The sequence below is a fragment of the Mangifera indica genome, chromosome 1 (assembly GCF_011075055.1).
Source record: "Mangifera indica cultivar Alphonso chromosome 1, CATAS_Mindica_2.1, whole genome shotgun sequence".
Taxonomy (NCBI): Eukaryota; Viridiplantae; Streptophyta; class Magnoliopsida; order Sapindales; family Anacardiaceae; genus Mangifera; species Mangifera indica.
In genome coordinates this window covers 8,792,547-8,864,635 of record NC_058137.1, presented here as the reverse complement: position 1 = coordinate 8,864,635, position 72,089 = coordinate 8,792,547, and the positions used below count along the sequence as shown (strand labels likewise).

Sequence of the window (72,089 nt, the reverse complement as noted above, 5' to 3'; positions counted from 1 at the left end):
AACGAACGAGACCCGCTGTGCAGTTATCGAAAACCGAACGTGAAGAGGTTTTCAAGAAGTGGTATGCAGAGCCGAACATGTTCGAGAAACGTCATGTGTATGACATAGGTGTGTGGACCAAAATTGCATTTTGGGGTACACTCATGAACACCTTTGGATGGTTGTCTGACGAGGTGAGTTCACTTTAACAAATGAATTTCGTATTTTGGTTATATAATCCTTTTATGAGCTGATGATGTGATATCTTCTGTTTTTTCAGCATGTTGATTCGTTTTTAGGGTTACTACGTCGACGCTAGCATGACGATACTACGAATGTTCGATAGAATTGGACGACGGTTTTGAGTTGTTTTGTTGGATATATCCCTCATGAGTATGCGGCCTGGACGAGAGATCCAGATAGCTACCATTTCCCTTTGCTCTTTACACGTATGGTGGATGCAGATTACCCACCTGAGTTGCATTTGCAACCTTGGGGTATGATCGATGAGGTTAGTAATCGAAGATCGAGTACATTTTCAAGAATAATCGATTAATATCTAATTACAATTATATCAACGTGTGTAGGTTTTTATCCCAATAAACTTTGAGAATGCTCATTGGGTAGCAGGGGTGTTGGATTTGAAGGAGTGAAAGATTATGGTTTACGACTCCTTACAGAGTTTCACAGCTGACCCGAAGCTATTTAGGGAAAAGATGTTGGGATATACGTCGATGATACCACATTTATTAGCTGTGACATCATTTTGGGCCGATTCGCGTCGAAGTCCACGGGACGATCCATTTGCATTGCATAGGGTGGTGGATATACCGCAGCAGGCGCCCCTATCAGGTGACTGTGGGGTGTTCATGTTACGATACATCGAGTGTTTAGCACTTCACCGCTCGTTATGCTTTGAGGGGGAGGACTCGTTACACCTGCGCACTCGTTTAGGCACGCAGCTATATTTTCAGGATATTGATTGACGGTTATTGTATATATTATTTGTATTTGTATATATATTTCTTTATTCATTTCTATATATTTTTATTTATCTATATATTGATTCATTTATATGTTCATAACAAATATATAGTTAAAAATACTTCATCAAAAAATTAAGAAATATTAAAAGATTGTAGTTAAAATTAAATACTTGGGAAGAGTTGAAAAAGATAATTTGATAGTTAAAAAATTCAAATAATAAAAAAAAATAAAATAATATAATGATATATTATCTATATATTTTTTAATCGAATATGAGAACGAGATGTATAACAAAAAAGGCATTTATTTCATTATTACAACAAGTCATTTTCTTTTTTATTTACTTTTGCACAAATAAATTCGTCTTAATTGTTTATTTTATTTTAATTAAAAATATCATAATAAACTTGTTACAGAAAATGTTAATGTTAATATTTAAAAAGAAAAAATTCTCAAAATTTATCAACGAAAAATAATATCAAAGTTTATTAAATATTGAGAATATTTGCAAGGCATATATATATATATATATATATATATAAATAATATCAAAGTTTATTAAATATTGAGAATATCGAAGGATCTTTGTAGACTCAAAATAAAAAAATCAATATAAAAAAATAATATTCGCAGCAACAATCAGAAACATTAGGTTTACAGAAACAGGTACAAGTACAACATTTATATTAAAATTAACATTCATGAACATTAGAGTTACAAAAACAAGTAGAAAAATAACATTTATATTAAAATTAACAAGTACAAATAACAAGTGCATTTATTTCCCATTTTTCTTCTTTCTTCTTTCTTCCTGAACTTGATGGTACAGAACTAGGTACTGGAATAGGGCTTCTGCAGTTTTGTCTTATATGTTCAGGTTGATGACATCGGCTACAGATTAGTTGTTCAACAACCTCTCCTTGAGAAGGCCGTCTGTTTTTATTTGCTGGACGTCCTGCACGACGACGATGCACATATGGTGGGTGGATAACAGCTGCCTCCTCCAGATGAACCCACTCTGACTGATCTCCCAATGGATTGACTGCGTCTGCATAAACTGTTCGATAAAAAGTTATGCTGTAGTATGAATGCACCCATTGAAGGCAGGTTGTAAGCTTCATATATCTGGCTACAACAATAACGTGCATGCAGGGAATCTTTGATAATTGAAATTTTCTACAAGTACATGTATGCTCCGTCAGGTCTACCAGGGCATCATATTGGCATTGGCCACTACCAAGAACCTGGTATCGCTCAGTTGTTATAGGACGCACTTCTAAGTTCGATGACTTCCGTACACGGTTTGCGATCTTATCTTCAACCCAAGTTGTGACTGGACTGGTACAAGCATCTGTAAATCATATAAATATAAATTAATCTGGTTAGTAATCAAGTATAAGTTTAGTAACACATATTTATAACATAGTATAACAGTGAATATGAACTTACTGGCATGATTTCTTCTTTCATAAAACCATCACTGTAATGTACCTCTAATGAACTCGATCAGCATAGTAATAGGTAAACCTCGAGCATGTTTGACTAAGGCATTAAATGACTCAGCAATATTGGTAGTCATTACATTGTACCTATGCCCTGGAAAATATGCTCGTGCCCATCGATCAAAACCCACTCATACAAGTATGCAGTTGCCTCAGGGTGCAAACGGGACAGTGACTTCATGACCTGTTGAAATTCAAATTCAGTGTACGCCTTGGCTGTTTTCCAATACATCCATGCGACTTTAGCATTCTTTTTGTACTTGGACCGCATGTTACAATGGAGATGGTGACAACAATAACCGTGATGCACACCAGGGAAAACTTCAGCCAATGCAGAAAATATGCTGACATGTCGATCTGAAATGATGGCCAACTGAGGTACCTCACCAATACAATCCCGCAACTTCTTTAAAAACCAGCACCATGTGTCATGATCTTCCCTGGGACCAATCCCAAAAGCAAGCGGATATATTTGATTATTCCCATCTAATGCTACAGCAATAAATAGTTGACCCAGATATCGATCCTTTAAGAAAGCAGCATCAATACAAATAACCGGTCGAATATGATGTTGAAATGCACGAATACTACAACCGAACGCCATGTAAAAGTATTTGAATCGATCCTCCTCATCCGTTAGTATATGTGTCACCGTCCCTGGATTACAACGCTTCAAATTAAGGCAATACTCTGGCAGCAACATAAATGACTCTTCCGGTGTCCCCCTCAATGATTGAAGCGCCCAATTTCTCGCCCGCCATGCTTGTGCGTATGATATATCAATTTTATATCGGTCGACGATATCAGCAATGATCTCCTTCGGTCGATAAATACGATCAACTAAAATGAATTTGGTCCTCAAAATCTGCCCCAAAGCTCGAGCACCTGCTTGCCTATGATGAGGTAATATCTGATTTCTGCAACATGTGTGATAGTTATCCAAACGACGTAATTCAAAGCTATCAGTTTCTCCCACCCTAACTGCCCGTGCACGCCATTTACATTCTTTGTTACGACATTCAAGAACCCATCTAAGCGTGTCTGATTTTTTCACTCTAAATTGATATCCCCTACGAAGTGCGTCTTGAGTTATCGCATCAATCACATGTTGTTTACTAGGAAATAATGTACCAACTTTTGGAGAATCAGTATCCGTCGATGCTTTAGAGTTTCTAGATGTAGATGGTTGATCAGGAAAAGGTGGTAACCAATGAAATGTATCAGTAAGAACATTCCCACCAGCAAGATTTATTTCTGGAAAATAACTCGTACCTCCAATATCGTTATTACCATAGGTCTTCTCTTCAATCTCTGGTTCTTCGATTGGAATATTATGTTCAACCTTTCCATTAAATTCACTCCAGTCTGGAAAAGTTGCTTCACCCCCATTAAGGAATTCTTCTGCGTGATACAATGCATCAACGTTAACTTCATTTATATGTGCAAAATCTTCCTCTAAGAATTCTTGTTTTGGATTGATCTGGATATTTTGCATCTCTTCTACACCAATAGTTTGATTTTCTGGATAACTGCTCGACTCACCACCTTGAAAATCTTTATTCGCTTGTTGAGTCTCGTAACTATCATCAGTAAATGTAGTTATAACAAATACTGGAACACATTCTTTGAAGAGATTAGATAGACCGTTAAGAACCTCAACATCTTCATCATTCGAAATTTCTATCGGAACACCGTCGTCGAGATGCCTCGGTTTCATGCTTAACTGAATGTTAAATATCCGTCGATCTATATTACACTTGTCGCTCACTATTTCGATTAATTCTTCGAATGATGTGTGTTCTGGAATTTTAATCAATTTCCTATTACCTCCAACATATTTTATAACATTATCACCCTTTTCTATCCAATTTCCCCCATATCTAATTGAAGCATATCCAGCCATTTAGATTAATCCTACAATAAAATATATAATCAACATAAATAATACGACTGAAAATAATATTTATATATGTCTATTACATAATTATTCCTATTCCATAATTCAATTATATATTGTGACTACTTAAATATATAATATTTTGTTATTAAACTTTAACAAATAATAATTTAATTTAAAAGGATAGTTTTGGTATTTAAGAGGATATTTGGGGCATTTTTGTTAAAAAATTTTAATATAAGGGTATTTTTGTTAACTCCTAAAATTTGGGGGTAAATTGTATATTGCCCAAATCAAATATATAATTAACTTAAATAATACGACTAAAAATAGTATTTGCAGATGTCTATTACACAATTATACCTATTTCATACTTCAATTTAACAAAATAATATTATTAAACATATCCTAATAATTTATTATATAAAATATCACATATAATTACATTATTGATAAAATAATAACGATTGAAGTAATATCATGTTATCCTATACTACTATAATATTTAAAACATAACCTATCTAATTTTTATTATTTTACATATTACATACAACTATAATTTATTATATAAAATATCACATATAATTGCATTATCAATAAAATAATAACGATTAAAGTAATGACAGGAATAAATACCTCGTAATGACGAACTTTTCTCTTCACGCCCGAAATCTTGAACACGAACTTAATTCCTCTCTTCAGAAATCTCTCTCAGATATGTTAAAAATGAAGGAATATATGTGGTTTATATAGAAATAGAGGAAGGGCAGTTTCGGTATTATTTTGGGGCATTTTGGTTTAAATACTTTAACTTAAGGGTATTTATGCTTTGACCCCAAAATTTATGGTAAATTTTTTATTACTCTTAAATAAAATAGTAATTAAATTAGAAGGGTAGTTTTGGTATTTAAGGAGATATTTGGGGTATTTTCGTTTAAATACTTTAATTTAAGGGTATTTATGCTTTAACCCCAAAATTTGGGGTAAATTATTTATTACCCCACAAAAAAGGGCATTTATTTGAATTTCCCTAATTTTTATCCATAATTTTATATATAAATAATAATATATTATCATATAATTAAATAATTAAAAATTAAAAATAAAATAAAATTTAATCATATAATAATATATTTAATAATAAAATTTGATAATTGACTTGAGTTAGGTGTCTTCCAATTTCACACAAGATCCAAAGCTTTGACCAATTGATTTTTCAACAAATGTTTTGAACAAATACTTTGCTTCAAAACATATTGTCTGCCAAACATGGGGGAAAAGGACTATTGCCCACCTATTTTTTAGCCCTAACTCAAATGTATATTCATGTCTGATGAAAAATCTAAATATTTATCTAAAGTTTAATCTGTTTGTATCTACTCACATATTTTCTGTTAGATTAAGGGGTAAATTCGTTATTTTATCAATAATATTAAATAATTAAAATTTTATCTCATTTTTCCTCTTTTAATTTGAAAAACTAACATTTGTCCCCTGAATTAAGTTTTAAAAAATTTACTTTTCTCCCCTGAGATGTAGCCACTTTTTTTGACAACGGTGGAGAAAATTTCGTCTAGAGATCGATCACCTCTAGATGACGATCGTCGTCCAGATCTTTGGACGACAAAATGTCATCCAGTCTGGACGACGAAGTGTGGTCCAATCTGGAGGACGTTTTGTCATCCATTCTGGACGAGCGTCGTCAAGAGAATGGACGACGCTCCGTTGTCTGGTGAAGCTTAATGAGCATCATCTATTCTTTGGGCGACGCTCATCACTCTCCCTCCAGCCACATCGTTGCCGGTGGCCAGAGAAAAAGTGAAAAAAAATTAGGGATTTGGGGGGGTAAAAGTCACTTTTCAAAGTTTAAGGATGGGGGTAAAAGTTAATTTTTAAAATCGGAGGGGGAAAATGATAAATTATATAACTGGAATGTAAACAGTAAGATGACTAGAGATAAGTGGGTGTTTGAGTTTTTCATCAGACGTGAATATGCTTTTGAGATAGTGCTAAAAAGTGGGTGGAAAATAGTCCTTTTCCTGCCGAACATGCAGGCAGATCGAGTATGCGTTGAATGGAAACATATGTGAATAAAATAGATAGGATTGATTTATATAAGTAGTGATTTTTAGAACTCATATTTGACTCTATAGATAACTTGTAAATATTACTTTTTTTAATTAATTAAATATAAAATTAAGTTTTTATATTAAATAAAGAAAAAAAATTAAGTGGAGTCTTTAATTACAATACAAAACTTTCTTTTTTTTCAGAAGAAGTGTGGGCATTAATTGTTACAGATACAAGTCGTTCTCATCTCAAAATTAAATTGATTTGCGTTGAACTCAACAAGAAACAAATAATAACCAGTCGCTTTTGCTTCCTATCCTAGATTTTCCAGTAATATCTGTCTCTTAGATTTGCCTCTCCAAAGTTTTTCTTTCTCTTCTTCCAGCATCTCTTTTTTTTTTTAAGAAACGTTTGATTTATTCCCCCCTTCTTTTCCTTCTTTTTTAATACTCTTTTTGTCTTTTGTCTTCAAAATCTGATAAAACTTTTTTTATTTGTATTCAGTCAATCCTATTTCTTTGACCCAAAAAGAACTTCCCCCTATATAAAAAAAAAAAAAGGTGAAAAATCATGCCAGTAATAGATACAAATTCAAAAACTTATAAGAGTAAGGATTCAAATTACTTATGATAAATATTACAAAGATTAATTTTTTAATTTATTTAATGTAGAGTGGTCTGACTCAAGAGAAAAATAAAACACTCACTTGTGCTTGTATTTTTACTAATTCTAAATTCATCCCTTAACAAGAATATGTTTTAGGTATATATATATATATATATATATATATATATTGATTAGATCATACAATAATCGATGTTTTTATTCTTGAGGATGAGATCGTTCAGAAATTCATCTCAGTTTGAACATGTTTGATCTGACCATTGGGTTTAATTGGGTTGGTTGATATATATATATATATATATATATATATATATATATATATATATATATATATATATATATATATATATATATTTATTTATTAGATCATACAATAATCGATGTTTTTATTCTTGAGGATGAGATCGTTCAGAAATTCGTCTCAATTTGAACTGACCATTGGGTTTAATTGGGTTGGTTGACAATATCATGTCAAGAAATTAAAGTTCTAACCGCCTAATTCGACAATATGATAAATTTGAATCCGGTGTCAAATTATTTGTGGGCACAAAATTATCTAGTTGCATTTTTTGGTTTTTGTGATGAGGGCTTTCTTTTGGGTCTAATGAAGGCTCAAACGATTGAGCCTTATATGAATAGGCTTTGTTTTGGGTCCAATATAGGCTCAAATGCGTGACCAAGTTGTTTTCGTTATTGATGGATTTGACTGTTTCTAAATTTTAAAGAATTTGGAGTATACTATTTATTTTTATTCAAATCATTTATTAATATATATGCTATAATATGATGAATAATTTATAATTGTAATAATAAAATGAAAATTTAGAGTTTTATGAAACTGAAGAGAAGAAACGGAAGTTGAATATATTAAGTAAGAAACTGAAAACGGAAGAAAGGAAAAAAAAAGAAGATGAAGAAATTTGATTCAGGAAAGGAACACAAAGTGGGGAGAAAATACACTTGTTATTATTATTATTATTTTTTGCATGCCTATACAATAGAAATGGTGAATTTAAGTAGCCAAATCTCATCACCCTTCAATCAGCAAAATCATTCCACCTTCAAAGTTCATTGCCCAAGACACTATACATGTGGCCGCCTATTTGTTATCTTCATTGAATGCATTCCCACACAAGTTTCCAATTTGTCTTCCATGTGGTGAAAAAATCCACCTTATATAACAATTTCCCTTAAATTTTCATTATTAACAGATAATTATATTAACTTTACTAAAAAAAAATTCAATAGGATAAAAATCAAAGTAGAAAAACGTAATCTTTAATGTACTATAAAGTAAGGTTGGACGTGCTTAAACTATTTGATTAAAAACCTTACTAGGAAGTGGGACAAAACCTAATAAAGGAAAAAAGAGTACAGTATACATTTTATCCAATATGTGATAAACTTAAAAAATTTGCTCCCTTTAATGAATGCTCCCCCCTCTTTGTAATAGAATTAATTTGGTTGCTTATTAAATCGTTGCATACCAATGTTATATACTAACTTTTCAAAAGTTGATGTCGGTAATGTTTTGGTGAACAAATCTACAAGATTGTTACTAGATCATATTTGTTTGATATTAATTTTTTTGCTCTGTTGGAGCTTATAAGTATAAAATAACTTTAGTGAAATATGTTTGGTTTTATCTCCTTTGATGTATCCACCTCTAATTTGGACAATACATGTTGCATTGTTTTCAAATAATATGAAAAGAGTCTTTGTTGTAGAAGAATGGTTGCATGTATTCTAAATATGATGAATGATGGACCGTAACCATATATATTCACGACTGGCTTTATAGAGAGCTAAAATCTCTGAATGATTTGAAGACGTTACAACCAAAGTCTATTTGATGGAGCATTATAATATCACTGTGTCATTATAAGTAAAAACATATTACGTTTACGAGAGAGCTTTATGAGAGTCAAAAAGATAACCAACATCTGTATATCTAACAAAACTAGGATTTTTAAAGGATTTGACAAAATAAAATAATCTTAAATATCTAGTCTCATATAGGTAACAAAGTATATGTTTGATTTCATTCCAGTGACGACGAGTTGGTGCAAAGCTAAGTGGGGTCAATAAATTGACTGCGAATGATATATCTGGTCTAATGCATTGAGTCAAATATAATAGGGCTCTAATGATAGTAAAGTGCGATATTTTAAGATCGAATATCTTTTCTTCTTCTTCTTTAGGACAAAACAGGTCATTTTTCAGATCGAAAAATTGAACAACCATGGGGTTGCTCAAAGGATAAACTTTATCTATATTAAAACATTTTAATAATTTTTTAATATACGCCGATTGATGATAAGTATTCTATTTGAATGGTACTCGATCTACTGGCCGAGACAATATTTTGTTTTCCTCAAATCTTTTATCTCAAATTCTTTTTTTAGATATTTAGTACTTTTTGAGAGTTTTTCAAGAGTCTCAATTAAATTCATGTCATCAACATAAATTGTTATAATGACAAATCTCGATTCTGACCTTTTAATGAATTTTCAACAATTCTATCCATCATTATAAATCTTGGGTGACCTAAGTAGTCATACCAAAGGATAAAGATTTTTGGATAAAAAAACTTCTACTTCAATACTGCATAGATTTCAATTGCCTTTATAATTGTATAATATAATCCAGATGATAAAACAATCAATTTTTTTAGTATAAACCTTCTTTCAGAGGCATTACCGGTTATATAGATAAATTTTGTACCATTTTTACTCATAGTTTCAATATGATAACTATTATTCTTATATCTTTAAAACTAAATAGATTTCTTTTGTATATACTTATATACAATACATCATTGATGCTTAATTTGACCCTATTTTTTAACAAAATTATGTCTCTTTTAGAGCCTTCAATCAGATTTATTGATTATGATATAACATTTACTTTAGCTTCAATTGATGCTAAAGTTAAAAAATATTTTTTTCCTTAAGAATTGTGTGTATTGTTGCACTATACACCAAACACATATCATTAGTTTTTGAAGCCAACATTTCAATTTTAGAGTCTATATCCTTTCATTTAAAAATTATGTTAGTTATAACGTACACAAAGTATTGAAAGGAATGAAAACATGATAATAAAATACAAAATAATACTCATAACTCCAAAATAATTATATATGATGGATTTTAATTATAAAAATTTTGGGCATTCACGTCACTAGTCAAGTGACCTTTATTTTTTTCTTAAAAGAAGTATTGAAACATCAAGATTTATTAGATCGACAGAATCTAAATCATCAATAAATTTAATTTTTATAGATGTTTAATATAGATTCACCTAATATTTATGTGTATTACAGGTACACCACCAATGACATTTACAATCACATCTACTGTTTTATGGTTTACTTTATCTTATTATTTATTTTGTTACAGTCTTAGTTCACTTATGCTAGTATAACTAAGATTTTCTATTATAACCATCTTCGGATTAAAATTTATTTCTTCAATGACCTTACTCACACCTATAATAACTACTTCTGATAGTTTTGTTTACTTCAAGGAATGATACAGTGCTTGTGAGGTGAGTTTAATGGTTTTCATTAATGAGAAAAATTAACTCATAATTTCTTCTCCCAATATTACTACTATAGAAACATATTATATATGAAAAAAATAAAAGGTAGAAAATATTTTTTCTTCTTCATTATCTTAATCAGAGAAAGATCTAAACATAATAGAGTTGTATTAAATTACAGTGCTATTAAGATTATTATAGAATTTGATGTTCAAATTTACCTTTTAAATTTCTCCACGAATGTAGTAGATTTATCATTATATCCACATATTCAGCTTACAATCCTTCGGGAATGTGATGCCAGTAAAACAGTGGTCTTGGATTTATTCTTCTAGGACATTTTATTTAATTACTTTCTTAAAACTCATAAATTCTAGGTGGAGAATTGTATAAAAAGCCTATTTAATATTATCTATCCAATTTTAGAGGCTTCAGGTTCAAATATTGTTATATTTACAAAACTTCTGGTTTTGTACACAATATATAAGTTAATCTTTGAAACTTCAGGTTTAACTATTACTTCATATTTATAAAACAACTGATTTTTTAGGGAAAATATTGAGTTAATTTTTAGAAACTTCAAGTTCATATATTATCTCATATTTACAAAACTTCTAGTTTTATTATTAGTATTCAGAATATTATGGTATGTAAACTTTAATTTTGATTATATTTCAAACTTTAAGTCCATATTTTTCACAATTTATGCAAACTTTAGGTTATAAATATGATATAGTTAATGTAAAATTTTATGTTACAAATGATATTTAGAATTTTGGGTCCAGATCCATAATTTTATAAATTTCAAATTGTAAATATGATACAATTATAAATGAAAAATTAAATAAAAAATAACATAAATTAAAAGATTTATAGTTTGTATTTTACCAACAAGATAATATTATAAATGAGATATCCGTATTTGCAATGTATAAATAAAATAGCAACATAATTGAAAGATAACTAATATTAAAATATACCTAAGCTAATCGTACTGATAACGTATGATAATATAATGAATAATTTATAATTGTAGCGGTAAAATGGAAATTTAGAGTTTTATAAAACTGAAGAGAAGAAATGGAAGTTGAATATATTAAGTAAGAAACTGAAAACGGAAGAAAGGAAGCAAACAGAAAGATGAAGATCTTTGATTTAGAAACGGAACACAAAGTGGAGAGAAAATATACTTGTTATTTTTTGCATGCCTATACAATAAAAATGATGGGTCTATATAGCCAAATCTCATCACCCTTCAACCAATAAAATCATTACACCTTCAAGGTTCATTGCCCAAGATGCTGTACATGTAGCTGCTCATTCCCTCTCTACATTGAATGCATTCCCACAGAAGTTTCCAATTTATCTTCCTTGTGGTGGAAAAATCCACCTTATGTAACAATATCTTAATTTTAATATGGATAAATTGATTTTGTATACAAATTTATGAATTGATTATATTGTATGATCATTTGATTAGGAGTTCGGACATAATACAAAATAATTTGAATTTTTCACTGAAAATTCTTGGGAATTTGGAAGAACTTGACATCAAAAGGTGCATACTCCCAACACATTTCATCCATGCAAAGTACCACATGTCTTCTTCCATGCAAATTAACATCTCTTGTCTTTTGAATCAAACAAGCAAGAACTCAAAGCTTGTCAATTATAATCACTAAAAAAAAAAAAAAAAACAATGGCAAAGAGGTGGTTACACTAAAGTTTCAATAGGGTGATTCGAGTTTTGTCAAGATCAGAATCAAAGAATCAATTAGACTTTCCAATTCTCGAAGGTCATGGTAAATTTCAGTTTAAAGGGCGAGTAGAGCTAGTAACCCTATTAATTCTTAGATTTTGCTTACATTTTTTTTTGTTTTGATTTAAATGAAATTGTGTTAACATTTCTAGATATGAGTATAGTAAATTAGTTAAAATTTCACTTGTTTAGTATTTCTAGAATTATATCAAATTATTTAACTCATTCCTCCTAATATATGCAAATCTCTACGTCCTTCTTGACAGTTGGTTTTGATAAAATTGGAATCTAAGCTAACCCTTTTACTTGTTAAGGTTTTGGATGCATTGCAGAAAAAAAGCAAAGAGTGATTCAAGCTTGAGCTATTGGAGGTCATGTAAGGAAGGGATATGTGGATTGTGTTCTATGAACATTGATGGGACTAACACTGTGGCATGCCTCCAGCCGATTGATGGAGACACCAGTAAGCTTACTATAATTACACCTTTGCTTCACATGTTTGTCATTAAAGATCTTGTTGTTGATCTCACCCTTTTCTATCAACAATATAAGTAAGTTGAACCTTTTTTAACTCTTGTAAATTTTCTTGTTGAGAAAGGTATGATAATGCATCACATCATCTATATCTTCATTCAATAAGATCTTATCACCTCTGCATTTATTTCAAAAATAAGTCAAACATAGTGATGCAGTTAAGCAGAGATGAACAACTAGCTTTTGAATATTATATTGTTGGGAAGAAAACAATTAAACTAACAAGACTAAAAAATAAAACTTTCCCCTTTTTAATTGAACTATGTGGTAGCAAACAATCAATGAAAATATGATTCTATCATACGAAACAATCAAAAGCAAATATAGTAGAAAAAAATAGCATAATTTAACGTGAACACCTCTTCAATGTGAAGAGTAAAACCACGAGGCCTTATTCAAATAAACCAATCTACTACATAAAAAATAATAGTACATTGTTTTCAATCAATGAATGAATACACAACTCTCTAAAGCAATAACACAACTATAGAAAAATAAGTAATATCACGACAAATTTGAAAGCCTATAGCTTACATTATAGACATCAAAAACAAATCGCCATGATCCAAAATATAGCATCAGATGTTTTTAAAATACTATCAAACTTTGAGAGCAATCCAACAATAGACGAAAGAGAAAAAGATAGTTTTCTAAGAGCCATCTAAACATATTTGCACTAAACAACTAGTCATATTTCAACATAGATAACTGTTTACTTGAAAAACAAATGCAATCTCTATCGTTCAAAATGAAGAAAAATGAGTCTTTTACTATTTGTCCAAAACTCAGAGTGATCAAAAGGTGGAATGGAGAGTAAAAGAAAATTTACCCTCGAAGCACACTAAAAAACTAAAATGACATTTTTCTCCTTATGTTTATTTTCTTTTGACTTTAGTGTGTTATTTATATGTATATGTTGACTCTTATTTGCCCTAATTTATGAACAAAATGGGTTGGACTTTTTTATTAAATAAATTTGGGTTTTTCCACATAGGAAAGGACCTAAAAGCCAAACAATTTGCCCCCTCCTGACTATATAGAGGAAGACGCTAATCCGATAATCATATGACAAGTCTCAAACTTTCCTCTTGGTAATGACTTTGTCAACATGTCGGAACCATTATCATTAGTATGAATTTTCTCAAATTCAATCAACTTGTCATTAAGAACATTATATATCTAATGATATCTCACATCAATGTGTTTCAATCTCACATGAAAAGTTAAATTCTTACCAAGTTGAATAGTGCTTTGGTTGTCACAAATCAACACATACTCTTTTGTGTGAAACCAAGCTTTTCCAAAAGTCTCAACATCCATAACATCTCCTTACATGTTTCAGTTATAGCGATAAATTCTAACTTAGTAATAGACAATAAAACACATTTCTATAATCTTGACTGTCAAGATGCTGCTCCACCTATGAAAGTAATCAAATAACTAGAATTAGATTTCCTACAATTAATATCCTTTGCCATATCTGAATTTGTATACCCAACAAGAATAAGCTTCCCACTCCCAAAGCAAAGCTTCAAATCAGAAGTACCTTGAAAATATCTCATGATCCACTTCACTAAATTCTAATGTTCCTTACGAGGATTGGAAAGGAACCGACTTACTAGACCAACAACATGAATTATATTTGGACATATGCAAACCATTGCATACATCAAACTTCTAATTGTTGAAACATAAGGAACTTTATACATATCTTCTTTTCTTTCTTTGTGGAAGGACTTTGATTAGTACTTGACTTAAAATAAGTAGCAAACATAGTATTTATTGGCTTTAACTTATCCATGTTGAATCTCTAAAGTATTTTCTTAATATACCTCTTTTGTGATAGCCACAATTTCTTGCTTTTTCTATCATGAATTATCTACATGCTAAGAATTTGTTTTGTTAGCCCTATGTCTTTCATGGCAAAGGACTTACTTAACTCATGCTTTAACTTGTCAATACGAGAAGTACTATGACCAACAATTAACATGTCATTAACATATAGCAATAATATGATAAAATCATTATCAGAAATTTTTTGCATAAAGACATAATGATCACAAGTAGTCTTTACAAAGCCTTGCTCCTCTATAACAGAATCAAACTTCTTGTACCACTGTCTCGGTAATTGCTTTAAGCCATATAAACTCTTTTTCAACTTGCAGACATAGTTATTTATTCTTAGTGCTTGAAAAATTTTAGGTTGTTCCATATAACTTTTTTCTTCCAAATTACCATGAAGAAAAGTCATCTTCGCATCCAACTGCTCAATCCCCAAATCAAGACTAAAAGCTAAACTTAGAACAACTCTAATACAAGACATTTTCATAATTGAAGAGAAAATTTTCTCAAAATCAATCATTTTCTTTTGACTAAAACCTTTGACAACCAATCTAGTTTTATACCATAGAACTGAAGTATTTATATATTGCTTCAACCAGTCTTCAAGCTCTTTTACCTTGAGGAAACTTTACTAACTCAAATGTGTTGTTGTCATATAGGGATTTTATCTCATTATTCATGACATCAACCTAATATGCTTTTGTTCACTGTTTGTAGCCTCTTCATAACATTCTGGTTCTCCCCTATCAATAAGAGGCATATACTTACTAGAAGAATATTTTGTAGATGATATCCTTTATCTAGTTGACTTTCAAAGTGAAATAATTAGAGAAACTATAAATGCATGTTGCAAATCAACATTACCCATGAGAGCATCCAAATCATCTGTATGAGTATACCTGAACTAAGCAAAGATGTTAAGGTAGTCGAATCCCCGTTAACTAGCTTGTGATTGTCTTGAGGAACTACATTGTCTACCTTCTCAATGTCTTCAATAGTTTGATACTCAACAAATATCACATTTTTTCTTCTAACAAACTTTTTCTCAACTAGATCATATAATTTGTATCTAAACTCATCTTGACCATAACCAAGAAATATGCATTGACGAGTCTTGGCATCTAACTTTGATCTTTCTTTTTTGGAACATGCACAAATGTCTTATAGCCAAAAACATGCAAGTGGTCATAAGAAACATCCTTGCCAAACCAAACTCTATTAGGGATATCACCTTTCAAAGAAACAGTAAGAGATAGATTGATTATATGTGCAATTGTATTCAAAGTTTCACCCAAAAAAAAAAAAAAACAGTGGCAACTTGGCCTCTGAAAGCAAACATTTAAGCCTCTCAATCATTATTTTATTCATCCTTTCTGCCATGCCATTCGAGGTGTCTTTTAATGTTTGATATCTTGTAATCGGTAATACTCATCAAATAGACCTTCATATTCACTATTATTGTAAGATCGGATGCATTTTAGTTTCTTTCCTATTTGTCTTTCTATTAACACTTGAAACTGTTTGAACACATCAAGTACTCGATCTTTTGTCTTCAAAGAAAAAACTCATACCTTTCTCGAACAATCATCAACGAAGGTGACAAAATACAATGCACCACCATATGACTTTTCCTTCAATGGAACACAAACATCTGAATGTACTAGCTTAAACAAATCAGATTTCCTAGAGGGTGGATGACTCTTGAACGAGACTCTTATTTATTTCTTAACCAAACAATGTGCACGCCTATCTAACCTTGGACTTTTCACTCTAAGTAGTAGATTTTTCTTTGCTAAACAATCAAACCCCTTTTCACTCATGTGACTAAGCTTTTGATGTCATAATCTTGACAAATTTTCATCTTCTGCCCCATTCATTGTGCCCTTAGCAATAGAAGCTTGCATCAAGTATAAACTAGAAGATTTCTTACCATAAGTCATAATAGGAAAACTAATGCTAAACTTCCACTGATCCTTACTAAAAGTATGGCAATAACCCTCATTATCAAACTTACCAGTCGAAATCAAATATAACAAATCTCAACTACATATTGCATATCCCTAAGTATCAATCGTGTCCTAGTACTAGTTTCCAAGCAAACATCTCCTGTATTAATAACATGTGTTTGACCATAATTGCCCATCCTTAATGTGTCAAAGTTATCAAAAGTATAAAATGTGAAGAATTCATTCTGAGATGTAACATGAAAGAAAATACCATTGTCTATCACCTATGTAGTCTCTTGGGAAGCAACATTAACCATATTCTCATCATAAACAATAATGAGATCATCAGACCCAACAATAGCAATTTGATCATTATTCTTTGCATTTTTTTTTGTCTATCATCACCTTTGTTGCCTTTGTTCTCTTTTTTCCACTTGTAACAAAATTTCTTGATATGCCTTTGTTTGCCACAACGATCACACTCAAGATTCTTGTATTTTGATCTTGACTTACTATGACTTTTATCTTTAGAAGTTTGATCTTTTTGTTTATTTCTCCCACTATTTTTGAAAACCAGAACATCTAATTGTGATGATGAACCCTGAAACTTTCTTCTTACCTCTACAATTAAAATAACACCCATGAAAAATTATATGAAAACAACCTTACTTGGAGTTGAATTGATAAGTGTGACACAAAAAGTTTCCCAGCTATCATCATCAAATTTAATATTCATGGCATGAAACTCATTCATGCCATGAAGGCTCCTTCACTATATTTAAATTGCATCTTCTTCTTAGAAAGAATAATTTGTTATTACCAATTTTGAAGCATATAATGATTCAAGTTTATTCCACAAAGAACAATCATGTGTCTCAATTCAAATATGGTTGTAAACATTATCATCAACATATTGCTTCATGTAATTACACATTTGTTCATACTCAAATGCCTACTCTAAATCACTCTTAGACTCAAGCTTCTCAGAAGCAAATACTATGAGATCCAACATTTTCACAAACAAAAGATCTTTCATCTTATTTTTCCATATATGATAATTGGTGTCATTCAAACAAATCATCTTATTGAAGTTCAACTCTATCATTCAATTAAGTTAATCAATCACAACAGAAACCAAGACTCTGATACCATTAGTTAGGAAGAAAACAATTAAACTAACAAGACCAAAAATCAAACTTTCCTCTTCTTGATTGAACTGTGGTAGTAAACAATCAATCAAAATATAATTCTATCACACCAAACAATCAAAAAAATATATAATAGAAAAGAATACCACAATTTAACGTGGAAACCTTTTCAATGTGAAGAGTAAAACCATAGGGCCTTGCCTAAAGAAACCAATCCACTATGTCAAAAATAATAGTACACTATTTTCAACCTACAAATGAGTATATAACTTTCCAAAGCAACAAAACAAAACAATAACACAACTACAAAAAAAATAAGGAATATCATGGCAAACATGAAAACCTATATCCCACGTTACAAGCATAAAAAACAAATCTCCACTATCTAATATATATCACCAAATGTTTCTAAAATTATATCAAAACTGGAAAGCAATCTAACGTAGAAGAAAGAGGAACAAACATTTTTCTAAGAGCCATCTAAATAAAACTACACCATACAACTAGTCACATTTCAACACAGATAATTGCTTACTTGAAAAGTTAAACGTGATCTTTATCATTCAGAATGAAGAAAGATGTGTCTTCTACTAGTAGTACAAATATTAGAGGAATCCGACAGTGAAAATCTACTACAGACACATTATAAAACAAATCAATATTTTCTCTTCTTCTGTCTTTTCTTTTGACTTTAGTGTGTTATTTAAATGTATATATTGATTCTTACTTGCCTTAATTTATGAACATAGTGGGTTAGGCTTTTTCATTAAATAAATTTAAGTTTCTCCATATAGGAAGGGACCCAAAAGCCCAACAGATATCACATAAGACAATTATACTATGCTACCCAATAGTTATGCTACCAAACAAAATGTGACCTTTATTGTCAAATTGTTGTTTAGAGTTCTAAGAATTTGCATATGTCTTAATGACATATATGAGACCAAAAGTTTGAATCTTGCAGATAACACTAACAACATGAAGACTAAGCACTAGTTTTGTCAACTAGTGGAGATAATAGAAAGAATGTAAAATTGAGTTATCTCTTCATTCAACCTTATCATACACCATACTTTCAAACCAATAATCTATATAACATATGTTTCTCGTTTCATCTTCTTATTTAATGTAAGAGGCTTGTAATAGAACTCAAATGCATGTTAATTACAACACTTTTATTTTTTCGGACATAAAGAAAATATGGTTTCTTTTGTAGGGTATTAATGAAAATAATCATATTTTTAAAGGAATACTAATTAATAAAGTAAGAAACTAATATTGTCAAATGATTTAATTAAATGCAATTTTGATCTAATCTTTAATCTTCAACCAAAACTTTAAAATCTTAAAATAATGTATAAATTTAAGAAAAAAAATCATTAAATTCAAATATTAAGATCAATATGTATATGTTTTTTAATGATATTGTAAGAAAAAAAGATTTACTTAGTTTTTTGTATTTTTCAAATGTTTATTATATATGTTAAACTTTAAACTAGTAGTCTTAAAGATGTAATCAATTTCAGCTGCTTCTGAGTTGTTTGTAACTCAATGCATGTTTAGTTAAGTTTGACTTGATTATTTTTAAGCCTAGCTCGAGCTTGTTTTTGGTTGGCATGATGAGTTCACAAGGTCATGACTCAACTTGAGTAAAATATCAATAAACTTAAAAAATTTCAAATCTTGCACTTGCAATCTTAAAATATTAGTGTTTGACTTTGAATATTAGAGATAATTGATAAATATATAATTTATGAGATATAAATTTAGTTTTTTGAGTTAAATTTGAGTTAGTTGTTTCTACCTCAAACTCAAGTTTGAGTCAAAAACATTTTAGCTCAACAAACTTAATCTTTGTTTTAATGTCATTTATCTAATCTTGAGCCAAACACCACTTGGCTTGGATTGATTTGGCTTAATTGCACCTCTAGGTATGATAATCTTTGAATTGGAGGTAAGTACAATATTTTAAAATATAGAGAGTTTAAAAAATCTTCACTAGTGTATTCAAGGTTGTATGTACAAAATATAGAGCAAATGATTTTCCAAAAGTTTAGTGTATAAGCTAATATTTATACTATTACGCTAAACTTTGAATTGTGGGACTAATTTTAAGATTTTAAATTTAATAGAGATTTATAAAGATTTGAATGGATAAATGTAAGATTTAGAAATTGGAAGGTGTACAAAAATCCTTAATGTTTTTGCATTTTCTATATGCTAATATCATGAAACCTTAAGAGTTTTATAGTTTCTTCATATTAAAGGGCTAATTATAATATTTTAAAATTAAATAGTGTTTAGTAAGATTTTAGGGCAGTAAATATAAGATTTTTTTAAGGAAAGTTTAGGGATATATGAAAAATTTGTGTGCAAGGAAATTTTGACATAATTTATATATTATTTATTCTAAAATAAATCAAACTGCAAGTTGATTGAAACATCGAATGTTGTTGTGTTAGTTAGATATGAAAGTCAATAGATGATAGCGGGGGACACCATCATGAATTGAATGGGAGGAAAATAAAAGTAGATTATCATCCAAACTATCATGACATATGATGGATTAGTGAAATTATTGAGTGAGTATCTATGTATTGGCTTTAAGGCAGAATATTGTGCACATTATCATGAAGCTCATAAATGTCAACAATGGGATGTCTTATGACATAAAGGATAATATTGATGTTGCTTATATCTCTTACTAAGAAAGTCAAATAATTTGTTTCTCTATATGTGATGATTCATCCAAAATCTTGAAGAAAATCCCCAAATATTGTTTATGAAGCATATAGATCTTATAGTTGAGATAACATGCATACCAAAGGTATATATATGAGTAAATCCCTTCTAATCCTTTACAAAGACGACAATATTATTCTTCCATAAGGGTTAGTATAGAATTTCAAAATATGTATAAAGAGGTTGAAAGAACTTCAAACACCCTAAGAACAAAAATCACAATAGAAGGAGGCAAGTTCACAATTTCATTAATGCCCAAGCTCAAGGATTCAAACCAAAAACATACAAGGTTTAGTAATTAATGCCTCTATTGTAGGCTCCACCATCTTTGACTTTTGCAAAAAGTCCATCATGCCTTGCAATGTCATATAACCTTTATTAGTCCATACGGAGGTGAAAAACCTCAAATAGCTAATAATCCTAAAGGAGGGTTGAATTATTTAAAAAATTAAGCCAAATTAATTCTTTTAAACAAAATTTCAATGAAACAAATATTTTCAACAATTTACTCAAGCTAGCAAGCATAAACAATGCTCAACCATTTATCAAAAACATACAACACAAATATAATGCATAAAGTAAAGAGAATCAGGAAAAGAAAATGTTCAAGAATTCATAATGGTTTGGAGTTTTCTCTTTCAAGTCTCCTACATCCATTTTTTCAAGTAACCCGCTTGAAGTTTCACTCACAAAGATAATGTCTTTTTACACTAATTATGTGTGATCTCATCCACGTACACTAGTTCTCTAAGATTATGCCCATCACAATAGTTTACCCAGGATTTCACCTAAGAGTTTGAATATAGAAAATTTTGTGTGTGAATGCCTCTACAAGGCTAACGCAAAGAGTGAGTGCAGGTTGATAACGCCATTAATTGTTATTATTTCGATTTATAATTCTTTTATGTTGTGTCGAAAATTGATTCAATTTAATGGAATTACTTATTTTTTTGCATTTAGGAAGCTTTGAGCATTTTTGGAGTAAGCTAGGCCAAAAAGATGAAAAATTGGAGCAGATCTATTAATCTAGAAATTTCGTGATGCTGACTAGGCGTGGGCACGTGAAAAATGAAAACAGAATTCAAAAATAAAAACTGGATGCCCATATCAACTGCAAGGGTCCACAAAATATCAAGATTTGCTTCCTAGAAAAGGGATAACTATTGGCTGGAAAAGAGGATTAATTGAGATGGATAAGGAAGGATATTTTTGGAGGAAGGATATACATATCTTTTCCTTTCTGTTTGGGAAGAAATGTATCACTTTGCTTGGTTGGATTAGGAGATTAAGACTGACTTTCAATTTCCAGATTTTTAGTAGGGAGATAATATATATACTTTTATTTTTATTTGAGAATAATTAACCATTGTAATTAGAGAATTAGAGAGCAAAACATGGTCTACAGTGACTGAATAATTTCTCTTGGTTGAAGGGATCTGAAACCATGGAACTACAATGATTATGAGATTTAATTTTGTTCTGTAATGCATCTTTTTAATTATTTGAGTATTGATTATCTTTCTGAATTATTTTTCATGATTGTGTTGATTGATTTCTAAGGTGCGCAATTAGTTTATCAATTAATATAATTTATTGCTAGTTTAGGTGCTAAATCCGTAATTGTTCAATCCATCTAATCGAAGTGGCAACTAGGTTTATCGTTTGCTACGTCAGAAACTATAAATCCTAGGAAAATAATCAACTAGATTAAATGCAACGTCGTACGTTTGTGTTGTCTTGCTTCGTTGGTCTTTCTAATTCGTAATGCTATTGTTTAATTACATTTGAGATCGTATCCGAATTATTAATCAATAAGGGTTAATTGGAATACATGTTTTTGGTTAACTAATCATAAGGAATGACAGGTAAATCTAATACCACAACGAATATTTGAATAATTAATTTGATATTTTGTTTTGATGATCAATCATAGTTCCAATGGTGGATGTGACCGAAAACCAAGGTTTGTTAAATTGATTTATTCCTTTTAGATTATTTTACTGAATTTTTATTTATTGTTTTTCATTATAATTTGCATTCACTTTAAAACCCCTCTTTTATTTCTTTGTTTCGATTTATTTGTGACGACATACTAATCAAAGCTCTTTGAGGGAACGATCCCTACTTTCCTTTACTACATCTTTGTTGTAGAAATTTTGGATTTAATTTAGGTGTCAACGACAACACGTGCCAAATTTTGACGTCGTTACTGGGGAGTTTTTAATTTGTATGTTCGTTACGCAATCTTCGAAACAAACTAGTTTATAGTTTGATCCAGAAATTGAAAAGACTACAAAAAGGCTGAGAGAAAAAGCAAAAAGGAGACTGCAAGCACACAGATCTGCTTGCGAAACAGAGGAAAACATGGTTGAAAATCGGACTTTAAGAGAGCTTGTTACTCCAGATTTGAATCAACAACCACACTGCATTACTTTTTCGAATTTAGATGTTAATACTACATTTGAATTAAAATCTGGACTAATCCATCTTTTACCTATTTTTTATGGCTCTGCAGGTGAAGATCCTCATAAACATTTGAAAGAATTTCATGTGGTGTGCACCGGAATGAAATTGAATGGAATAACCGAAGAACAAATCAAGATAAGGGCTTTTCCCTTTTTTTTTTAAAGATGATGCACAAGATTGGTTGTATTATCTACCCGTTGGAAGTATCACCACTTGGCATGAGATGAAAAGATTATTTCTGCAGAAATTTTTTCTATCATCAAGAGCAGCCAGCATAAGGAAAGAAATCTGTGGCATTAGGTAGCAGAGTGGAGAGTCTTTATACAAATATTGGGAGCACTTTAAAAAACTCTGTGCGAGCTGCCTACATCACCAAATTAGTGACCAACTGCTTATTCAATATTTCTACGAAGGACTTCTATCAAATGAGAGAAATATGATTGATGTAGCGAGTGGTGGAGCATTGGCTGACAAAACACCTGAAGCAGCCCAAAATTTAATTGCAAATATAACGTCAAATTCACAACAATTTGGGAATAGATTAGACCATTCGTCTCGGCGTGTCAATGAGGTAAATGTATCTTCTTTTGAAAGACGACTTGATGATCTAACTACTCTTGTACATCAAATGGCTATAGGAAAAATAGAGGCAACAAAGATTTACGGAATCTATTCAGTGGGAGGACATCCAACTGATATGTGCCCAACACTTCAGGAGGACTACTCTGAACATGATAATGCAGTAGGCGAATTTTTAGGACAACAGCAGCGAAATCATAATTATAATCCTTATTCGAATACCTATAACTCAGGTTGGAGAGATCATCCTAATTTTTGTTATGGGAATGCAAATGCGAATCAGCCTTCGAATAATTTTCAACCATACCAGCAACCTTATATTCCTAGACAGTAGCAACCAACCCAAAATTCTAATTCAGGTATATCTCTTGAGGATATTGTTAAAACTATGACTACTAACACTGTGAAATTTCAACAAGAAACCAGAACTAGCATTTAAAATCTGGAGAATCAAATGAGTCAGATGGCTACTGTAATCAGTAGGTTGGAAGCACAAAATTCAAGCAAACTGTCGTCACAAACCGTGGTGCACCCAAAGGAGAATGCCAGTGCCATAGTGCTGAGAAGTGGAAAAGAGCTGGAAATGCCAATTAAAGAATCACCTGAATCAACACAGCAAGCAGAAAACAGAGAGGAAACGACAGCAGAAAATAATTCTTTCGAAAAGATAGCAACAGGTAAATATCTTTCTTTCAGCGAATACAAACCTGTTCCACCTTTTTCTGAAGCTTTAAAACTGAAGTACGAAAGCAATGTGGATTTATATAAGACCTTTCAGATGTGTGAAGTCAATATTCCATTGTTTGATGCAATAAAACAAGTGCCTCGCTATGCTAAATTTTTAAAAGAGTTGTGTACATTGAAAAGGAAGCAAATACTCAAAAGATATGAAAAAATAAAGGTAGGAGGAAATGTTTCAGCTATAATTCGAAAAAATCTTCCTGAAAAATGCAAAGATCTTGGTATGTTTTGCATCCCTTGCACAATAGGAGGCACACAAATTGAAAAAGCCATGTTAGATTTAGGAGCATCTATTAATGTAATGTCATATTCCATTTTTCTGCTAGTGTAGTTATTCAGTTGGCCGATAAATCGAATGCATATCCGAAAGGGTTAATTGAAGATGTTCTTGTTCAGGTTAATGATAAATTAATTTTTCCAATTGATTTTTATGTTCTTGACATGGAAAATAATGACCAGTCTGCACCTATTTTGCTTAGAAGACCCTTTCTGAAAACAGCTAAAACGAAAATTGATGTTCATAAAGGCACACTGACCATGGAGTTTGATGGTGAAACTATCCAATTTAATATTTATGATGTTATGAAATATCCTGATATGGATTTTACTGTGTATTCAGTTGATTTAATTGATTCTCTAGCGCAGAAAATTTTTAATGATGTAGATGAGTTGGAAACAACTAATCATGAAAATATTTTGAAAGAAAGAGATGAATCTAAATTAATTTCAGATGTGCAGAATGTAGTGGCAGAGATGAATAAGTGCAGAGAGCTGAAAAATACAGGTAATTTATCTTATATTGAGCTGTCAGTGCCTGATGAAAAATTGGTACCTTCTGTTTTGCAGGCACCCGCTGGAGTTGAAACTTCTTCCAAATCACTTCAAATATGTGTATCTTGGAGATGGGGAGACCTTATCAGTGATTATTTCCAACAAGTTAAATGAGCAGCAAGAAGAAAAACTGGTACAGATTCTGAAGAAGCATAAAACAACCATAGGATGGACTATTGTTGATATTAAAGGAATCAGTCCCTCTACTTGCATGCATCGAATTCGTCTTGAAGAGAGAGCTAAACCAATTTGATAGCCATAAAGGAGGCTGAATCTGCCAATGATGGAAGTGGTAAAGAAGGAAATTTTGAAATTGCTTCAAGCCGGAATGATTTATCCAATTTCAGACAGCGAATGGGTCAACCCTGTTCAAGTTGTATCGAAGAAGACCGATATCACAGTGGTAAAAAATCAGAATAATGAATTGGTGCCTATTTGAGTTCAGAATGGATGGTGGGTTTGTATAGATTATAGGAAATTAAATTTGGTAACCCGTAAAGATCACTTTCCGTTGTCATTTATTGATCAAATGTTGGAAAGACTAGCTGGTTGAGCTTACTATTGCTTTCTAGATGGTTTTTCAGGATATTTTCAGATTGCAATTGCTCTAGAAGATTAAGAGAAGACGACTTTCACATGCCCATTTGGAACTTTTGCATATCGACGAATGCCATTCAGAGTTTGTAATGTGTCAGCTACTTTTCAAAGGTGTATAGTGAGTATATTTTCAGATTATGTTGAGCACATTATAGAAATTTTTATGGACAATTTTACTGTTCATGGGGACTCATTTGATAATTGTTTGCACAATCCCACACTTGTTTTACAAAGATGTATTGAAACTAACCTTGTTTTAAATTTTGAAAAATGTCATTTTATGGTTGAGCAAGGAATAGTTTTGGGGCATGTAGTTTCAGCTAGGGGTATTGAGGTAGATAAAGTTAAAATTGATATTAGTCAATCTTTACCTTACCCCACTAGTATGCGGGAAGTTCATTCTTTCCTTAGCCATGCAAGTTTTTACTGATGTTTCATTAAAGATTTTTCGCGTATTGCATTGCCATTGTGCAAGTTGCTGCAAAAGAAGATGGCTTTCGAGTTTGATGAAAGCTGTAAAAATGCATTCGACAAGTTGACGCAGCTGCTGACTTCTGTACCAATAATCCAGTCACCTGATTGGAGTCTCCTATTTGAAATAATGTGTGACGCAAGTGATTACGTCGTAGGAGTTGTTTTGGGGTAGCAAGTTAGAAGTGTGTCGCATGCTATATATTATGCCTCGATGACCTTAAATGATACGCAGAAAAATTATTCGACCACTGAAAAAGAACTCTTGCCTGTTGTTTTTGCATTAGAAAATTTTCGTTTTTATTTATTGGGTACTAAAGTGGTTATTTATTCTAATCATGCAGCCCTTAGGTACTTGATAACAAAGAAGGAGGTAAAACCAAGGCTTATACGATTTTGCTACTGAGTGAATTTGACATAGAGATCAAGGATAAAGCTGGACAAGAGAATCGTGTTGCTGACCATTTAAGCCGTCTGGTTCATGTAAAAACAGAGCAAAATCTGCAGGAGCAATTATTTTCAGCAAGCTGCAGGCTGCCCTGGTACGTAAACATGGTGAATTATTTGGTTACTAACATACTGCCAACTAATTTATCTAAGGCTCAAAGAGACAAACTAAAAAATGATGCAAAATATTACATATGGGATGATCCGTATCTATGGAAACATTGCGCTGATCAAATTATAAGAATGTGTGTACCTAAAACTGAAATTTCTTCTATTATTACCTTCTGCCATTCGTATGCTTGTGGAGGCCATTTTGGAGCAAAAAGGATAGCTAGAAAAATTCTGGATTATGGATTTTTCTGGCCAACTTTATTTCGAAACATATACTCTTTTTGTAAATCTTGTGAACGCTGTTAGAAAATAGGTAATATTTCGCAGAAAAATGAAATGCCTCAAACTCCTCTTTTAGTTTGTGAAATTTTTGATGTTTGGGGTATTGATTTCATGAGGCATTTTCCATCTTCATTTGGTTACGCCTCAAACTCCTATTTTAGTTTGTGAAATTTTTATGTTTGGGGTATTGATTTCATGGGGCCTTTTCCATCTTCGTTTGGTTACGTCTATATTTTATTAGTAGTTGATTATGTCTTAAAATGGGTAGAAGTGAAAGCTACCCGAACTGATGACTCTAAAGTTGTTTCAGGTTTCCTTAAATCTAACATATTCAGTAGGTTCGACATTTTAAAGACTCTAATTAGTGATCAAGGGAAACATTTTTGTAACCGAATAGTGGAGGCGCTGCTAAAAAAATATGGTGTAACACATAAGATTGCTACGACGTACCATCCACAAACCAGAGGACAAGCTGAGGTTTCGAACTGAGAAATTAAATCAATCATTGAAAAAACAGTTGATCCAACAAGAAAAGATTGGAGTTTGCGCTTGGAAGATGCGCTGTGAGCATATAGAACAGCGTACAAAACGCCAATTGGGATGTCGCCGTATAGGTTGGTATTTGGTAAGGCCTACCGTCTTCCAATTGAATTAGAGAATAGAGCATATTGGGTTGTCAAGCATTGCAATATGAAGCTGGATGAGAGTGGCGGACATAGGAAATTACAGTTGCAAGAATTAAAAGAAATTCACAATGACGCGTACGAGAGTTCTAGAATTTATAAGGAGAAAACAAAAGCATTTCATGATAAAATGATTTCCATAAAAGAATTTTCACTTGGCCAAAAAGTTCTCCTTTATCATTCAAGAGTTCGATTATTTTCAGGTAAATTACGTTCTCGTTGGATTGGGCCGTTTATTGTTACTAACGTTTTTCCTCATGGTGTAGTAGAGATTCAGAGCTTAATAACATCAAAAGTATTTCAAGTTAATGGTCACAGACTCAAACCATTTTACGAAGGAGTACCAACTGAAAACGTCGAAGAAGTGGAGCTGAAAGATCCCGTCTATATGGATAAATAGACGAAGGCATTACGTCGAGCCGACGATTGTATACAAAGGCGCTACTTGGGAGGCAACCTAAGCTTTCAATCTTATTTTGATTAATGCTTAAATTTTAATTTTCTAGACATTTGTTTTTAATTTCGGTTTATATGTTTCAATTTTAGTTTTAAATTTCAGTTTTAGGATTTTTGGATATTTAATTAGCAATTATTTTATGATTTTTGCTTAGGTTTATTTTAATTTATTTTCATGTTACTATTCAATCGTCTTCTTTCTCCTGCAGGTCCCAATTAGCCTTCTATAAATGTTCATGGGAGAGGAATCTGCATTTTGGTATTTTGGAACTAGGTCATGTGTTTATGTCAAAAGTCCAACTTCTGCTTTGTTATTTTCTTAAATTCATGGGGGCCATATGATTTAGTGTGATTATAAGGCTGGGTTTATATGCTTCCAGAGACCATATTCGCCAAATCTACGCCTCACAATTTCTCTCCAACTAAAATAAAAACCTAGCAGCCCCTTCTTTCATTCTACAATGCCATGGTCAGAACCCGTTCACAGCATCAAAGAGCAGCAAAATCTGCCCATCGGAGACCCTCTACACCAGAGCCATCGTCAGAATCTGACGAATCACCTGTCAATAGAACTCAACAGTCTACACCCTCTCCTGCACATGCAACACCTCCATCATCATCTCCCTTATCGTCAACCCCGCCACGACAAACCACCAATGCTTCAGTCCACTCGGGTTCATGTTCACGCACTCAAAAAGGGAAGAAAGTGGAACTCTCTAGTAGCCTAAAACTCAAATTAGGCGACTTCAATACCTTCATTGATGAACAAGACCAACAACGGTATGGGTCTATGTGTGAGCGCAAAATCTACCCATGTAAGTATGTTCACACTCAAACTCTTGATCAATTAGGCATTCGTAATGGAATTGATGAGCTAGTGAATAAACTGGATTGGAAAAATTATGTATATGTGGACTACCTTGCCTTTATTGAGCTCACCCGTGAATTTTATACAACATTTCAATTGAATGCTGATGAGGAATTTGATTTGTTTACCAAGCGGATAGTTGAGTTTAGGATAATGAAGAATGAATGTTCATGTCCAATTTCTGAATTTAACATTGCTTTGGGGTTTCTGAAAAAAGAGGATGAAAAGAGTGAGCGCTACGTATGATCCCAATGTGATTACAGTCCTGATTTTAATCCTACTAAATTGTGGCATGAATGGTCCGTTGATTCTGATCCTTATAATCCTAGTGCTTCTAAGAGTTCTTATTTAAAAAGTCTTATGTTCAAATATTTACAACGATTCTTGGCTTTTAATTTTTTTGGAAGGAGGGATAGTGCAGGTACTATTTCTAAAGTTGAGTTTTATTTTTTATGGTGTATGAAGCATAACATTCAGGTTAATTTAGGCTTTTGGTTACTTACCCAATTCCAGTCAGTGATCCAGAAAAAAAATAAACCCTTAATCCTTGGTTCTTATATTACTCAATTAGCCATTAACTTGGGTTTATTAGATGTCTCTAATCATAACATGCATATTGCTTGTGAGGTGGAACTATTAGATATAACCTGTTTAGACAGGATGGGGATTGTGAGAAAACAAGCAGATGGTAGTTTCAGTTTCATGCAACCTGGACCAGCAGTAATGCCTCATTCTAGGCCAAACAGGCAGTAGAGAACGCCAACAGAAGTAGATCTTAGCAGCACCCAACCACAAATAGATCTTTCATTATCTTCCTATGCTCATTCATTCAACAATATAGGGGCACAACTGCAGAGATGTGAACAAAAATTAGACCGTATGGAACGCAATCTGCTAGCCTTTTTCAATTTGCAAGGATTCACGCCGCCTTCTCCACCATCTCCATAATTCAAACCGTTCCTCCTTTTCCACAAAACCAGAGAAGTTTTCTCTTCCTTTTCTTTTAAATTTCGATTCTCATTTTATTCTGTTTTGTTTAAACATTGAGGACAATGTTTGGTTTAAGTGTGAGGGAGGGTGTATTTGTGTTTTATTTTCTGCTGTTTACTGTTTTGTCTTTCAGTTCTATATTTTTTTCTGCTCTGTTCTTATGTTTTGTCCTTTTGTTCTATTTTTAGTTTATTCTGTCTACTTGTTCTGTTTTTTTCTGTCATTTTTTTTTTGTTTCTGTCTTCTTTGTGTTATGCTTATTCTGGTATGCCTTGTTTTGCTTTGTGTATGTTGCTGCTCCTTGCTAGATAAAGTTTGATTTTTATTAATATGGCAACTGGTGTATCCTTCCCTATTTTTAGTCAACTAAACAGTTCCATTAATCTCACTTTGAATGAATTAATTTGTATGCATGCCTTGGGATTTAACTAATTAAGTAGGAGAGTAATGTACACTGATTTGTTAGATTAACTAGGGGTATGCACTTAAACAAATTTTGATAATTGAGTGCTAGAGTTTTGTTTGAAGTTGAGGTGAATTTATTTAACCCGTGAGTTTTGAGCTGAAGAAGATTGAAACATACATATCAATCTATATTTTTCTTTGATGAGTGATATTCTCCCATGTGAATATATCTCTAGAACTTGCTTTGAACCATTTCGAAACCACATTGAAATATACATGCATGAAAATGATAAAGGCATTTTTGTTTAAACCCTTTAGCTTAAAAAGCCAACCTATTTTAATTTCCCTAGTTAGCCCCTTGAGCTTTACAAAGCCCTTGATTCTTTGTGCTAAAACTATATTACAATCCCAAGCCTTCAAGCAAATATCCTCACCCAACCATGAAAATTAGCAGAGCATTTAAACTAAAATTTGTTGCTTGGTGAATTTGTTGTCTTGAGAAATATAAGTGTGGGGAAAAAGGGACTTAATTGTATAGGAAGAGATGATGAAAAGAAGTTAGCATGAAGAGTGCTATTGAGATTGTCTTATGTTGTTATCGTTGCTACCCAATTCTCTTAGTTATTCAAGAAAAAAAAATGCTGAAAAAGAAAAAAAAAAAGAAAACAGAAAAAAAAAAGAAGTTGAAAAAGAAAGAAAAGAAAGGCAATAGCAATTAACAAAGAAATGTGGTGAATATGGTGGCTTTAGCTTTATATTTTTGTTCCCCTTCGGTGTTTAAATGTTTTGTTAATATTCATGGTTTTAACCTTTTGTATCCATTAATTCTCACCTTTACCCAAAGCCTCATTACAACCTAAAATAAAGTCCTTTTGATTTATGCATTTATATAATCTAAATGGTGGAGATTTGGTGTATAAGCAAGCTTATGGTAGAATGTTTGCATTGGAAGAATTTGAGCGAAACATCGAACCATTAAACACATGAGTGATATGAGTGATAACCGTGAGGAGATTCACCAAAACTTTATACATGCTTTAGAATGTGATTATCTTGATTTGTCTTTGTGCATATTTCCTTGTGAAGTTTGATGATGATGTGTGTTGATGCTTGAATCTTGGTTGGTTTGAATCTTAAGGTATGCACACTTTTTGGTATCATGAGAAAAGTGATTGATGGAACATTTTTGTGTTTGTTTTTGTTTTACTTGAGGACGAGCAAAAGATAAGTGTGAGGGAATTTGATAACGCCATTAATTGTTATTATTTCGATTTATAATTCCCTTATGTTGTGTGGAAATTTGATTCAATCTAATGGAATTACTTATCTTTTTGCATTTAGGAAGCTTTGAACATTTTTGGAGTAAGTTGGGCCAAAAAGATGAAAAACTGGAGCATATCTATTAATCTAGAAATTTCATGATGCTGACTAGGTGTGGGCACGTGAAAGACAAAAACAGAATTCGGAAATAAAATCTGGATGCCCAGATCAGCTGCAAGGGTCCACAAAATATCAAGATTTGCTTCCTAGAAAATGGATAACTATTGGCTGGAAAAGAGGATTAATTGAGATGGATAAGGAAAGATATTTTTGGAGGAAGGATATACATATCTTTTCCTTTCTTTTTGGGAAGATATGTATCACTTTGCTTGGTTGGATTAGGAGATTAGGATTGACTTTCAATTTCCAGATTTTTAGTAGGGAGATAATATATATACTTTTATTTTTATTTGAGAATAATTAACCATTGTAATTAGAGAATTAGAGAGCAAAACATGGTCTACAGTGGTTGAATAATTTCTCTTGCTTGAAGGGATCTGAAACCATGGAACTACAATGATTATGAGATTTAACTTTTTTCTTTAATGCATCTTTTTAATTATTTGAGTATTGATTATCTTTCTAAATTATTTTTCATGATTGTGTTGATTGATTTCTAAGGTGCACAATTAGTTTATCAATTATTATAATCTATTGCTAGTTTAGGTGTTGAATCCGTAATTGTTCAATCCATCTAATCGAAGTGACAACTAGGTTTATCGTTTGCTGCGTCAGAAACTATAAATCCTAGGAAAATAATCAACTAGATTAAATGTAACGTCGTACGTTTGTGTTGTCTTGCTTCGTTGGTCTTTCTAATTCGTAATGCTATTATTTAATTAAATTTGAGATCGTATCCGAATTATTAATCAATAAGGGTTAATTGAAATATATGTTTTTGGTTAACTAATCGTAAGGAATGACAGGTAAATCTAATACCACAACGAATATTTGAATAATTAATTTGATATTTTGTTTCGATGATCAATCGTAGTTCCAATGGTGGATGTGCCTGAAAACCAATGTTTGTTAAATTGATTGATTCCTTTTAGATTATTTTACTGAAATTTTATTTATTGTTTTTCATTATAATTTGCATTCACTTCAAAACCCCTCTTTTATTTATTTGTTTCGATTTATTTGTGATGACATACTAATCAAAGCTCTTCGAGGGAACTATCCCTACTTTTCTTTACTACATTTTTGTTGCAGGAATTTAGGATTTAATTTAGGTGTCAACGACAGCACGTACCACAGGTGCTTATCAATAATATGAGTTACAAGCTTAAAGAGAGTTTTTAGAGAAGAAGCGAGTATAAGCTTTTACATCAATGATCTCTAACCTATTTCACTTCAAATGATCTTTATTTTATACTCTTGGATCGTTAGAATAGCTCATATGACTGTTGGATTAAAAGTAGAGTTTTCTTCTAAAACATATCAATACACATGCTTGTGTCATTTAAATTTTCTTCTTTCCACACTTGGTCAAACCTTAGTAAAAGCTCCCAACAATTAGATTTTCTTCTTGAAAAATGTAGACACAGACATTCTATGATGAAGCACGACCATTCCACCCTCATATGTGATATTCTTATGAAATTTCAGAGGCATAAACAGGGAATCAAACAGGAATTGGAATGCCTGAATGTTTGTCTATGCATGGGCATGCATATTTTTTGCTTTGATTTCTTCATGAGGTATGACAAGATTGAACAACGAATTTTCTTCATGTGCTAGAAACCATAGACACACACATGTGTTGAAGACACATGGGTGTGCATCTTGTTGACTTCATTGACTTTGCCCAAAGTTACACATTGAGGTTACACGGGCACTTTTTTTTTTCGTATTTGGCTTGTTACACGGGTGTGTAGGTATAGAACATTGGTGTGTTTATCGTGTTTCTGTATTTTTTAATTTATGTCCACCTGATAATATTTTTCACATAAGGAAAAATAATAATTAATAAAATTGAAAAAATAAAATGGAAATTAAGTTCTTAGACATATTTAAAATTTGACTGAAATAGTTTGAGATTGAGAGATTAAAGAAAATTTGAAGTTATTAGGAAGTGAGCTCTTTTAAATAAAATTTTAGCGTTTCCATTAATAAAAATACAAATCTAAGTAGGCCTTGGCCTGACATGGTTTGTCAACATAGTGGGCCAAGCAAAGACTGACCTTATTCGACTAGTTAACATCTCTAGACGTGTTGATATATAAAGCATGCAAACCAGCTCATTAAAAACCTAGAAAAGGAGGGTTCAAAGGATCCTTGGTTGTACTTCATGACTTGCTATCTTTGGTGGGCTGACACAACCCATGAAAAGTCAAGTTTTGACTCAATATGGCCTATAAGCCCAACAAGCCATACCAAAAAAGGACATGGCCATCTGCCTTCAGACATCTCTAATTATATGAAAGGGCTGTTTAGTTTTCGGTAAACAAAAGTTGCTTTGTAATATATATTTTATTATTTATATTATTTTATTTAGTTTATTAATAATAAAATATTAAAGTAATTTTTTATTATTAATGGTAATGTGATAAGTAATGTAGGTGATAATTTGATTATTGTTTTTATTTTAGGTATTAAAAAATTATTAAGAGAATTTTTGATTTTATTATAATTATATTTTTATTTATTAAATTTTTAGAGAAAAAATAATCTCATTTTTAATTAATATAATAAATAACATAAAAAATATTTAGAAAAATTATAATAAATTACATTTAAGTAAAATAATATATTAGTATTCTTTTATTACCTCTAACCAAATATAATAATTATTTATAATTATTAAATTTTATCAAATATAATAATAACATTAAAATAATAATCTTCTAAATAATTTATTTTTAAGATAATTTTTTAATTTTTAATTATAAAATATTATCCAAACTAAATACTCTAAAACGTTGATAAGCAAGAAATGCATGGTGGGGTTAATGAGTCAATGTTACTCTCCCAGCCACCATTGATTGGCAATTGACCAAAATACTTACCTTAATAAATTTTCTGTAATGTCAATTAATGAGCAACTCCTTCAAAACTGAAAGAAACTGACTCCTTCAGTCAATTTGATCATTTTCTTTAAAAGAATTTCAAATCTCATCAAATTTCCACCCTTAAACCGCCATATTTTTCATAACCAAGATTCCTTTATAATTGATTAATTAATTAATCCCTCTTTTCTGTCAATTGACTATTTTCAGCCTAACTTTTGACTACTTCAGTTCTTTCCCACAGTTTCTTGACGGCCAAGCACACCCATCAAATCAAAAAATCAGATATTTGAACCAGCTGGATTGAAATCCAAAGGTTCAAATCAAGAAGGAACATTTGAAACCGTAGATGGGATCATGGGATTATTAATTAATTATATTTAGAAATTTATGTTGTGATAGCAACTAAAAATGTTTTATATTGCTTAAATATTATGACCAAGTTGATAAATTAATTAATTAATGTAGCATAATATTTAATTGTCATCTATCAACTTAATATTGATTTTGTGGAAATCACATATTTAACATTTTCTTAAAAACCAATTACCTTGTTATCATACAAAATTTTGCAAAGATTTGTAATTGTTTATGTCAAAAAAGATCTAAATTGAAAAAAAAAAAAAAAAGATATTGACACTTGAAACCTTACAAGTTTTTTGTAATTTAAGGAAAAATAAATGTGTAAATTTATTAGAGTAGTTACAATTTACTTGATTATTTATTTATCTCATGGCCAAAAAGAGATTCTATTTACAAGTGGCCAATTTTTGTAGCTTAATTATTAATGCAAAGCAAAAGTTAACCTTAGGCAACGAAAGCTAATAAAAACTAATTAATCTCTAATTTTCTTGCTAAAATTCTATTGGTCCTCGTTTATTAAAGACCGAGTCTCCTGCAGCTCTATTACCCCCTCACACACACAATAGTTGTAAAGAAAAATAATTACATAAAAATTATCATATTTTTTATTTTAAAAATAAAAATAAAATTAGATTAACTTTAATATAATTAATCAAAATTAAACCATTAACTCTTAATTGTCGTTTCTCATAATTACCTCTCAGCTTCTTCTTTCACAGCCACTCCAGGGTTCATCTCCTGGAGCTCTGGCTGGTTTATTTTAAATTTCTTTTTCTAAATTCTAATTCTGTTCAATTCAATTCTTCAATATTAAACCTTCTTTTTCCATTTAGTTATAATCACTATGCGGAGTTCGTCCTCTCCTCTCTCTTTGTTTAACGTTTCATTTCTTCACTTTGTTTAAGCTCTTTTTATTGAAGAATTATAACAATGGCTGAGCATTCACAAGAAAAGAAATGTGGTTGCGGGTTATTGAAGGCGGTGTTCGGACGGCGCTGGACGCGGAGGACCATCTCAACAGGCTCAGTTCCCATCGTCAATGGCAGCAGCAGCAACAAATATTTTGTCAAAATTCCTAGCATTCCCAACTCGAGGAGAAGAAGAAACAATGCTGACGAAAACGTTTTCACAGAAAACCAACCTGAAAAATTACCGGAAAAACCTCAAAAAACAGCAGTCAAGCCACCTCCGACGACGCAGAATCATCCGAAACCCTCCCACCAGCAGCCCCGGAAAGCTCCTGACCAATTAGGGTATGTGAACCAAGGAAGGAGGGTTCCGAAAGAAGCTGCGGGGATTTCCGGCGAGCTAGAAAGCTTGATTGCCGAACAACAGAGGGCAAGAGGGGGGGCAAATCTCGTCAGGGTGTCTTCAAGCAACGTGATGCTGGTGGGAAATTTGGGCAACTTGAAGACAGGCAGCGGAGCAAACGCGACATTATACGATCAGTTGGATAGTTTTCTTCCAAAACCAGCGAGAGAGCAAGAAATGAACACAACATTGCCATCTTCGTCGGCCGGATATGCCAGTAATAACAAATATCCAAACAGCGTGATGGGCAATGTGGTGAAGAACAGACAGAATAACAATCAGCAGAACAATTATAAGGCGAAACCGGATCAAAACTCTTCGTTATGTAGGGCGCTATCGACGAGAATGGATCCAGAGACGTTGAAGATGATGGGAAATGAGGATTACAAGATGGGGAATTTCGCGAAGGCCTTGGCTTTATACGACGCTGCCATTTCCATTGATCCTAATAAGGCGTCGTATCGAAGCAACAGGAGTGCAGCATTGACAGCTCTTGGTAGACTTCTTGAGGCAGTTTTTGAATGCAGAGAAGCCATTCGGATTGAACCTCATTATCATCGGGCTCATCATCGTTTAGCTAACTTGTACCTCAAGTAAGCAAATTTTTATCTATTTTGGTTAGGTACCTCAGTAAATATCCGCTTGCAGTTCACCTCAAATTTAGAAATTTATGTAATTACGTCGTGGGTTATACATACTGCTTGAATCCATTTTCAATTTCTTTTCCATCTAACTTATTGCATGTTTCAGTCTTCATATATTTGCAATTGCAGTTCATCAGAAATTAAGATATATATGTACTTACGTCGTGAATTATGCATGCTATTTAAATGCAGTCTGTCTGAGTATACAGTTAATCGAATTTAGTAATTTTCTTATTGTTGGTGTTATTAGGTTAGGGGAAGTCGACAAAGCATTATATCATTACAAACATGCAGGAACAGAAGCCGAACACGTTGATATGGCTAAAGCTAAATCGGTTCAATTTCATTTGAACAAATGCACAGAGGCCAAAAGGCTGCGAGATTGGAACGCTCTAACAAAAGAGACAGGGTCTGCGATATCAGCCGGAGCAGATTCAGCCCCGCAGGTTTCTTAATTAAACTTTTTTTTTTTTGCGTTAATTACCAATTAACAAAATTTATTATTTTTTTGCTTTGTACATAGATGTTTGCATTACAAGCCGAGGCTCAATTGAAACTTCAGAGGCACCAAGATGCTGATGAAGCCATGAAGAATGCTTCAAATTTTGATGTCGATGATTGCACTAAATTTTTTGGCCCCATTGCAAATGCGAATTTATTGGTGGTAAAAGCTCAAGTTGATTTGGCTATGGGCAGGTTAGTTTTTTCTCTACATCAGATCTGTCTGATATGATAGTCAGAATGATTTACTTCAAATGTCGGAGAAATTTATTTTTTAATTTTTATTTTGTTGCGTAATTAGAGGGACAACTTGTATTGGAAAAGGACAGATCAATTATGTGTTGGACAACAGCTCAAAAGGGGAATTGTAGTTAGAAAAAAGAGGAAACAAAAGCATAATAAAAGTTATTTATTAGAAAAATCTTGAACCCCACCAACATAGCAAGCACTAATTAATATTCTGTAAATGATTGGATTTGGGTCAAATCATTTGGAAATTTTGCCACATTTTTTCTATTCTAGTGAATAGGCAGTGTTATCCAACTTAAAGTTTAAATTCAATAATTGTAAGGAAATGGCAACTTATAGGGTAAATTCTACTATACACAATTATATATATATATTATTTTATTTTTAATTTAAAATCACTCAATTAGATAATAATATATCATCTATATATTATATTATATACTTAAAAATATGTAATTACAGTTTTAGATAAAATCTATATACTGATTTTTTATACAAACTGATAAATTATCGAGGATTACAGATTTGAAGATGCTTTGGCAGCGTTACAGAAAGCAGCGAAACTAGACATGAACAACAAAGAAATGAACATGGTGATGAGGAAGGCTAGGGCAGTGGCGGAGGCTCGATCAAAGGGGAATGAACTATACAAGGGAGGAAATTTCTATGATGCATGTATTGCATATGGTGAAGGATTGGATCACGATCGATATAACTCAGTTTTGTTGTGTAATAGAGCAGCTTGTCGATCCAAACTCGGCCAATTTGAGAAAGCAATTGAAGATTGCACTGCCGCCCTTAACCTTCGTCCCAACTATAGTAAGGCCAGGCTAAGAAGAGCTGATTGCAAAGCCAAGGTGATTAATCAATTGTCAAATTCCTCTAGTTATGCATTTGCCTATTTTCTCGATATGGTGTTACATTAGTTCTACTGACTTGTTTTAACATGAAAACAAATAGCTGGAGAAGTGGGAAGCTTCAATACAAGATTACGAGATGTTGAAACAAGAAAATCCCGAGGACGAGGAAGTGAATAAGGCTTTGCTCGAGGCCCAAAGCCAGCTCAAGAAGCAGCGAGATGGGAGCTCATCCAAGTTAGAGAGTTGGGATGCAGACAAAATCAGGCCCCAACAGAACAGAAGCTGCTAGTTTGTAGTAGCTAATGTTTTTAGTTGGGAAAAACATTCAATTGCAAGATCAAATCAAATTTATTAACAATTTTTTAGAATAGTTTGGTACAGGTTTATGTTATGTGTTAGTTTTCTTCTTTTCTTTTATGTGATTTTCAGTTCCATTAGACATGAAATTCGTAAAATTGTGTAATTGTTTATGTTTATTTCTTAGAATTTCTAAAGGAATAGGACAAGATTATTAACAATACGAGAATGACATAACAATTAGAACTATAATCCAATGTTAAATATGTAGATCAGTAAATTCCCTCAACCCATCTTCAATATTAATTAATTATACCATCTCTAGAAAATTTCATACTAGATTATTGCTCATCCTCACCCGAGGGTCTAAACATGCTTATTATGTAATCTTACCTGGCAAAAGACAAAGACTTAAATACCCTTTTACGATCTTCGTTTTGCCGACCAGCATAATTCGGAGGACAGTAATTCCTGATAGCGGTCAACTCAAATGGAGCCGCATCCAGCGCCAGCCACTGCTCTAAAGTGAAGTGCTGTTGAGAGCAAGGCGTGTGAAGGCCGGCTGATGTGACCTCCACGTAGTTAACGTACCATCCATGATGCGGTCCTGAGCCGTCCGATGTAAGATTCATGGCGCACACAGGTCTACTCAGGCACTGCCCTCTTCCACTGAAAATGTCTACATTACCTCTCTCGAAATAGTTGTAACCTGAACCCATCAGCCCTCCCCATAACTCCAGATTCTTTATCTCCACCATCTCACCGTACAAGTCATACAGTCTCAAGCTGATGATCGAGTCAGTGCCTCCCTTGAAGATGGAACCCGTTCTGATGTACACCGTGTAAACACAATTATCTCCATCCTGCAAACACAATAATAACATTAAAACGTTTCATTTCCGATACAGTGTCAATGTAACTTTACTTTCGGTGATAATCAAACAATTCACATCGAGTAATGTATAATCTTTGATATCAAATTAACTTCGAATCAATGACATAAAAACACTTTAAATGATGAATGTTGTACATACCGAGAACGCGATTGTGGCGGAGGAGAGCAGGAGTAGCAGGTAAAGCGAGAGAGTGTTGGAGGCCATGGCTGAGTTTGTAGAGAAGTGATTGCGGTGTTTAATTAAATATAGTTAATAAATTTCTCCTAAGATGAAGCCTACATTAAGATATTGAAATTTTCTACTGATTTTGAAAAATTCCAATCAGCCTATAAAAGTGATTAATTTTGAGGTGGCATGTGATTTATTGATTCGAAATGAAGAGTAGCGTAGTTGGTGATGGAGGTGAGTCAAGAATATCTAAACCCTGATGAAGTGAAATTACTAATGTGTCCTTGAAATTTTCTAGATCTGATCTGGTGTGGTGACCTACTTGTAAAAGGATATAATAAAAACAGTGTTACGAAATTAATGTCTTTGGATGTATATTCATTATTCATTATTAAAGCCAAGGAACCCTCAGTGAAACATGTGATGCACATGCGGTGCATTGGTAGGCTAACAAATGCCTAATACTGCTTAAGACTTGCTATAGTGCAGGGATACTGTTATCTTCTGTGATTGTTAGTGGGTTACTTGTTATTTTTTTTATGGGATTCATATTCAGTTATCGAAGGGATAATATTACCCTTTTGTCTGGATCACTGAATAATTACTCAATAAGGTTGTTAATGTGATGATAGGTTAACGAAGACCTAGTACTCTTTTGGACAATTTAATCCAAGGATGATTTGTATCTGTTATTAGATTATTAATTTTTGTTTTTTTGTTTTTGGTTTTTGCTTAATGTTGATTATCATAGGGATAACGTTACTCTTTACTTACGTCATTGAATACTCTTCGGGGGTACTTGATTTTGGGAACATTTTATTATTAAAATTGAAAAATTATTTTAAAAATAGATTACTTTAAAAATTATTGAATATAAACTATTACTATATTTAGTAAAAATATGTAGGTATAAATAATTATTGTGTTTGGTTAGAGATAATAAAATAATACTAGTATATTATTTTACTTAAATATCCTTAGATATAATTATTTTAAAATATTTTTTTATGTTATTTATTATATTAAATAAAAATATGATTATTTTTACCCTAAAAAAATTAATAAATAAATTATATATTACAATAAAATCAATATTACTTTTATAATATTTTAATACCTAAAATAGATATCGTAATCAGATTATCTCCTATATTACCTGCCACATCACCATTAGTGATAGAAGATTACCAAAATCTTTTATTATTTATAAGCCAAACAAAGTAATATAAATAATAAAAGATAAATTATTAGAGTAATTTTTAATCCTCCTCAACCAAACGCACCCTTCAGGTAATTAGTTAAAATAAAATTTTTTAGGGGTTTATAAAATATTAGCAAACATTGTAAAAATTATATGGATATAATCAAAAGAACAAAATAATACTCATTTACCTTCATTTCTAACCTTATGCACTCCATAGACACACAATTTCCACTTCATTCACAATTTCATCTAAAATTCACTTAAAAATCATAAATTTTGGCAACAAATTTATCTTAAGCCAAGTAAGTGTAACACACACTAGTGCGTAGTAAGGTTATGTTTGTCATTTTATATAAAGTTTGAATTTATGTTGACATTGGTTTAGTAAAAAAATGTGGTTAATTATATTATTTAAGAAAATAAAGAGATGAACAATCATTCTAGACGGTGAACGACCATTCAGTTAGTGTTAAGAGGACAAATCAAATAATGCCTCATACATAAGTGGATTAAGTGATGATCAATTGTTCTACTAAAGCAATGACATTTCACTAAGGCAAATGATCGTTTTGAAAGTTATCTAATTCAAAATTCTATAAAAGGAGACACGATCCCATGAATGGTTATCACTTTAAACACATTTGATAAAGGGCAAAATAACTATCATAGTGTTATCCATTTCAACCACTGAGGAAGGAAGATCGTGATTGAAGAAGTTTCACACACATAGATAAGTTATAAGGATAATTTGGTCTTTTCTATTTTGTTGAATTAATGAATGTATAAGTGTTATATGTGGAGTGTATTATACAATCGTCCATGCTAGGAGTGCACGCTCGTGCATGTTTAGTGAAGAGAAAAATGGTCTTTTCTTGCATGGCATATGAAATTGTCTAAAGGTTAAAGGAAATACGATCGTGCATATAGGTGGTATACGCCTATACACTCAATAAGGATGAACAATGTTAGTTATGTTAGTGTATGCCCTAAAAACCATTCATATTGTCATTATATGGGGTATTTTATCTCATATGTACACTTATGGTAACTAATCAATAAAAAAAATAGTCTTTTTGTTCATATATATAAGTTGTTTCCTTTATTTGTGATAACATGAAGTATACAAACTTAGTCATCAAATTATTCTCTACGAACGTGATATAACATGGACAATTATATCACATAGTAGACATATCAAATACCTCGATTGAAAGCCATAAATGCATTAGTCATGTCATTAGGGTATTAGTATGGATTAATAGTTAAAGAACTGCTTTTCGAGCGTGACCAATAAAAATAAGTTACATAATCATTAAATCGTAGTTAATGACTTATCATAAGATTGTACTAGTGTATAGAGTAATCCTTTGACCTAAGATGTCATGATTAGATTCGATACGGATATGTTTAATTCAATGGTGTATAAACACGGGGTCAACCATATCTTGTATGAAAAACCATGTTAATCATATGTTATTTACATATGGAGACGAATGATGACTAAGATAAGATCCGTTGTTTCAAAAAGTATTGGGTTTGAATATCCACTGATTCAATCTGGATTTGAGTTTCGAATCGAATATTGATAAATATTAGAAATCAAATCTCTAGCCAAAGTATAATGTAAGCATGCAAAATATGTTCGTAAAGACGCATTCTGAATATTTAAATTTACGATTTGTAAAGAATCAAAATTACAACTTTAACAATCCATGAGTTTGAAATTGATCTAGATTGGATAACAAAAGGATGTTACCTACATAGAACATACGACTGAAGATATTAGGTTCGATAAAGTATTTTTCATCATAGTTTAAGGGTTATGGCATTGCTAGATGTTTACCATAGTCGTTGAGTTTTTGGATTTCTTTCAAATTGTCTGAAAGTAAACTCACGGCTACACCATGGTGAACCTAAAATGTCACAACAATAAGCAAGTTCTCGAGAACAAGGATTCATTATCCGAGATTAGCTAGCACTTTAAATTGAAAATTTATGGGTAAAAAGAAAATTTTAAAATTACAATTGAACCATCATTATAAAAACAAACCTTTTAGTTCATTTTGAACTAACCAAGTTTATAATATACAAATTTTTTCTCTCTTTTTTTGTGTCTCTCGACTAAGGTGAAAGAAAGGCTTGGGGTGGACTTTCTTTGGAAGCTAGCTCACTTGAGAGGCTCATCCATCATCCTATATCCTTATAAGAAGCAAAGGAATAGATAAAAATTCTTAACTCTTCTCATTCTTTACATGTATGCTTGATTCTTTCTCTCTTGGCATACATGTCTTCCTGCATCTTCTTCTTCATCATCTTTTCTTTCAAAATGGTATCAGAGCTAAAACAACTCCTTGCATGTTCATTTTAAGGCCAAATGCATGTTAAATGTTCATAAGAATATGTATATGTATCACATATATGCATGTATGTTGTCCTTTTGCCTTGAACTCACTTTTCCAAACATGAACTCTTCTTCAAATGTCTTGGTTAGATCTTCTGGGCTGGATTTTTTATTTTATCTTCATGTTCTAATGATTTTGAGATGAAGAGCATGTTATGTATTGCATGTCCATGATGAAAAGTTCATAGGATGTATGTTAATGGGCTTGTTCTTGACACGCATGTGCATTTTTGCCTTGTAGATTGAATTTTGATTCATGAAATGAGGATGCATGTCATGGCAACCATGTGTATTGTGATATACATTTTGTTTTGAGTTCATTTTATGCTTGATGTATAAACGATATGAATTAGGGGCATGCATGTATAGCTTGTTATGTGATATGGCTTGAGAAATTAAAAAAATTAAAGCTTGAAGTTATGTTATATGTCTCAGCCCATGTGTATATGATATGCTTGGTGAATTATTCTCGATGTTATTTTATGTATTGTACGTGGAATACATGTGTTAGAGGTATATAAGTATAGTATATGCATTGAAGATATTAATGTATGATGATATGCTAACATATGAGCATATATGTGATGAATCGTTCGTATTAAAAATTCTAAATTTTTAAGTCTTAATTCTAACATGCTAAATGATTTCTTAATGTTGATTAAGACACCTAGATTGAGATAATTATATATGTGATTAATGTAGTTACATATAATCAATAAAGGTTATGATACACGTTGAGTGGCATAAATTATTAGTGTTTAATTTAGTTTAATATGATTGAATGGTAAATTTTGCATGTATGTCAACTTACACTAATGATGATTAGGTGTTAAAATATGATTTAATGTTGACATGAAATTGAATATTTTAAATGGCATGTGAAATGATGCATAGGTCTTTTGCTTTGTTTAATGTTGATTACATGATGATGTCATGCACAAATATCAACTAGTTCTTAATGGTGATTAAGTGTGATAGTTGGCATGGATTGATATGATAGTATATATAACAATTTTTATATTGCACATATACCAACTAGCACTGAATGTTGATTGAGTGTGAGAGTTGATAAAATCATTTAATAACAGTTTAAAAATTAATAATATTAAATTGCATAAGTATGCAAGACATCATGACCTATTATTAGGTAAAATTTATTTAAAATAAATATTAAAAAATATTTATATTAAACCGTATGCCATTTGTAATTGAATCATTGCATGATTATTAATTTTTATTAGATTAAATTTTATGGATTAATATTTAATTGGATGTGAATGAGTTCATATTTTATATTAAATATTAGTTTAGTTGGATGAATGGATTATTTAGGGATGATCATTGATGTTAGAAGTCTTAAGGTCGTTACGAGGGGACACCGTGAGTACAAACTCCTTACAGTAAGATATATCCTAGGAGGTCACTATACCTACAGTAAGGTACTAGCTTGTAGTAAAGCTAGTTATGATGATATTTGACAGTCTGATAGTGGTACAAACAAGTGGACTGTGCGATGAGTGTTGACATGCCCAAGGTGTCAAATCCTTGTATTTGATCAAGTTTAATCGACCTAGTATACAATTATGGGACGTAGCTTCAAGATGATAGTGCTTTCACTTAGAGATGATATGGTTACACCAATAGGGATTTAGGGAGTGGTTCATTAGTGATTGAGCAGAACATAGCTTTGCCTAAAAGTTATGATATGTAGCCTTGATGTTCCCAAGATAAGATTTAGATGCAAATATAAGATATAAGAGTCATCACCATTCTAATGAGAGTTTAGTGATAGACTTTGAATGACAAAGTATGAGTTAAGCCAAGGGCATTTTGAGGATTATGTATAAGTTAATGATAGAGTACGTTACTTACTAAGTGTTTTACCTCTCATTCCCTTACTTTCATGTGTGCATGCATAGGTGATAGGGATGGTTATGGGCCAAACAACGGTCAACAAGTATAGAGCAACAGAGGCATTTCTATCATTACCTTGGCTTATTTTTTTATATTCTATTTTGATATATTAAGGTACACACCCTATGATACTATGCTTAATGTTTTCATATGTTGGACATCTTTAGACATTTTTCTGGTGATTTTGTAATTGAAAAGGTATTTTTGTAATTATGATTTTATAAGAAAATTATATGTTTTATTCATAAGTTTTTAAAAATAAGTATGCTCCATTAGTCAATGTGGTGATATCTTTCTCCAGAGGACAATACTTATAGAAGGAAGTGTTACAAGTTGGTATCAGAGCATGATTATGTCTTAGGGATATGTGTAGCTAAATGAAGAATGTAAGTCTTTCATGTCATGCTAACTGCACTCGTAACTGATCATTGTAAATAAAGTTTTATGTTGCCTACTAAGTTTGTATGAAGACATATAGTTATGGCTTTTCAAGAAAATAAGGCAAACAAGAATGAATAGGAAACACACAAGGGATATAGAGTTAGGGAATAGTTTCCCAGACAAGTTTAAGTGTTGATAATATTAAAAATTTGATCATAGAGGTGTTGAAGGAGTAGAGAGGTGCTCAACTCAAGCAAGTGAGATTGTCCAAACACCACAGACATAGACATAAGGTTCAATGGAAGAGATATTTTCACAAATAGAAGCACTAACCAAGATTGAGTTGCACCTTATTTACAATTTGCCAAGTATGCACCAATCTTAGAAATTTGCAAGTGCTAAGGATCTAATTGCAATTAAGCACTAGTTAGAGTCAATTGAGAATACAATGGCCTTATTTGACATGGTAAAGTAGATGAGGATCAAATATGCCACCAACCTATTCAAGTCAAATGTTAGAGTATGGTGTAGGGATACGATTAAGATTTTAGAGATGACCTAGTCAAATTTCAAGAAGACGTTTGAGGCTAAGTGTAAAGGTGCAAATGTGACTTACATCAAGGCACAAGAGTTTATAGCAGTTTAGCTAACTTAGCGAATCCTTCAACAAATCACCGATTGTATCCTATTAAGCCTAAAAAATTGTAAACCTCTTTAACTATCTTTGGCCTCTACCAGTCTATTACTACCTCGATCTTACTCAGGTCCACTGATATCCCCTCTATTGATACTATATGCCCCAAGAAGGTTACTCGATTGAGCTCAAATTCACACTTAATGAATTTAACATACAATTATTTCTCCTTTAACCTTTGTAGTATAAGTCTCAAGTATTGGTCGTGCTCTTCATAACTCTTAGAATACACCAAGATGTCATTTATGAAGTCTCAACTTATTTAGGTAGTCACAAAATACTTAGTTCATCAAATCCATAAACATTGTGGGAGCATTCGTTAGTCTGAATGGCATTACAACAAACTTGAAATGTCCATACCTATTTTGGAAAGTTGTTTTGGGAATATCTTGCTTAGCTACCCTTACCTAATAGTAGCTAGATCTCAAATATATCTTTGAGAACACTATTAAACCCTTTAACTAGTCGAAAAAGTCATCAATTTTAGGCAATGGATACTTGTTCTTAATGGTCATCTTATTAAACTCTCGATAGTCAATACATATTCTCATAGACTTATCCTTCTTTTTAATGAATAAAATGAGAGCTCTCTAAGAAAAGTAAATCAATCGAATGAACCCATTCTCTAGTAATTCATGGAGCTACTTCTTTAACACTTGTAGCTCGGTTAGGGCTATTTTATAAAGTGCCTTGGAAATGGTTTTCATACCTAAAACTAGTTCAGTGTTAAATTTAACCTCTCATTTAAGATCTAGGCCTAGTAACTTCTTTGGACAAACATTTAGGAACTCTTAAACCACTGGTGTCTTCTCTATACTTGGCCTAATTTTACTTTATCGATTATATAGGTTAGGAAGCCTATGCACTCCTTACTTAGCATTTTTCTTGTTTTCATGGCACTGACCAACAAGCTCTTGACATGTCCTTCATCAAACTCAAACTGATCTCTATTTCTTGTACTAAACACTACCTTCTTACATTGATAATCTATTTCAACTTCATTCCTCGCTAGAAAGTCCATCCTAAGGATCATGTTAAAGTTTGACATCTTGAACATTATCAAGTCCAATAGAAGTTGTCTACTCTGGATGTCAATGGTTTACTCTAATATCATTTCCTCACTGATTATTATCCTCTTATCTGGTAACTTTATTTTAACTTTCTCAATCACTTTAACTAGTTATACTTATAGTCTGTCTACCAAACTCTTAGCTATGAAATGATGTGCAGAACCATAATCAATTAGAATGTCAATAAAAGTATTAAGAAAAAAAACTGACTGGTGAATACTATTAAGTTGGCCTCTAATAGCCCTGGGTGATGGTGAAGACTCTAGAAGTGGTTCCACCAATTGGTTACTCAATTTAAGCTGAGGCCATTAGACACGATTTGGCCATGCGTCCTAACTGATGGCAGTGGTAATAGACTACCTATCTTGTCAGGTATTCCCTCCTATAATGTCTACCACACTTCTAGTAAGCTGGAATATATAGAACTCTTTGTTTTTTATTACTTTTCCAGCCCTTCTTATTACCTTTGGCTTAAAAGGGTGTTTTCCCCTTTTTCTCTAAGGTAAAAGCGTTGTTACTACTTACTTGCTGTAATGAGACTGACATTGGAATCATGGATGATAGAGGCACTGTTTGGGTAAAACTCTAACCATAAATCTTTTTGACAAAGACTTTTACCTTCCATGCTCTACTCAGAGCCTTACTATATGTTTAGGGTGGTTGTGCTTCTATCATGATATCTTGGGCTATAACTGGATTAAGCCTATAGACGAATTTATTCATTTTTTCCCTTTAATGCTAGTTATTTTTAGGGTATACCTCACCAAATGATTAAATTTGGTCAAATACTCCTTTATCATGTCTGTGCCTTGGGTTAATGTGAGGAACTCTTGAGCTCAAATATAGGTCACATCAGCTCTTCTATATTATACCTCAAATCTCCTCTTAAACTCAAACCAAGACATCTTTGAGGTCTTAGTCATCTTTATAACCAGGATCCACTTAGCCCTAACATTGGAATTCAAGAAGTAGGTAGGATATCTAACTCTTTCCTGATCACTCATATTAAATAGGGTCATAACACTTTCCAGTGACTCAAGCCAGTCCTTAATTGTGAGCAAATCGTTGGCACCATCAAATTTCTAAGGCTAGCGCATGTTAGACAGGTTAAAGATAGGATGTAACTAAGTTTTGGCTAAAATTACTACTGTTAGAATTGTAAGTGCTGATGTCACCTTTACTGATCCCTATGCCTATGGCAAAGGTACTAGTGCTAACTCACTAACCTGAGCTGTAGCACCTCCTTGTTTCTTAAATATCTTTTTGATGATGTTTCTAACATCTTGAGCACTCAAAACTAGATAGAGAGCTGAGGGTACTACCTATTCATGGTACTTGTTCTGGTTCTTATTTACTAGACTATACTATTGTTTTCAGAAAACATCTTTTATTTTCAAAACATCTTTTGGGGTTCCTAAAATAATGCTCTGATACCAACTTATAACACCTCATTTAGAAGTACTACCTTCCAAAGAAAAGTGTTACTAAAATTAACTACTTGAGCATTACTTAAAAAAATATAACATACAATTAATATTTGAATAAACTTCTATATTAATATGGTTGACAAAAGACCAAAATACCCTTTTAAAAAAATAACTAATGCTAGAAAGTGTCAAAAGATGTTTACAAAACCAAAACAATTAAAAACATAATGTATAACATAGTACTAGTGTAAACTGAAAGTAAAGTAATTAGATATCTGGTAGATGATGGAATTACCTTTTAACTCTACGCCTTCTAACTATCACTAGTCCCATAGTCATTACAATCATCTATACCTAAATACATAAAAGTAAAAGGAGTTGACACTCAATAAGTAGTAGACTCTAACTAATATTTTTTTGAATTCCCCGAAATGTCATTGACCTTAACTCTGTCATTTAGAATTAGCATCAAACTCCTTATGGGTCATAATAGTTGAATTGGTGTTCATATCTTAAGTTAAGGTTAACTAGGCTATATATCTTATTTTCAAATTGAACTATATCCCAACCTGGTCATTAAAGAACCACTTCTTTAGATTCTTATCTAAATTTGAAAGCTATATTGTAATAAAATACTATGCTGATTGGTTTGGATCTAATATAAAGATTTGACATCTTGGCCATGTGAGTTTTCTCTAATTTTCCAACTTTGTTATATTGTAGCTGGGGCTCTACTGTGAGCATTACTCCACTGCAAGTCTAGCTTTAGGAATGGTTACTCCCTTCGTAACGATCCTACAATGACTAGCATGTTTATATATTTTCAGCTTCCACCTAGCTAATGGTTTGTGCCTCTATATACTTTAACTAATTGGCGCAAAAGGTATTACTACTACATACTCTTAAGGCTTAATCTTTCACTCAAGATGACCCTTATCTCTCTAGCCTTGTTTCTTAGTCAAATTTTCTTTCTACCCTATACCTATGTGTGCGCATTACTTAAACATGGGCGTGTGCCTAGTTACTATTCATACATGATTTCTACTCATGTTTTACCATTTATAGACACATGCTCGTGTATCTTTTAGGGACATGACCATGTATCCTTTAGTTGTTTGCTTACTATTCTTGCCTAATTTTATCTTAATTGTTCTTTTTATAAGGATAATTCAATAAATTCTTATCTTATTTACTCATGTTAAGGCCATGTACATAATATCTACATGTTCTCAATGACCATTGATCGGTCGGTAATGTCTAACAATCACTAGAAGGCCAAGAAACCCTACCCTGAAGTCTAAAAGTTGAGCACACGAGTATGTATCCTATACCACATGACTATTTGTTGACTTTAGCTTCTGAGAATAAGCTGGAAACGTATCTTAGTTGAGTTTCTATGGATAATTTTCCATCCTCAGGCATATACAAGCATCAACAACATATCATATTGCATTCTCACATGGTTCATAGTTTTTATAAACATAAATTCATTAAGAAAACCAACTAAAAACTTTTCTAAGGTTTGTTATAAAGTTGATCTTTCCCTACCAAGATTATACTTTAAACCATTTTTCAAATCTGAATTATTGGTAGTAAACTTAATCAATAATGCATTACAATCATTATATAACTTATATAGACACAAAAATATGTATAGCTAGCGACATTATCATATATTCTATGATTCTACTTCCATCAATATAATTCTTGGCATTGTTTTACCTTCTAACTTAATTTTTTTTCCAACAAAATCGATTACACACACATACACATGCTTATTTATATCCTAAGAGACATATTTAATCAACAAGTAATAGCTAAAGACGATCCAATTTAGAAGGCAAATCTTGTTTACCGTATTTTAGCAAGATAGTCACACACAACTAAGCCTTATTCTCTTTAGTTTCCTAGCACCACGTCTCTAGAAAAAACTCGTTGAACAAGTTACATGATAGTTGGGATATCAAACTCTTTTGCACTCTTACTTTCTAAGGTTTCAAATGATTTAGGGTTCTAAATTTTGACCCCCAAATCACCATGATTCATTAATTTATAACCAATTCTACGCCTAGACACACAGGCATGTGTCGAGACACACACGGTCATGTGTCACTTATAAATTAATATTATACTAAATCAAACTTCTCTAGTTTACATGATAGGGCTATATAGGCATGACCTCCCTCTACACACAATTGTGTGTTACCCAAAATATAAACATTGACTTTTCAACTCATGTCGACGCAAGTAAAAAGACCATACTTCCTTTAAGACATACATATAGTGTTACAAAAAACTTCTCATAGCTTTTACTAAATAGAAAACTTGTTTCAATAGTCAAATGTCTATGAGGAGAGTTCTAAGAGTTAGAAATGAGATTGACTTTTGCTTCTATATTGGTCTTACTAAAGGATGAGGTCAAGTATGATTTATCTATAGATATTTTTCATAGTGGATTAGGAGCAATATTGATGTAGTGAGGCAAGATAATAACATATGCTTCGAGACAGTTAAAGCATTTCAAGACCAAATACCTCACTAATGACTTAGAGTTGGTAGTAATAGTATTTGCTATCAAGATTTAGAGACACTACCTATATAGGGTCAGATGCAATATTTACACTGATTATAAAAACTTTAGATATTTGTTTACTAAGAAAAAGTTGAATATGAGACAGAAGAGATGACTCGAGTTAGTGAAAGACTATGATTATGATATCAAGTATCACCTAAACAAAGAAAATATAGTAGCATACACCCTTAGTAAAAAAGTATTTCTATCAAAGTTGATGGTTTATAGAGAATTTTAGACAAACCTGGATTAAGAATAGATTGAGTTTGTGATTAAGGTTCTTACCAGATTAGAGATCAAGTCTATGTTGGTGGAGGAAATCAAGGTTGCATAGTTAGTTTATGATTAGTGTAAGTTGAAAGTTTAAAGAGTTCAAGTTGGCTCCTAGGTGTATTAGCCCTTATGAGATTGTAAAGTAGGTCAGTAAGATGGCTTATAGGTTAGCATTACTAGAAAGTATGTATTGTATTCATAATATGTTTCATGTCTTGTCACTACGCAGGTATACTGGTAATCTTTTGTATCCATTGAAAACCGGGGAGATTCAATTATTAAAGGGCTTGAGTTATGAGGAAAGATCGATTCAGATTCTAGATAGAAAAACAAACAATTAAGGAACCAACAAATCCCTTTGGTTAAAGTACTTTAAAGGAATCATAAAGATGAGGAGGCTACTTAGTAGATAAAGCAAGACATGAGAAAAAAACATCTTTAGTTTTTTTAGCGAATTTTGAGGATAAAATTCTAAAAAGGGAGAGAAATTGTAACACCTCTAAGTACATCTCAAGGACGTAGTAATCATTTTGCATGGTGTTGATTGATGTATGAATGATTAAATATGAAATAAATGTTATAGTATGATTTTTAAATGACACACGGTTACGCTCAAGGAAAACATCCCTATGTGTCAATTGTAATGTCAGTTGGGTAAGATGAATGCGACATAAATACTTGAATTAAGTGATACATGATCATGTGTGATGAAACACGTGCCCATGTATGGCATTATGAGAAATCAATTTATAAAAGTCACGTTGCACTGATTTTGGGCATCATTATCCTCAAAATCATAACACATGAAACCCTTAGAAAAAGAAAGGCTAACAGAGAGATTGGTGATCTTTGTAATGGTTATTCAAAAAAATTTTTCAATGATCAAACTGATTATGGGAGAAGGGAAAAGAAAGGTTATTTATCAAATCTAGACCAGCAACTTTGGAAAATAGGTAAATATGACGCTTGTTATTTTTGTATAATGTGAATTTTGATGCAAAAATGAGTTTTCCTTTACCATGATTATGTGAATAATATGTCTTAATGTGTTGATAAGGAAGTTCATGTTGATTTGCGAAGTATATCATGGTTTGAATGAGTTGTGGTGATAGTAAAAATGTTTAATGTGTTGTAAATCTAGAATCATTATTCTACGATTGATTATGATATCTTGTTTAAATGCTTAAGGCATTAGGTTTTTAGGGCATCGGTAATCAGCAATGCAACAAAATTTAATACTTATAAAATCATACAATGTCGAAAACCTTACCAGGATTCCTATTTTGAACATATGATTCATGAACATACCATTAACAAACATAAGGTGTTAATAGAATTATACATGTGTTAGATGGCTCATTTGTTCTTTATATGGCTTAAAGAAGATATTATCCAGTCTTCAGGAGCCATCGCCTTAATATCCATGCAAAATACAAGCTCGAATAGAGGCTAATTCAATCATGAAAGGCTGTTAGGGCTCTGTGATTGAATATGTGTGTTTAAGGAAAAGAAAGGTGACTAGGATTTAAAAAACAAACATTGATGCATTTTTCTCATGAATGCATATCTATTTATAATATTTAGACATTTGGAACAGTTGACTCTTTTACAAGGAATGATTGTTCTTTTGCTTACAGTGGTGTATGGTCGATTGATACCATACATAGTCATGCATGGTTAAAGAAAAGTCAAACAAGGTTATTTTAACCCTAATGGACAATCCTAGTCTATTCATAGTCTAACCTTTATTCTTAAGTACCGGGATTATCATGAAATAATTCCTAACTCTGAGTTTGATTCAACATCTATGTGAGTATGACCCTTAAGCTTTCTACTGAACTAATAGTGCCTAAATTTAGGTTGAATCCACGCATAGACCAAGATTGACCTCTAGTAAGGTATCATAGCCACCCAGTCAACACAGTGTTAGTAAACATCCTTTAAGCCTTTACAACTTCACAATTATGTGCAATTTAATTATTTTATCAATGAATATCTTTTGAGGTTGAGACACAAAAGTGTGTCTTTCTTAGTAGCTCTTTTGTATGAACTGATACACATCAATGCCCAGCATGGATCAAGTTATGACCTAATCCCACTGTGGCCACAAATTTAAATGATCATAAATGTCTTTTAGTATTCTTATGTAAGATATCTTCTCTTGTGCTCAAGAGTGGCAAATCTTCTATTGATCAACCATAACCTTCATGTATCTTACGATATGACTAATCACTACTTTTATAGTTATCCTAATTATAACGATCCTTACATGAGACGGTCTGACAACCACAAGTCAAAGGATCACATGCACTCGTGGTGTTCAAATGATTTATTCCATAAACACTTGAGCAACTATCTATATAGATATCCTCTAAGCAAGTCAGTCTAATGAACATGTTTACAATGTAAACCCATGTGTTGAACAAAACTGTCTACAAATAACTTTGACATGTGAGAATTGTCTACAAATAACTTTGTTAGAGTTAAACAAAACCATCTACAAATAACTTTGTTAGAGTTGTTCAACAGTATGATAATCTCATCATTATTACTAGTGTCTCTAGTCATAATAATGTCAGGATTACAAATATTTTTAGAATAGTCATTTAATGTATGCATAAGGTTCCCACGATCAGTTTTATGATTTCCTTGTCATAGTTCTATTATCTTAAGGATATATTATTCATGTAATCATATTATCAAGATACAAATGAATAGAATAATAATAAATCCTTTATTAATAAATAATATAAAGTTACATTTGCAACTGTTAAATGTAATTGACTCTAGGGAACCTACCCTGATAATCTCCCACTTGAATTATAACCAATTTTTCAAATATCTAATGTCATATCTGACTACATGTTTCTCCTGCGATTGCTTCTCCTGCGATAGAGGCTTTGTTAATAACCTAACTAATTTTTCATCTATGTCAATCTTTGTTAGTTGTTTATCACCACACTGAATGATTTCTTGAAACAGATGGTAACATCTAAGTATATGTTTAGACTGATGATGAGAATGTTATTCCTTTGGCTAAACATTGGCTTCATTGTTGTCGTAATAAGTTTAGCAATGCTTGAAACCACTCTAAGTTTTGTCGTAAATATTTTAATCCATACAGTTTCTTTTACCGTTTCTACAATGTTAATATACTTAGACTTCATTGTAGAATCAAGTATAATACTTTGCATGAAGTTTTTTTAGCTTACTACACCATCATCCAAATAAAAAACAAATCTTGATTGGGATTAAAAATCATCTCGATCAGTTTCAAAACTAACATCATTATAGCCTCTTATAGTGAGTTCAAAATCCCTTCCATAAACCAAAAGGACATATTTAGTCATTCTTAAGTATTTTAGGATGTTTTTAATAGTTATCTAGTGTTTTTTACCTAGATCAGATTGATTACTACAAATGCTCAAAGCATATAAGAAATTAATCCTTATACATAGAATGACATACATAATTGATCTTATAACTGAGGCATATAAGATCCTACTCATCTTATCTCTCTCAGATTGTATACATTGACACATCTCTTTTCAAAGCTATACACCATGGGATATAGGTAGAAATCTTTTCTTGGATTCTTTCATATTGAATTTAGTCAACATCTTGTCTATATATGAGTTTTAACTAGACCAAGCAACCTACTTACCCTATCTCAATAAATTTTAATTTCAAGAATGTAAGTTGTTTTTCCTAAGTCCTTTAAAGAGAAACACTTAGATAACTAACCTTTTATTGATTGCAAGTTCAGTATGTTATTTCCAACAATTATATGTCATCGACATATAATATTACAAATGCATTTATGCTCCACTAACCTTTTTATACACATATAATTCATCTTTGTTTTTTATGGATTCTAACTCATAAATGACTTCATCAAAACAAATGTTTACTTAAGTCTATAAATGGACTTTTACAACTTACATCTCTTACCAACATATCCAACAAGAACAAAACCATTGGATTGTGTCATATAGATGTCCTCTACAAGGTTACATTCAAGAAAATGGTCTTGACATCCATCTGAAAGATTTTATAGTTGTGGTATACTACTATAATAAATATAATCTTAATAGATTTAAACATTGCAATTGACAAAAAAGTTTCATCATACTCAATGTCATACTTTTGAGTAAAACCTTTGGCAACTAATTATGCTTTATAGGTATGCACATTACCATCCATGTAGGTTTTCCTTTTGAAAATCCATTCACACCCTACAAGTGTTACCCCTTTAAGTGCATCCATTAGAGAGCATACTTAGTTTTGGTACATGGAGTTTATTTCGGATTTCATGGATTCTAACCATTTTTTGAAATTTGGACTTGAAACTGTAAGTTCATCAATCGTAATTTCGTTATCATGGATGACTAGTACATCACTATGCTGAGTCAAGATTAAACCAAATCTCTTTAGCTTGTGATGTACTCATACAAACCTATATAGCTCTTATGTGCGTTGAGGTTGTTCCAGATGAAGTGAAAAAACTTTTTCACTATGGTCAACCATCTTCAATGGCACATTGTCTTGTTTAGAATCTATGATATCTTATGGTATTGAAACTTTATCACGTTCCACCTTCCTCCCATAATCCTTATAAGAATGAATTATTTCCCAAGAAAGACATTGGTGTGAGCAATAAAAACTTTTTGCTCCTCCAAATGGTACAAGCAGTATCCCTTAATTTCCTTCAAGTAACTCACAAAGATATATTTTTTAGGTTTGGTGCTTAACTTATTCGAAGTCAATTTCTTGATATAAGCTTCATAGTCTCAAATCCTTAAATAATCTAGATTGGGGAAACTTATCATGGACCTAAACATTAGTTAAATCAAACTCAATATGATCAACTCCTAATTTTCCATTTGCCAGAAATATACCATTCACTTTGGTGAGCAATGTTCCAATGAACAGGAGCTTAATTAGGGCGTTATATTGGAAGATACCAATTTAATATTCAATTTTAGGGTTTTAATTAAATAGTCTCATTAGTTTTAGTCCACATGTTAAGTGATATTTGTCAAAATAAAAACTGCATATACATTCTACAACGTAAATAAAATATTTTAATACACAACCATTACAAATATCAAGCCTTTCGAGCCAAAAGGGATTTGATTGGTCAAAATAAGCTAGCTTTCATCTTCGAGTCTTTGCACTTGTCCTTCATCTTCAATCTTCAATCGTTACATGACTTTGTTTCCTAGTTATAATTTTCTACGAAACAAAAATTAAACCTAATCTAAAAGAAGAATAAAAGAGAAGGCAGAATGTGTAAGCCTTATTTTATAAAATTACAACCCAGAAAAATAAAATATTCAAACACAAAAGTTTAGTGGTTATGTACTAAGCATCATGTATTTAGGTCCTTAAACTTTTGAACAATTGTAATTTAATTACAAAGACTTGGAAATTTACAATTCAGTCCCTATTCATGAAAATGGGATCAAAACTGAAAATCAAGCCTCATTTCGGCGTGCAAGTCATAGTGCCAAACATGTATACCCTAATTTTGAAATTCAACAAAATTGCAAAAGTATGCATAACTTGAGGAACAACTAGGGTATCGAGTGAAATTTTCATAAGGCGTGACCATGCATGTAGGATGTCTATCCAACTCTTTACTAGGAAATCCCAATACCAAGGAAAGATGGTGCCTATTCCAATAACCATCCACGCTTGGTGTCATCCATGCTTAATCATGGGCATAAATGTTCCAAGCATGTTTTACAGGTTCTATCTTGAAATAGTTCACTAGAAAACTTCCTTAATCTGACAAACCTTTTATTGTCATAAGGTGATGTGGCATGTAAGCCATCCTCATTCCAGTAGCAACCTTTGTATCATGGAACAACATAATTCAAAGGCAATTATATGCAACCACATGAAATCAACAACCAATCAACTGAATTTTAAAAACATGCATATTTAACAAAAACTAACAAAAATCTAGGAATCCAAAACTTAATAAATTAACATAGTTTACATTGAACACAAAACTTAATAATCCTATGATAACATGATCACAAATGGTCACTAACAAATTTTAAAGATAGGTATTGATTGAATCAATTACATGCAATCATCATATAAAATTAATTAAAACATGTTGTAGGTAAAATTTTCATGAAAAATATGTCAAACGATGGCTCTGATAATCAATGTCTTTGAGTTGGAATTAACTTCTATTTGCAATTAAGGCGTTACTAATTGGTAGCTCAGAAAAATTTAAAACTTACAAAATCAAATAATCCCAAAAACCTTACTAGGATATTGTTTTGAACATATGATTCATGAACATGCCATCAACAAACATAGAGTGTTAATATAATTATACTTGCTTTAGATGACTCTTTCATTCTTTACATGGCTTAGAGAAGATATTATCCAACCTTCAAGAGGTGATACCTTCGTATCCATATGAAACATGAACTCGAATGGAGATTAATTCAATCATGAGAGGTTGTTAGGGCTTTATGATTGAATATGTGTGTTTTGGGAAAAGAACGATGGCTAAGGTTTAGCAAAATAAACACTGATGTATTTTTCTTATGAATATGTGTTTATTTATAATATTTAAATGCCTAAAATGGTAAACTCTTTAACAAAAATAAACACCGATATATTGGTGCATGACTGACCGACACCATGCATAATCGTGCATAGTCAAGGAAAAATCAAACTAGGTATTTCAACCCTATTGGATAAACACAATCCATTTGTGGTCTCACCATTATTCCTAAGCATTAGAATTATCATCAAATAATTTATGCTTTTGGGTTTAAATCAACTACTATATGTATTCCATATACTCTCTATTAAGTTAATAGTATCCAAATTTGGGCATAGACCAAGATTGAACTCTAGCAAGGCATCCTGGCCATCCGGTTAACAAAGTATCAACATAGATTTTTTAAGTCTTTACAACATCACAATTATCTATAATTCAATATTTTTGTCAGCTAATATCTCTTAACATTGAGACATAGAAATGTGTCTATCTTAATAGCTCCTCGATATAAATCGATATACATTAATGACCAACACAGATCATGTTACAACCTAATCCCACCATGGATATAGACTTAAATGGTTATAAATGGCTTTCAACATTCTTATGTGAGATATCTTTTATCATACCCTAGAATGATAAACCCTTTATTGATCAATCATAATCTCTATGTATCTCACAATATAGTCAATAATTATCTTTATGGTTACCCCAGTTATGGTGACACATTATATTGTGTCAAACCATACCAATCCTTACACAAAGCAGTTTGATGACTTTAAGTCAAAAGATCATATGCACCCGTAGTGTTCAAAAGATTCATTTCATAAACATTAGAGCAAGTTTGGTGAACACATCTATAATGTGCGCCCATATGTTATACTATTGGCACCTTTTGGTGGAGTTACTTAACACTATGATAATCCTATCATCATTACTAGTGCCCTTAGTCATAGTAATGTCGTGATTATAAATATTTCTAGAATGGCCTTTTAATGTGTGTATAGGGTTCTCATAATCAGACACCTGATCCCTTTGACATAATTCTACCTTTTTAAAGGCATAATATTCATACAATCATATTGTAAAGATATATATGAATTGAATAATAGTTAATTATTTATTAATAAATAATGTAAAATTACATTTATAAATGTCAAATGTGATTAGCTTTAGGACACCTACTCTAACATGAGGATGATGACATGTTTAGAAATTTGAATGTTGTGATTTATGTCTTCATGTTGTCGTGTGATGATCATGTTGAACTAGGGCTAATTCTATGTATTAAGTGAATGATGTGATGTTATTTTCAATTTAGTTGATATTATAATGTTACCATGTGATAAGTTATTGATTTTTATGCAAAAAAGTAGTATTAGAATGGTAGAAAATGTATAAGGACCGATGGAGTGCAAATTAGGTGAACACTTTACTTTTTAGGTTTACCACACAACTGTGTGGGATGGAACACACCCTCGTATACACGATCCCCAATTCATAAATTGAGTTTTTTGATGTTTTAACATTTGTTGGTTGTCATTGATCGTGACGTAGTCACTTAAGGCATGAAGTTCACCTGTGTCTTATGGATGATCGTGACCGTGTGTGGTGTGAAATAACTATAATGCCCCTAAAAAGTCAAGCAATCAAAGTGAAGTTAAGTTTGAGAAAATGCTAAGTCTAAAAAGGGCACACACCGATGTCTAGAGACATATATCCCCGTGTACGGTTGGTTTTGTTAACATGGTGAGTAAAGGTCGTGTATGTATAAAGGGATAACACGCTTGTATTCCAAAGGTAACTTGCATGTCTATAAAGCATAGTAGAGACAAACCCTTAAAAAGATAATAGTGTCTTATGCACAAGGAAAGATACATGCTTGTGTATCCTAAAAGACACTCTATATATGAAAGACAAAATAAAGAAAGAAAAAGGAAACTAAACTAGAGGTTTAAAAGGGGACGTCTTAAGAGATAGTATAAAGATTTCAAGTATACAATAACACCTAAGGTGTCCAAGAGATGAGATTATATTAGGGTACAAGTTATGATTATGGTGAAATCTAATATAAGACCAAGGTGATTTGAGACTTGATATGTATGCATACTAGATGTCATAAGGTCGTTATAAGAGGCACAATGAGTACAAACTCTTTACACCCATAGCAAGACACATCTACAGTAAGACATTGCACTTGTAGTAGGTTACTAGCTTGCAATATAGCCTAGTTATAATAATGTTCAATAGTCCAATAGTGGTATAGATAAGTAGGTTGTACAATGAGTGTTCACATGGTTAAGGTGTCAAATTCCTATATTCAATTCAATCTAATCAACCTAGTATATGATTATAGGACATCACTTTCAGATGATAACACTTTCACTTAGAGATGATATGATCACACAAGTAAGGATCCAAATAGTAGTTCCTTAGTGACCAAGCAGGATAAAGTTAGATCCAAGAGTTATGATATTTAACCTAAATGTTCTCGAGATAAGAATGAGATACAAATATGACATATGAAACCCATCACCATACTAATATAAGTTTAGTGATAAACTCTAGATGACAAAGTTAATATGGGTCAAACTAAGAGCATTTTGAGGATTAAGTAGAAGTTAATAGTAGAGTCTCCTATTTCTTGAGTATTTTATCAATCTTTCCTCTACTTTCATAAGGTGTCCAAGAGATGAGATTATATTAGGGTACAAGTTATGATTATGGTGAAATCTAATATAAGCCCAAGGTGATTTGAGACTTGATATGTATGCATACTAGATGTCATAAGGTCGTTATAAGAGGCACAATGAGTACAAACTCTTTACACCCATAGCAAGACACATCTACAGTAAGACATTGCACTTGTAGTAGGTTACTAGCTTGCAATATAGCCTAGTTATAATAATGTTCAATAGTCCAATAGTGGTATAGATAAGTAGGTTGTACAATGAGTGTTCACATGGTTAAGGTGTCAAATTCCTATATTCAATTCAATCTAATCAACCTAGTATATGATTATAGGACATCACTTTCAGATGATAACACTTTCACTTAGAGATGATATGATCACACAAGTAAGGATCCAAATAGTAGTTCCTTAGTGACCAAGCAGGATAAAGTTAGATCCAAGAGTTATGATATTTAACCTAAATGTTCTCGAGATAAGAATGAGATACAAATATGACATATGAAACCCATCACCATACTAATATAAGTTTAGTGATAAACTCTAGATGACAAAGTTAATATGGGTCAAACTAAGAGCATTTTGAGGATTAAGTAGAAGTTAATAGTAGAGTCTCCTATTTCTTGAGTATTTTATCAATCTTTCCTCTACTTTCATGTGTGTAGGTACAAATGATAGGTATGGTTTCAAGGAGAACAATGGGGTTTATGTCATTTCCATAATTATCTTAACTTATGCTTTTAGATTCTATTTTGATGTATTAGGCTACACACCCTATGATACTATGCTTAATTTTTTTATGTATTGGACATCTTTTGACATGTTTTTGTTGATTTGGTAATTGAAAAGGTATTTTTGTAATTATGGTTTTATAATTAAATTATATGTTTTATTCACAAGTTTTTAAATATAAGCATGTTCAATTAGTCAATATGGTGACATCTTCCTCTAGAGGGTAGTATTTCTAAAGGAGAGTGTTACATAAGGTGTTAGAATAGCCCTCTAGTCCTTCTTTCCTTTAGACTCTTGCCCTTGTTGGACGTCTTTTATTGAGCTTGGCCCCTAAGATTGGTACTATTGTTTAGAGGAACTACTGGTGAAAGCTCCTGATAAAGGATTTTGGCAAGAAAATTAGAATTTTTAGATCATATTCACATCATATGTAACAATGGTAATATAAAATTTACATGTTGTTTTAAGAAATAAAACATAGAAACATGTAAACTACCTTGTACCTTGTAAGTTGACTTGAAGTTTGGAAGCTTGAATCACTAAAATAAGTGATCTCTTGGCTTGCACCCTTCAAGGAAGAAAAATGATGCTTTTTCTTGGCAAAAGAAAAAGAAGAAGAGAAAATGTAATGTTTTTCTACATTTTTCTCTCTTTTATTAAACTAAAACTTGATATTTATCAAGTTAAAGCATGTGTTTAATTCTCATAGGTTGATAATTAAGAAAATTTAGAATTTGACACATGTTGAATTATTTGTGCCCAAAATTATTCATTCTAACTTTCTAAACAATTTAAAAGGTGTAAAATGACAATTTTGCCCCTTTTCTGAATCTTATTTAAAAAACACAATTTTTTTTCCTCGAAAAGTGTTAGCCAACCATGGATAAATATTTTCAGCTTCATAACACCATTTTCTTCCTTGAAATATGGGTGTGACCTTCAAGGTTCATAGTGACATAGCTATGAGCCCTATATCGAATGATACGTTTCATTATATTACTGTATAACCTAAAACTGTCGTTAACCGATATACTTCATTTTTTGCTACAAAACGAAGCTCCCACTGATCATGTGGTGGCATCTAGCAATGTCTCATAACCCCTACATCAAAATGAAGTACAATCTTCACATAATATCAAATGAACATTTCTTACTCACACTTACCATGTAGTTCAATCCCTCTGTCGTTACATCCCGATTAAACTTAGATTCATGGAATGTCAAAATCCAATATTTAATCTTTTCAAATATCAAGTAATACATCATAACGTGCCACATAGAAACTCTTTTCATGTGGTCTTTTACCTACACTGACCAGTGTCTTAGATTTTCATGTTTCTCAATATTCGTATGGGAACTTGGGAGCAGTCGAGCTGACGAATCCCTATATGATCATCATTTGTCCTCTCGTTTAAGCAACATATGATCAAAGCGGCTTCTGAACGAGACATGATTAGCCTGGTGGTATACATTGTATGAACCACATGTTTCGGAACGAAGCACAACTCTGGCATCTCAAGTCAAAGGATCTATACACTAGTATGATTTACGATGTGTCATTGACTACATATTAATGCCTATGTGATCATCGTTCAGGGGTCACGTTCGATAAACAATATAATATAATAACCTTTGATCAGTTTTCTAACCATCAAACGGTTCTATTATTTACCTATATATATATCCACTATGTCTAATATCATCCACTGATATACTGTGGTGATATAGCACACACCCACTATGCAATACTATTGCCCAAACAGATTGCCTATGCGGAGAACGATTTGATAATGTTTATTAAAACTCATCGGGACCTTTCACATGTCATATGCATGTAGCTAATATAGATGTAATATACAACTACAACATAGATATAAAAGTGACGTAGAAAACATGTGAAGTATTATTAATAATGTATATGCAAGATATACAACCCTTGAAACCAACAAAGCGATTGGTTTTTAGGGCATATTCTAACACCTGATTCATCTTCTGGAGGAACACCTCTGATTTGAGTGCCCTATTTAATACCTTGCTATATGTTTGGGGTGTATTGATCTCATCATCACATCATGAGCTATATTGGATTTAGCCCATGGATAAATTTCTCCATTCTACGTAGTTTCATACTTGGCATACCATGTGTATACCAGGCTAATTAATTAAACCAAGTGGAATACTCCTTCACTAATCTAATCCCTTTGTGTGAGATTGATGAATTCCTGGGTCGTCAAGTATGTCATGTTAGTCGTCTTATACTTGACCTCAAACAACTTTCTAAAATTAACTCAAGTTACATATACAGTCTTTACTATCTTTAGGGTGAGGTTCCATTCTATCTGATTACAAAAAGTAGATACCATATCTCACCTTTTCCCTATCCATCATCTCAAACAAGGACATAACACTCTCCACCAACTCTAGCCACTCCTCAATTGTAGTAAAGTCCTTGGTACCTACAAACTTTTAAGGCTGGTGCATGTCTAGTAGGTTGTAAATTGGGTGCAACTATATCTGTCTTGGAATGGGAGTCTTTGCTTACACCTTCTCATTAGCCCCTTGGTTAGGCGGAGTATCAACATATTGAAGAAGATTGTTATCTTTATTATTTTGTCAAAGACAATATGAAAAAGGTTTGAAGAACGTACCTCTTGTTTTTTTATTCATTCACAGGCATCCCCTCTTCTTTCAAATCTTCATTTAGTGGCTTCCTTCCAGTTGTTTGTCATTCCTCAAGGTAATTGCCTTTACATGCTCTTTAGGGATTGTTTCAATGTTACAAGACAATGCCACTTTTATATGTTAGCAAATTATCTCATTTGAACCTCTAAATTCTTTGTGGTAGCCTACTGTTTTCTTTTTTAAATTAATTGTTGATTTTGAAAGTTTGCCTTTGTTTGTGTCATAAAGTTTGTGGTGGCTTTAGGAAGGGATATGAGTAGTTCCTATGAAGAGGTTTTCTTTTCTTGGGGTTGAAATCCAAGTGGAGGTTAGACCATATTTTGGTATTACTCCAAAACAAATTGGGATGATTTCTCCATCTTGGATTGTATGTACTTGAATATGAATTTTTTGTTGTCTTTCTTGACAAGATATAAGATGTTTTATACTCTGAGGTACAAACAATATTAGAAATATTTATTAAGATCTTATATAGGACTCACATATTAATGACGATATACATTATATGTTGTCAACACATTGGATAATGTTATTAAAACTCATTTTGCTATGATCAAATTGTATAATAAAATTACTGAGTGTTAAACATCTCTCATTAATATAATTTTGGTATGAATTTTGTAATATGTTGAGAACATATCTATTATATATTATTTATGATGAGTTAATAAAAAATATAATAAATACATAATATATAGATTAAGATCCCCAGCGTAATTCTTAACTTTTATTTTGCATCATTATTTTTATTTTATCATTAAGTAATACTGAAAAGTTTTTCTCTGCAAATGGATTCAAAAAAGAGGAAGACGGTCAACCATGTGACATTATGCTATTATGGATTCAAGTATACTTATGTAAATATTATTTGTTTATTGATTTGATATAAGATATTATTCTGGTGAATTTAAATATATTTCACCATGAAAAGTTCCAACAAACACTTTAATATACAAAGGAATTCCCCGATCGGCATTCATTGGTGGCATATTGGCTCGAACATGTTTCACAAACGTGCACAAAAGAGAAAACTGCACCAGTACTCAAACGATCCAGTTTCTTAAAAATTGTATCTACCTTTTCTTTTAGTAAGGTAATATGGAATCAATCTCATGCAGTCCAACTGACCTACTTGGCATTGATCTTTCTTAAGGCCATTGATAATTGTTTGTGGCTATCACTTCTAACAAGTCATACACTTCATCTGTGGATTTACCCATCAAAGGTCTTCCTAGGAGCTGCATCAATGATAATCCTAGTAGAATGATTTAAACCTTTATAAAGAGTTTGAACCACCAACCATTTAGGTAACCAATTAATGATCTAGACAATTTCTCAATAAATCCTTAAACATTTCCCATTCTTAATATGAAATTTCCATTTCAGTTTGCATGAAAGTTTTAATGTCATTCCTCATTTTTGTTGTTTTTGTTGGCGCAAAAAATTTAGCAAGAAATTGTTGAGCTAAATCATCCCAAAGGAATTTAACCTCTTCTAGCTTTATATCTAAGTGAAAAAGTAATAACCTTATAGCATCGCCATAAACGTCATTATGTTAGAAAGTGTCATATATTTCCAAGAAGATGGCAATGTGAGAATGAGGGTCATCACTACACAGTCCACTTAATTCTACTTAAATCTAAATCATTTGAAAAATTGTTGGCTTGATGCTAAAATTATCTGTGTGAATTGCAGAAATGATAATTCTTGAAGTTGCTCCATTAATTAATGGAACAACAGTCGCACAAAACTATTGCATTCTCAACGGTAACTATTTCTTCGTTCATGGCTATTTGGTGTCACCTTACCGTGGTTTTTTTCTTTTTGTTTTGTCTTTCACAAGTACGTTCAATTTTTGGATCAAATGATAAAAGTTCAAGATTTTTTGAACATCTCATGCACAAACAAAGAAAGATTTGGAAACCTTAAAAAGAAAAGATAAAAAAATTGTAACTAAAAGAATAAACAAATAAATGAAAATTTTTACCTACTAAAAAGAAAACACTAATAATTAATAACAAATAATTAGGAATGAAGAAAAATAAATTACTAATCAATAAAACTATGTATATCTATTTTTGGTACATAATTTATATATACAGATGAGATGTTATCATGTGATTGGGTGTTTATTTATCATATGATGATACATATTTTAAAATCACTTAATTACATGATGATACATCACTGTATACATGAATTATATACTAAAAATGGGTACACATAGCATTGCTCATTACTAATAGAGTTAAATGGAATTGTTATTAATAATGTTAAACCCGGTAACACAAAAAATCTGATAAAAAATTTTGCTAAGCATAAAAATTGTTAAGTAATAAAGTAGTAAATTAGATATCATGCCTAAAATACTGAATACTAATTATCAAAATAATCTTAATCCTATTGTTATTTAAAGTATTAAAAAAGGTGATAATATTATGTATCCTATTATTAATTTGAACTAAAGCCAAAGAATAAAAAATTAATTTATTAATTTCAACAAAATCGAAGGATTGCAAGAATAGAAACCACTGCAAATTAAGCACTATAGTATTTTAATTTCACTTAAACCAGTCCTATCTTTTTTTTTTTGTTTTTTGATTTGACAATTTAAATTTTAATTATTCACACAATGGTTGAATAGTCTCTTTCCATGTGCATCAAGAATATTGTTTAAATCTAATTAATTTATTTTTAAATAATAATTAAAAACCTCAAACAATTCATTAAGATAATTAAGTTTCAATTTATTTCACAAAATTCAAATTTTTACTTTCAGTACAACTATTTTCTCGTGGAGTTTATTACTTTGATCAAATTATGAAATTTTTCTCCTGTTTAATATCATAATAATAAATCAATTAAAATATAGGTCAAATATTTAAAATCATTAAAAAGAATAATAAACTCTGTTCACGGATACAGAAAATCAATTCAAATATATATATAAATAATCAAGATTAAAACTACATTTAGCTTGAATAATTTAGTTCTCTCATAATTGAATTTAGCATACACATGAAGTTCAAAGAAGGAAATAAGCAAAAATGGTTAAAATAATTTAAAATAAAAACACTTAGTCTTGCATTTCTCTCTCACTAGACTCCTTGTTGCGGCTTCCTCTTTTGTTTTTCTTGTTGTGTCTCTCCTTATAATTAGCAAAACTTTGTAAAATTACAATACTACCTCTTTTATCTTTGTTGTTTTTCAATCCCTCTTATTTTTCCTAATTTTAGTTCAACACCCCAATTTACAAAACTTCTTTCTAAAGCATTTACAGGTCTTTCTCCATTTTTGGGCTCCACATCTACCTCAAGTCACCATGCCGCCCAATAAGCTAAAATGAATTAATATCCAACAATACACAAGCCTAAGGATACAACACGTCTTCAATTTTGATCCAAATCCACCTTTGGGTATAGCCTCTTTAAGTGGACTTAAGACCCACTTATATAATTTGTTTCAATTGGTCCAAAAGTGCAACATTTGAAGTCCATTATTGGCTCAACCATCCAAGACTCCTTTTTGAAGCCTAAAGAGCTCAAAGTGTGCCTTTAGTTAGATTTGAACTAGAAAAGAAGATAGTTGCCTTAGTTAGAAAACAAGTTTTCTTCATTTAAGGAAAAATGTGTCTTATTTTGTCTTGTATTCATCAATTAAGGAATTGGGTGTGTCATATCAAGGTGGCTTAGCTTAATTTAAGGAGTTTTGGTAAATTTTAATTGATCTTTGCCTTGGATGCCTACTTTGCCACCAACCCTCTCATTATAGAAAGGGTGGCCTCACACCATGTATCATTTTTTTCAATCATTATTGGAAATTTTATGAACTTTGTTGAGAAACTTTGAAGCTTTCACTTATCTTTCCTTTATCCAATCATTCTTGGTGGAAGATTGGTGGTGAAAGACCCCTAAATTGGTGGAACTTTCTTTATGCCTTAGTTATATTTTTGTTTTCCTTGAAAATTCTAAAATTGAATACATGTGTGTGTTGGGAGTATCATTGTTGAGAGTTGAAAATTATTTACAATTTTGCCACTGACTTTGTCCCATATTTTGACTATTTTATCTGTTGAATCTTGAATGTTGCCTTAGCTTGATAAAAAGCTCTTTGTGTTGTAATTATAATGAAATGAATTTGGTGGGATTTGGAGTTGTTTTGGTTAGTTAAATTACAAGAACAAAAAAACTACGCTGCCAAATAAACAATAAAAACAAATTTTGCTCTTTGGTTGTTTGTTGCATGCTTTGGTGAATATGCATCATTTGGTATCTCAACTTTGGTTGTTTGTGTAAGCTACTTGTCATTTTCTTCGTTTTGGAGTTACTATTCATTATTGGAAGTTATTGTTCATCAGCAGGTACTATTCACAGTACACAAAATTTGCCTAAAACCAAACCATATTCTAGCCTAAATACATATTACATACCACACCTTAAAACCCCAACCCTAAAGCACTTAAAACCTTACTTATCTATTATCAGATGCCCAGAAAAAGTAACTCATCCTTATTCTCTTCACTCCCTCACCCTTGGGAAGTTGGCCATATGGAGTTAAAAGGGAAGATTAAGGAGCTTAAAGGCCAACTGACTCAAGCCATGCAATACCTTAAGGACATGGTTATAACACAAAACCAAACACCCCCTCCACCTCAACCTATCCTATAACACCTCCCAAGAAAACACATTAGACCTCATCCTCCTTCTAGACACCATATAGAGGAATTAATTCTTCCTAGTGATACAAGTAAGGAAAAACAAGAAAGGGCACCAAGGAGAAATAAGGATGATGATAGGGGATTAAAAATTGAAATCCCAAAATTTGAAGGAAGTACAAGCTCGATGACTTCATTGATTAATTACATTCCATTGAAAGAGTCTTTGAGTATAAAGGTTACTCGAATAAGAAAAAATGTAAACTAGCCATCTTGAAATTCAAAGATTATGCATCTTTGTAGTGGGAGAATTTAAAAAAGCAAAGAGAAAGGGATGACAAAGAGAGAGTTAGGCCTTGGGAGAAGTTCAAGAAGATTATGAAGAGAAGATTTCTTCCCAAAAACTATAGACAAGACCTATACCTCAAGTAACACACTCTCAAGCAAGGTAGTGATAGTGTTGAGCACTACATTAAGGAATTGGAGAAGTTAATGATGAGAAGTGACTTGCTGGATGTTAAAGAACAAACCATTGCAAGATTTCTTAGTAGATTGAACTAAGACATAGCTAATATGGTTGAGTTGCAACTTCATTTCACCTTTGAGAATATATGTAAGTTAGCAATTAAAGTTGAGAAGCAAAAGAAGGCCTTGAAACTCACGACTACAAAAGCATTCCCAAAAAGAACATTCAACAAGGGCACCTCATTTACCAAGTTTCAAAGCACATGCTTATTTCTTTCTCTATTTGCAAGCATTATAAAGATAAAATTTTGTGTGATATGGTTTCCATGGATGCTTGTCACTTGCTCTTAGGGAGACCTTGGCAATTTGGTAAGGAAGTGAAGCATGAAGGCAAGAAGAACCCTTACTCCTTCTAGATTAATGACAAAACCATTACTTTAATTCTTCTTAGCCTACAACAAGTTCAAAAGGCTATTAAAGGGAAAAAAAATCAAGAATGAGAGTTTGTATATAAAAGGGCAACAAATGGAAAGAACCCTCTTTAGTCTATAGCTTGTTTATGTATTACTTATGCTTGAAAGAAAGACTAATCAAGAGCAGAATGAAACAAGTCCATTAGTGCAACCTTTTTTGGTCGACTATAGGGATATATTTCCTAGTGAGCTACCATCTAGCCTTTCTCTCTTAAAAGGCATTGAACACTATACTAAATTGATTCTAGGAGCACCATTACTAAACAAACCAGCCTATAAATGCAATCCCATAGAGACTAAAGAATTACAAAGGCAAGTGAATGAATTGATTGAAAAAGGCTATGTGAGACTAAGCATGAGTCCATGTTCAGTTCTAGCCTTACTTGTTCCTAAGAAATATGGCTCTTATAGGATGTTTATGGATAGTAGAGCCATAAATAATATCACCACCAAGTACAAGTATCTCATTCCTAGACTTGATGACATGTTTAATAAGTTGCATAGTGTTCATATGTTTTCAAAGATTGATCTAAGGAGTGGCTACCATAAAATAAGGATGAAGGAAGGTGATGAATGGAAGACAACATTAAAGACCAAATAAGGCTTGTATGAAGCAATGGTTATGCCCTTTGGCCTCTCTAATGCTCCAAGCATATTCATAAAGCTTATGAATAAGGTATTTAAACCTTTTATTGGCTCATTTGTTGTTATCTGTTTTGATGATATTCTAGTATATAGCAAAACTCATTATGATCATGTGATGCACTTAAGAAAAGTTTTTGATATCTTGAGAGCAAATAAGTTGTATGCAAAAGAAAAGAAGTGTGAGTTTTTTTGTAGAAAAAGTAGTATTCCTTAGATATGTTGTTCTATATATGGAGTCCAAGTAGACCAATCCAAGATGGAAGCTATCAAGTCTTGGCCTTCACCCAAGACTCTTATTGAAGGAAGAAGCTTCCATAGGTTGACCTCATTTTATAGAAGATTCATAACAAAGTTTAGCACTATAATGGTTCCTATCACTGAAAGCATGAGGAAAAATAGGTTTGAGTAGTCTGTGGAAACAATTAAGGTATTTGAGGAGATCAAGAAAAGATTATGTGAAGCTTTTATACTTGCTCTACCTAATTTTGATAAGGTATTTGAAGTAGAAAATGATATAAGTGGGATAGGCATTAGGGCAGTCCTTACTCTAGCCAAAAGGCCAATTGCTTACTTTAGTGAGAAATTAAATGAATCTAAAAGAAGGTATTCCACCTATGATAAGGAGTTTTATGCTACTATTAGGGCCTTTGACCATTGAAGCCATTATTTGAGGCCTAAAAAATTTGTTTTTCATTCAAACCACCAAGTCTTAAAATTTCTTAATAGCTAACATAAGATTAGTGCAAGGCATACCAAATGGGTGGAGTTTCTTCAGTCATTTTCTTTTGTTTCCTTTTATAAACAAAGGTTTTCTAATATGGTTGTTGATGCACTTTCAAGAAGGCATTGCTTCTTATCCATACTTGATACAATGGTCTTAGTTTCCAACTTATGAAGGACTACTATCAAAAGGGTGATGAGTTTAGAGAGATCATGAAAAAGTGTTTAAAATAATGTATGAAGACTATTCTATCCATGATGATTTCTCTTCTAAAGGACTAAATTATGTATCCCTAAAGACTCTTTTAGGGAACTTCTTATTAGAGAGACATATAGGGGTAGATTGGTAAGTCACTTTCGGATTAATATGACCATGGGCATGCTTAAAAAGCATTTCTATTGGCATAAGATGGTGAGTGACGTCCAAGCCGTTATCTCAAGATGTGG

General features: G+C 31.9%; 3 protein-coding genes across 3 annotated transcripts; 2 read left to right on the top strand and 1 right to left on the bottom strand.

Annotated features, from left to right (window-relative positions):
* The first annotated feature begins 27,698 nt into the window (after positions 1 to 27,698).
* LOC123211752 lies at positions 27,699 to 28,181 on the top strand. Its single transcript, XM_044630658.1, has 2 exons — positions 27,699 to 27,867; positions 27,985 to 28,181. Exons 1-2 carry the CDS (start codon positions 27,699 to 27,701, stop codon positions 28,179 to 28,181), a joined length of 366 nt encoding a protein of 121 aa, XP_044486593.1.
* A 7,754-nt stretch (positions 28,182 to 35,935) lies between these two features.
* LOC123216476 (inactive TPR repeat-containing thioredoxin TTL3-like) lies at positions 35,936 to 39,126 on the top strand. The gene is made up of 5 exons (XM_044636888.1): positions 35,936 to 37,095; positions 37,397 to 37,592; positions 37,670 to 37,842; positions 38,420 to 38,753; positions 38,857 to 39,126. The coding sequence occupies exons 1-5, from the start codon at positions 36,122 to 36,124 to the stop codon at positions 39,043 to 39,045; spliced, it is 1,866 nt and encodes a 621-aa protein (XP_044492823.1). The 5' UTR covers positions 35,936 to 36,121; the 3' UTR covers positions 39,046 to 39,126.
* A 138-nt stretch (positions 39,127 to 39,264) lies between these two features.
* LOC123216486 (PLAT domain-containing protein 3-like) lies at positions 39,265 to 40,319 on the bottom strand. Its single transcript, XM_044636898.1, has 2 exons — positions 40,088 to 40,319; positions 39,265 to 39,916 (listed from the first exon to the last, which is right to left on the bottom strand). Exons 1-2 carry the CDS (start codon positions 40,151 to 40,153, stop codon positions 39,443 to 39,445), a joined length of 540 nt encoding a protein of 179 aa, XP_044492833.1. The 5' UTR covers positions 40,154 to 40,319; the 3' UTR covers positions 39,265 to 39,442.
* Between the last annotated feature and the right edge of the window lie 31,770 nt (positions 40,320 to 72,089).

Bases quoted from the DNA above. Each gene is read 5' to 3' on its own strand.
- LOC123211752 (XM_044630658.1), top strand. From the start codon at position 27,699: ATGTCGCCGTATAGGTTGGTATTTGGTAAGGCCTACCGTCTTCCAATT. The intron at 27,868-27,984 runs GTTCTAGAATTT...GATTATTTTCAG, and splicing joins TCACAATGACGCGTACGAGA to GTAAATTACGTTCTCGTTGG.
- LOC123216476 (XM_044636888.1), top strand. From the start codon at position 36,122: ATGGCTGAGCATTCACAAGAAAAGAAATGTGGTTGCGGGTTATTGAAG. The intron at 37,096-37,396 runs GTAAGCAAATTT...TGGTGTTATTAG, and splicing joins TTAGCTAACTTGTACCTCAA to GTTAGGGGAAGTCGACAAAG. The intron at 37,843-38,419 runs GTTAGTTTTTTC...CGAGGATTACAG, and splicing joins GTTGATTTGGCTATGGGCAG to ATTTGAAGATGCTTTGGCAG.
- LOC123216486 (XM_044636898.1), bottom strand. From the start codon at position 40,153: ATGGCCTCCAACACTCTCTCGCTTTACCTGCTACTCCTGCTCTCCTCC. The intron at 39,917-40,087 runs GTATGTACAACA...TTGTGTTTGCAG, and splicing joins CCGCCACAATCGCGTTCTCG to GATGGAGATAATTGTGTTTA.